The sequence below is a fragment of the Peromyscus eremicus genome, chromosome 10 (genome assembly GCF_949786415.1).
Source record: "Peromyscus eremicus chromosome 10, PerEre_H2_v1, whole genome shotgun sequence".
Taxonomy (NCBI): domain Eukaryota; kingdom Metazoa; phylum Chordata; class Mammalia; order Rodentia; family Cricetidae; genus Peromyscus; species Peromyscus eremicus.
This window is the reverse complement of record NC_081426.1, coordinates 8,515,783-8,586,435: the sequence shown is the minus strand read 5'-3', so window position 1 is coordinate 8,586,435 and position 70,653 is coordinate 8,515,783. Positions and strand designations below refer to the sequence as shown.

At 43.8% G+C, this 70,653-nt stretch overlaps 3 protein-coding genes and 1 pseudogene across 9 annotated transcripts in view; 2 read left to right on the top strand and 2 right to left on the bottom strand.

The window, feature by feature from the left end:
- The window catches only part of Commd1 (copper metabolism domain containing 1), a 140,286-nt gene extending 129,867 nt beyond the window's left edge, over positions 1 to 10,419 (bottom strand). For 2 of the 3 annotated variants that reach the window (XR_009381787.1, XM_059275344.1), the window contains exon 1: positions 10,205 to 10,419. Coding sequence is in view for 1 of the 3 variants with exons in the window: in XM_059275344.1 (XP_059131327.1) it covers positions 10,205 to 10,381 (177 nt within the window). In the remaining 2 variants the exon portion in view is untranslated. Of the gene's footprint in view, positions 1 to 9,655; positions 9,982 to 10,204 lie in introns of those variants that run through there. The other variant, XM_059275345.1, reaches the window with a different exon arrangement.
- An 8,231-nt stretch (positions 10,420 to 18,650) lies between these two features.
- Cct4 (chaperonin containing TCP1 subunit 4) lies at positions 18,651 to 34,162 on the top strand. The gene is made up of 14 exons (XM_059275342.1): positions 18,651 to 18,875; positions 21,550 to 21,602; positions 22,337 to 22,426; positions 24,071 to 24,179; positions 24,860 to 25,002; positions 26,930 to 27,051; positions 27,512 to 27,644; positions 29,186 to 29,325; positions 31,193 to 31,289; positions 31,851 to 31,961; positions 32,040 to 32,170; positions 32,729 to 32,963; positions 33,625 to 33,738; positions 33,949 to 34,162. Exons 1-14 carry the CDS (start codon positions 18,749 to 18,751, stop codon positions 33,961 to 33,963), a joined length of 1,620 nt encoding a protein of 539 aa, XP_059131325.1. The 5' UTR covers positions 18,651 to 18,748; the 3' UTR covers positions 33,964 to 34,162.
- A 3,982-nt stretch (positions 34,163 to 38,144) lies between these two features.
- On the bottom strand, positions 38,145 to 38,534 carry LOC131920843 (cytochrome c oxidase subunit 7B, mitochondrial-like; annotated as a pseudogene).
- Positions 38,535 to 44,187: 5,653 nt separating this feature from the next.
- Positions 44,188 to 61,091, top strand: Fam161a (FAM161 centrosomal protein A). 5 transcript variants are annotated; one of them, XM_059275333.1, is made up of 7 exons: positions 44,188 to 44,344; positions 51,231 to 51,460; positions 53,756 to 54,892; positions 55,241 to 55,408; positions 56,952 to 57,051; positions 60,155 to 60,309; positions 60,884 to 61,091. In XM_059275333.1, the coding sequence occupies exons 1-7, from the start codon at positions 44,291 to 44,293 to the stop codon at positions 61,005 to 61,007; spliced, it is 1,968 nt and encodes a 655-aa protein (XP_059131316.1). In that variant the 5' UTR covers positions 44,188 to 44,290; the 3' UTR covers positions 61,008 to 61,091. The 5 variants fall into 5 exon arrangements, 4 of the variants coding, with proteins under 4 accessions (XP_059131316.1, XP_059131315.1, XP_059131317.1 ...); XM_059275332.1 differs by having other exon boundaries at positions 44,188 to 44,473; XR_009381785.1 differs by lacking the exon at positions 60,884 to 61,091 and having other exon boundaries at positions 44,188 to 44,473; positions 56,952 to 57,198; positions 60,155 to 60,248.
- Positions 61,092 to 70,653: the final 9,562 nt, after the last annotated feature.

The following is a 70,653-nucleotide window of genomic DNA, read 5'->3' as shown; positions in this document are numbered from 1 at the left end:
TTTACCGTGCATCTCCATGTTGTGTGTACATGTGATTTCACGATCGCATCTCAATCTTGGGCACAACTTTCCCTACATATGTGGGGTAATTGGATAACTTTCCCCAGCTGTGTTTATTTTTCATTAACATATATCTAGCCAGGGCCATTCTCCAGACAAAAGTATTTCAGCTAAGATACCTTTTTCCAAGGACAAATGCAGAGATATAAACATTAGCTCATCTCACCCACAGATAGAGAAAATAACCGCTAACAATTAAATCCCCAACCCCTTACCTTCACCCTGGCTTACTTACACAAGATCCTAACTGAAGAGATTTCCTGCTCACATTCCTGGATGATGTTTTAGCCATTTGTTAGTTACTGAGTTAAGACAGTTACTTCCCACTGACCCCAGGAGATTGCCTACAAGGCCAGACAAGTGATAGGTGCCAAGCTTCTTTCTTGTGCAAATTAATTTCTTATTCCTCCTCAGCCAGGTGCTATTCCTAGATTTTCTCCTCAGCAATTACTCTGAGTAAAAGTGCTTTTACTAACCAAATACTACACGCTCTGACATAGGTTGCTTAGCCACCTAGCATATGTCCCCCTCCCTATCAGAAAGCAGCTGCAGCCGGGACGAGCAGGAAAAGTGGCACCAAAGACAGTTTACTTTCTTGTGACTTATTGACCCCTAACATTCTACCTAGCATTTCTAGATTATAGTTTGAGCACATAAATTCCCTAATTGATCTTAGCCATCAGTTGACCCTACCAGAGAGCTCCCCTTCAGTCACTCCCCTTTTGGGTTGTAATTGGAAGCTGACAACTAATTGCTTTATGTGTGGGTCCTTATCACCTCTCTCTGAGACCCTGAAACTTCAAGCCTCACATTGCTTTACCAAAGAATTACTGTGTGGGTATATATACTGGTTCTCTGAGAGCACTGGGGGGAGAGGATTGATGGAAAAGAACAAAGATGAGGATGGAGATGGAAAGAACTAGGTAGAATGATGAGAGAACAGCAGAAGGGACTGAGAGCAGGAGGGACCAAGAGGAGCTAAGTAAGAGAACAGAAAAGAAACTGTGTAGATAGAATTGACTGAGAAGAATAAAGTGAATGGACTAAAGAACTCAGTGTGCTTAGATTCACTGAATGCCCCTCAGATTAGAATCCTCAGCTGGTTGGTAGACTCTTCCATGGACCCTGGGAGAAAACAATATAGACTGGACCTATTGTTTGCGTTATTAAAGGTAAGGGTTAGCATCTTTATGTAAATGTTCAGATGTTAAATACTTTAGGCTTTTAATGCCAAATAGTATCTGTCACAGCCACTGTTATTATATTGGCAACAGCTGCTACAGATAAGCAAATGAATGAGCATGTGACCATGTTATGGCAAAGCTTTATTTGTCAAAACAAGAACAATGGGGAATGTAACTGAGTTGCAGTGCACTTGCCTAGCATGGCCATGACCATGGGTTTAATAACTCATGGTACTACCAAACAAAGCAATAAGAACAATAGGAATGGGCATGTGGTGGGGAGCATGGGGGCATCAGGCCAGATTAGTCCTACAGCCATAATCTGCCACCCCTGACTTAGTGTTATATTTTCTGTTCTCCCCACACAGAAATTGTACTTTCACATTGCCCAAGCTAGCTCTAAACTAAGCTCACGAGTCTCTTGTCTCAGCCTCTCAGGAGTTAGGACTACAGGCATATGCCACTGTGCCCAACTCTAGTTGCCTTCTCAATGCAGCTGGCACATTTAAGCACTATCCATTCATTCAAATGTTCTACGAATGTCTACTAAGTACCTATCACATGCCTTAAGAAATAAGTATTAAAGAGGGAAAATAATAAAGTTCTGCCTTCTTTACACATGTACACACTAGTAAGGATATTATAAAAACTCAGGTAGTATTATTAATTCTTCATACCAAATTATAAATGTGAGCTGAAAAAATTAAACAATGTGCTGTGACTGGCGGTACACACCTTTAACCCCAGAACTCTCTGTAGATCCGAGGCCAGTTTGATCTACATAGTGAGTTCCAGGCACACAGTGACACCCTGTTTCAAAAAACCAATAAACACAGGCTGGAGAGATGGCTCACTGGTTAAGAGCCCTAACCCACATACCATAACTACTTTATTAATTTCACAATTCTTTGGGCACTATCCAGAAATCAAATATAGTGTAGGGCCAGCAAGATAGTACACTGGTTAAATGTGCATGCAGCCAAACCTAAAGATAGAAATTTGATCCCTGGAACCTATGTGGTGGAAGGAGAAAACTGAATCCTCCTATAAGTTGTCTTCTGACCTCCACATGTGCACCATAGTGTGTACACACACACACACACACACACACACACACACACACACCATAGCGTGAATGAATGGGCTGCTTCACATATCCATAAGCAGATGAAATGTTTGCCCCTTTGTGATTAACAGGTAAAGCTAGAGTGCTAGTGTTCCAAACAAGGAAATTGTTGTTCCATTCTACAGTACAAATGTCAAGAAAATAGTACATAACATTACTGTGGATATCGTTCTGTATAAATAAAACACTGATTGGCCAGTGGCCAGGCAGGAAGTATAGGTGGGACAAGCAGAGAAGAGAATTCTGGGAAGCAGAAGGCTGAGGAGGGGGAGACACTGCCAGCAGCCGCCATGACAAGAAGCATGTGAAGTTGCCGGTAAGCCACGAGCCACGTGGCAAGGTATAGATTTATAGAAATGGGTTAATTTAAGATATAAGAACAGTTAGCAAGAAGCCTGTCACGGCCATACAGTTTGTAAATAATATAAGCTTCTGTGTGTTTATTTTATAAGTGGGCTGTCGGACTGCCAGGGCTTGGTGGGATCCGGAAAAAACTCTAGCTACATAACATTTAGAAACAATGTGAAAATTAGGAATCTGAAACTGGTGCACAACACATTGCCAGGTAGTTGGCAATAAGAAAACTGTTACCTGGGGTCAGGCTTGGGTTTAGCTCAGCATTACAAGCTTACCTAGCAAGTACAAGATCCTGGGTTTGATCCTCAGCACATCAAAAGAGATTGCTAATGAGTGCCCACTGTGTTCTCTAGGAATTCCACATTTCCTTTGTTCTGTCCTCTGGGTCTCCGTTTCTATGCAGAACATGGTTTTCTAGGTGAAAGACACGAGGTCCACCACCATCTGTGTGTTAGGTGTGTAAGACACGAGGTCTACCACCATCTGTGTTAGGTGTGTAAGACATGAGGTCCACTACCATCTGTGTTAGGTGTGTAGGACACGAGGTCCACTACCGTCTGTGTGTCAGGTGTGTAGGACACGAGGTCCACTACCATCTGTGTCAGGTGTGTAAGACACGAGGTCTACTACCATCTGTGTGTTAGGTGTGCAGGACACGAGGTCCACTACCGTCTGTGTGTTAGGTGTGTAGGACACAAGGTCCACTACCGTCTGTGTGTCAGGTGTGTAAGACACGAGGTCTAGTACCATCTGTGTGTTAGGTGTGCAGGACACGAGGTCCACTACTGTCTGTGTTAGGTGTATAGCCTGCTTCAAAGCAGCAATGACAGCAGGATTAAAGGAGTAAGTGCTTCACTTTTTCTTGACTAATCCACCAAATATTCCTTACTACATACCCTCATATTATGATCAGATTGAACTGTTCACCATGTTAGTGTGTGTATGATGTGTGTGTGTGATGTATGTGTGCATACACATTCACATACGTGACTGCAGGAGCATGTGTGCCAGTGTATGTACAGAAGTCAGAGGCCAACCTCAGGTGTTTGTCCCCACCTTCTACTTGGTTTGAGATGAGTTTCTTCATTGTCTTTCCACTCTGTGTGCCAGGCTAACTGGCCCTAAGCTTCCGGGATTTTGCTGTCTCCACCTCCCATCTCCTCAAATTGCAGACACTTACACTACATGACCAGTTTTTATTTTAAGACTTTTTAAAAAGATTTATTTGTTATATGAGTATTTTGTCTGCATGTATGTCTGGGCACCTCAAGTGTGCCTGGTGCCCAAGGAAGCCAGAAGAGGATATTGGATTCCCTGGAACTGGAATTACAGATGGTTGTGAGCCCTCCTTTGGATGCTAGGAGCCAAACCCAGATCCTATAAGAACAAGTGCTCTTAACTGCTGAACTACCTATCCAGCCCCTACACGTCCAGTTTTTATGTGGGTTTTCGGGATTCAAACCCAGGTCCTCACACTTGTACAACATTCACTTTTACCTACCAAGCTATCCCCAGCCTATTCATCATCCCTTGAACATGCTCTACATTTTCCCTACCCCACATCTGCTATTAACTTTGAATATACCATAAAGCTGCCCTTTATCTAAGTCTAGAATAATCACTTTGTTCAAAAGCAGCAAAATAGCATCTTAAGAAGCCTGCCAGAGGCTGGGAGTGGTGGTGCATGCTTTTAATCCCAGCACTCAGGAGGCAGAAACAAGCAGATCTCTGTGAGTTCAAGGCCAGTCTGGTCTACACAATGAGGCCCTGTCTAAAAAAGGGGTGGGGGGCTGGAATCTGGCAGGGTAGCAGTGGTTTATTATGATTACTGCAACACATATCTCACCATGACTCTTAGTCTGTGAGGAAGACACTCCGGCAGTAGGAAACAAAAGGAATGTGAAAGACATCCCATCCCCAAATGGATGGAAGAGCAGGCCCAAAGCCTGGTGATAAAACAATGGCCGCATTTCAACAAGGAAAGAGACCCACCTGCTCCATTCTCTGCTCCTCCTCCTGAAGGAGCCACCCTCCTACCTGCCCCCAGTCTCCCAGGTCCTCCTTACTCTGGTATAATGCAAGCACCCAACATGGGCCCCCTTCCTCCTGGGATGATGCCTGTGGGACCTGCTCCCTGGGATGAGGCCACCCTGGAAGACCACATGCCCTTGACGCCCAGGCCTCCAATGATAAGATGGTGCTCACCTGGCATGGCATGACTCAGATAAGGGCAGGGGGTTATCAGGGCTGTGTTTTTCTGTTTCACTAGGAGATATGGTGCTGCACCTGGATGTTTTATAGTGGCATGACAAGGAAAACCTCTCCCCCTATCTAGCATAGGGAATAGTTTTAGAGGGGAGAAGAGGGATTTTTTTTTTTTTTTTTTTTTTTTTTTTTTTGGTTTTTCGAGACAGGGTTTCTCTGTGTAGCTTTGCGCCTTTCCTGGATCTCACTCTGTAGACCAGGCTGGCCTCGAACTCACAGAGATCCTCCTGGCTCTGCCTCCCGAGTGCTGGGATTAAAGGCGTGCGCCACCACCGCCTGGCAAGTAGTTTCATTTGTATCGTGAACTGTGAGAATAAAAATGTTAGCTCTTTTAGTTAAAAAAAAAAAAAAAAAAAAAAAAAAAAAACTGGCAGAAAGGATACCTCCTTTCTGTCCACAGTTGCTTACTCACTTCTGTTTGTAAATATAACGTCCTTACATCATACATATCTACATTATGTTCCCTTTTATTAAAGATGGATGGGCTGGTGAGATGGCTCAGCAGGTAAGGACACCTGCTGCCAAGCCTGACCATCTGGATTAGACCCCCAGAAACCATCTGGTGGCACACACCTTTACTCAGCACTCAGGAGGCAGACGCAGATGGATCCTGTGAGTTCCAGGCCAGCCAAGACTATATAATGAGACCCATCTCAAAAACAAAAGCAACTCCATATGGTGGAAGAAGAGAACCGACTCATTCAATAAGTGATCTTCTGACCTATGCACACACAATAAATAGATATATGAATATAAAATTTAAAGAGTAGACATTCTCTGCTTAAAAATCATATTTGCCCAGGTGGTGGTGGTGGTGGTGGTGGTGGCGGCGGCGGCGGCGGTGGCGCACGCCTTTAATCCCAGCACTTGGGAGGCAGAGGCAGGAGGATCTCTGTAAGTTCGAGGCCAGCCTGGTCTACAGAGTGAGATCCAGGACAGGCTCTAAAGCTACACAGAGAAACCCTGTCTCGAAAAAACATAAATAAATAAATAAACAAATAAATAAATAAATCGATCAATCATATTTGCGCTCTATGTCTTCATAAGAATCAGACATTTGGGGCTAGAGAGCTGTCTCAGTGGTCAAGAGCATGTATTGCTCTTTCAGGGGACCTGATTTCCGATCCGAGCAACCCCCATCAGACAACTCACAACTAGCTGTAGCTCCAGTTCCAGGGGATCCAACATCTCTAGCCTCTCCAGGCACCTGCATTCAGCTGCACAGGCGCACATAAATACATACAATAAAAAAGTGATTTGAAGCAGAAGTCACCCTGAGCACCTGTTCCAGTCTCACTGAGCAGGCTTCTCTCCTGGCACTCGGACCAATCACTGCAGAGCCTGTGCTGTCCCACACCACTCCTGGAAGCACTGCCCACTGAGAGTCATGCTGGCTTAACAGCCTAGACCCTTCGGGACACTCGAGTATCTGCATCTCACTTAGCAACATATTTCAAATCAAATAAAAGAGGCATCTTGCAAACAATCTCTTCTCTGCATTTGGCAAATTTTATCTCTATATAATAAATCAAAGAATCATCTAGAGATAAGCAGTAGGGTCAACATTAGATCCTAAGATACTGCCTGTAATATGTGCATTTCTTCCTGGCCTGCAATCCCTTATCCTCATCCTTGTGGACCAAGGAAACACCAAACCAAATACCAAATTCCCCAGAAAATCTTCCCAGATTACTTGAAGATTTGATAAAATAGAAGGCATCTAGTCATGGCATATGATACCAATAAAATTGCTTAGAATGTCCACAATCATACTGAGACTTTTCAAATTACATTTTGATGGTGCTGGCTCAAAACTAGAGCCTTGATTAAACAGGCTAGGCAAGTGCTTTACATCCTCAGCCTTTGGCTTGTTGAGCTACAAATGCACAAAACCTAAGCTGGCCTTCAGTCCAAGGTCCTGTCTTCCCCTCCAGGGTGTTGGCAGATCAGGCCTGTACCACTCTGACACTACTTTACCACCACAAGTGACTGAGACATTACTCCTCCCATTGCATGAGCCAATTCCAGTCACCTTCTGTGAAGTAATTGCATTTTTTCTTGTATTCAAATAGTATAAGAAAAATTAGAGCCAGGCGGTGGTGGCGCACGCCTTTAGTCCCAGCACTCGGGAGGCAGAGGCAGGCGGATCTCTGTGAGTTCGAGGCCAGTCTGGTCTACAGAGCGAGATCCAGGAAAGGCGCAAAGCTACACAGAGAAACCCTGTCTCGGAAAAAAAAAAAAAAAAGAAAGAAAGAAAGAAAAATTAGGTGGAGGCACATGCCTTTGATCCCAGTACTCAGGAGCCACAGGCAGGTGGATCTCTGAGTTCAGGGCCAGCTTCATCTACCTGGTCTACAGAGTAAGTTCCAAGACAGCCAGGACTACACAAAGAAACCCTGTCTTGAAAAACAGACAAAGAAATGTAATAAATAAAAGCATAAATATTTTTAATAGTAAGTTAAATTTTTTTTTTTTAAAGATTTATTTAGTATACAGCATGTATGACTGCAGGTCAGAAGAGGGCATCAGATCTCATTGTAGATGATTGTGAGCCACCTTGTGGTTGCTGGGAATTGAACTCAGGACCTTTGGAAGAGCAGTCAGTGCTCTTAACCTCTGAGCCATCTCTCCAGCCCAATTTTTTTTTTTTTTTTTTTTTTTGAGTCTGAGTTTCTCTGTGTAGCTTTGGAGCCTATCCTGGAACTCACTCTGTAGCCCAGGCTGGCCTCGACCTCAGAGATGTGCCTGCCTCTGCCTCTCAAGTGCTGGGATTAAAGGCGTGGTGTACTACTACCATCTGGCCCAAATTAAATTTTAACACTAACTTTAAATTGTGTGTTTTTAGGCTGTTAAGACACCTTGTTTCCTCATCTGTGTGCATATGGAGGCAAGAGGCCCACATCAGGTATCTTCCTCAGTGGCTCTCCACTTTGTGTGTGTGTGTGTGTGTGTGTGTGTGTGTGTGTGTGTGTGTGTGTGTGCGCGCGCGCGCCACAGGCCAGGGAACAACTTGTCACAATTCTCTTTCTACCATGTGGATTCCATGTACTGAACACAGATTGTCAGCCTTAACAGCAAGCTCCTTCACCTGCTAAGCTATCTCCCTGACCTTATTTGCTAGTCTAGCACAGGGTCTCTCACTAATTGGCTAGGCTGGCCAGCTGGTCAGTGAGGCCTGGGCCTCTGCCTTTCTACACCTCACAAGTGCTGGGTTACAAACATGCCTGGCTTTTTCCTGGGTGCTAGGATCAAACTCAGGTGTTCCCACTTGCACAGCAAGCATTTTACATAGTGAGCCATCTCCCCAGTCCAACCACTTCATTTCGTTTAAGATAATTTTTATTTTATGTGTATGAGTGGTTTTGCCTGCATGTAAGTATAGTGTGTGAGTGCCTGGTGCCCATGAAGACCAGAAGAGGGTGCTGGATCTCCTAGAATTGGAGTGACAGACTGTAGTAAGCTGCCACATGAGTGCTAGGAACCAAACCCAGGCTGTCTACAAGAGCAGCAAGTGCTCTTAACCACTGAGCCTTCTCTCCAGCACCCCTATTTTTTAAGGCAGGGTCTCTCACTGAACCTGGAGTAAACAGACTGGGTTAGAACGGCTAGCCAGGAAGCCCCAGAGATCCTCCTATCTGATTCCGCAAGGTCTGGATTGCAGGCACCCGGCATTTACATGGGTTCTTGGGGATGGACTCAGGTCCTCAGGCTTGCATGGCAAGCACTCGACCAACTGAGCCATCCCTCAGCCCCATGCTCTAATCTTCGAAATAGGTAGGTGCTCACTATGGTTTAAAAATTACATTATTTTTAGTTTTTCTTTTCTTCACACTTTGGCACTAGAAGCATTCCTATGACTAATTCTGGGTTTACATCAGACTAATTAATATGGCCATTAGCCACATGTGACCACTTTAATCATTTGAAATGGGGCTAGTTGCAGCTAAAAATGTTTTAAATGTAAAATACACATATTTTAAAGACTTTGTGAAAACAATACACTGTCTAGTCGTTACATAAATGGTAATACTTTGAATATACTAGTTAGATAATTATAACATCTTACTAAAAAAAAAAAACACAGAAACCAGCTGGGCAGATAGCTTGGTTCTAATCTCCAGCACTCATGAAGGCTGGGTATGGCCCGCCACTTCTGTAACCCCAGCACTGGCAGGGCAAAGGCCAGCATCCCTGGCGTTCCTGACTGGCCTAGCCAATCAGTGAGCTCCAGCTTCAGTGAGGGCCCCTATCTGGAAAGAGGTGGAGAGTCATAGTACAAGGCACCAGCATAGACCCCTAGCCTCCATGTGCATCTCTCACACACACATACACCACAGCAGGGTGTGGTGGCAGATGCTTATAATTCTAGCATTTGGGAAGTGGAAGCAGGAGGATCAGGAACTCAAGATCATCCTCAGGTACACAGTGAGTTCAAGGCCAGTGTGGACTACAAGAGATCCTATATCAAAACTGGCGTGGAGCTTAGAGACGGCTCAGCGGTTAGGAGCACTCAATGCTCTTTCGGAGGACCTGAGTTCCCAGTACTCACATGGTGGCCTGCAACCATTCCAAGTGATCTGGCACCCTACTCTGGCCTCCGCAAGCACCAGGCACCACACTCATACACATAAAACAAAAATGAATCTTTTTAAATTAATTTCACCTGTTACGTTTCCATGAGACAGTGTGATGTATAACTTCGTTCCATTTGGTGAATATACCCTTCACCATAAAGTCGATTCTTTAATGGTGTTTACTCCAGCTAATCTATCCTTTATCTCGCCAACCACCTCATTCTAACGCTCCCAACTTCCACAACGCAGGAAAGCTGTCAAGCGCGCTCTCACTCTCCTCACACAAGGGTCTCACTAGTAGCCCCGGCAGGCTTGGCTGTGCTGGAATTCGCTATGTAGGCCAGGCTGGCCTCGAACTCACACAGCTCTCTGTACTACCACGCCCGGCTGCAACCAATCTTGGAAAAGTCCGGGACGGAGAAAACTCGAAACTTATCTAACTACAGACACGGAGGAGTCTTGAGGGATTTGAAAGCCCAAGGTTTTCACCGGTGTGTGTCCCCACAGCCAAGCCAGCTCCGGGGGAGCCACAGAGCCAGCTCCGGGGGAGCCACAGAGCCGCTGCCGAGCGGCACCCGAGGCTGGGGGCGGGTCTGGGGCTGCAAGGAGGGCAGGGCCGCGCGCCCCAACAGCTGTACCTTAAGAATCCCCCTCATCTTCGCCAGGAAGGGGCGGAACTCCTCCAGGGGCACTTCCGGGTAGAGCTGGCTGTGCAGCAGCTCCTCGGTGACACCCGCGTGTCCGTGGAAGGCGCTCTGCGCCAGGCCGCTCAGCAGCCCGCTCAGGGACTTGCAGCCCTCCAGCTCGCCCGCCATGGCCAGGGAGCGCCCTCCGCCCAGCGGCGGGTCGCGGCCCCGCTACGGCGGCCGAGACGGAGCGCGAAGCCGCGTTCCTCCACTAGCCAGCATAAGCGGTTCTCGCTTTTGCTCTGCCCCGCACATCCACTGGTTCGACCACAGCCCATCCGTTGACTTTCCCTTAGGTCACCGGGCTTTCACTGTGTCCTTTTTCACCCCAAACGGCGCTCAAAGATCGCTTGATGAGATAGATGTATGAGCTATAACTCCGTAACTTGGGTGGCTGTATCTCATTCTAGAGCTTGCCTTGATGTTTGCAGAGACCTCACACAAAGGTGTTTTGTTGTTGTTGTTGTTTTGTTTGTTTTTTGTATATTTGTTGTTTTGTTTTTGAAACAGAAACTTATTATAGACCCCTGACTGGCCTGGAACTCACTATGTAGACCAGCCTGTCCTCCAACTCACAAATATCTGTCTGTCTCTGCCTCCTGAGTGCTGGGATAAAGGCATGTGCTACCATGCCTGGCTCAAATTGGTTTTTATATCAACATTTCAGATCCAATTTAAGAAATCCTATTGCCATTGTTTGTGTACTGTTAAGTCCTTAACGAAGTGTACATTATCCATGATTTCCTAAAAGGCAACTTCAGAAATGTTTTTGTGGATCCAAGAAAAACAACCCTAAAGACAAACTATACTTTTGTGTTAAATGTTCCTATAGAGATTGCAAAGGCCAAATGTGGTGGTGTACACCTTTTAGTCCCCACACCCAGGAGGCAGAGGCAAGGCCAGCCTGTTCTACATAGTGAGTTCTAGGAAAGCCAGGGCTACCTAGAGAAATCCTATCTTAAACAAAACAACAAACAAAAAAGCTTGCAAAGAATGAATAGAAAAGGGTGCAAAAAGGTAGCGAGCTGGACAAAACAGCACTACTAAGCACGTAACTTCCAAATCCTCACCTGAAAGGCCAAAGTATTCTCTGTGGTGTTTGCCACTGACACATAGAAAAGATTATCTTGCCGTGTTTTGTTTTCTAAAGTTTTCATTACATCTACTTCGTGTGTGTGTGTGTGTGTGTGTGTGTGTGTGTGTGTGTGCGCGTGTCCCCACATGCCACAGAATCCGTGTGGAGGTTGAAAAACAAATTACAAGAATGAGTTCTCTTCTACCATGTGGACCCCAGAGACTGAACTCTGGTGGTCAAACTTGGTGGCAAGTGCCTTTAACCACTGAGCCATCTCTCTGGCTCCATTTCTTTTCTTTTCATTAAAGATTTGTTAATTTGTGTATGTTCCCTAGAGTATGCATGTGCTCCCCCTGCAGGCAGGTGCCTAAGGAAGTCAGAAGAGGGCTCTGGGTCTCCTGGAAATGAAGTGACAGGAGGCTGTGACCCACCGGATGTGCGTGCTGGGAACTGAACCCAGGTGCTCTGTAAGAGCAGTCAGGGCCCGTGAGCCATCTCTCCAGCCTGGCCCCATTTCTTAAATTTTGAGAGTGAATGCTTAACCTGGACATATTTTGACTGCTTACATTCCTACTTATTTGCCCGTTTTCTTCCTGTCACTTCACTGGTTGCTAAGAGCTGGTTTTTAGCATTTATTTACTGCGTGTGTATGTATGTGTATGAGTAGCTGCCACCATATGTGTGTAGAGGTCAGAGGACAACAGTATTGGGAATTTGGTGCTCTCCTTCCCCATGTGGGGTCCACGATCAAAATCAGGTCATCAGGCTTAGCAGCAAATGCCCTTGCCTACTGAACCATCAGTGGGTCCAAGAGTTCTTCATATATTAAAAATACTAATGCTGCTCATCTATATTAAAATATATCCCTCAAGCTTCTATATCTATACTTGAATCTATTAACCTACATAGAAAGTCTGGTAGGTTTTACCAACATGATTATTGTGTATATTTCTCAGCAACTGAGGATTATTTTTATTCTTTCTCTCAGAAGGATGTCCAGTATACAAATAATACTGTTACTTGGGGAGCTGGCGAGATGATGGTTCTGCAGTTAACAGCGCTTGTGCACAACAAGCACAAGGACAAAAGTTCACATCCCAACGCCCACGCAACCAGCCAGGCAACCTGCCCATGCCTGCAACCCCAGCTCTGATTAGGGCGAAGCCAGGAAAATAGTTGGGGCTTGCTGGCTTCCAGCCCAGCGGGGTGGGGGTGGGGGGATGCAAACTCCAGGTTAAGGAAAAGACTCGCCTCCAAAGGAAGGGGCAGGAATGTAAGAGGACACCAGATGCCCTCTTCTGGCCTGAGAATGTGCACACAGCTTACACACACACATGCCCATACACAGACACATATGAACACACACAAATAAATATTTTTATTGTAATGTTGTAGTATTCCTAAAATCAAAATTATTTTTCTTTCTTCCTTCTGAGTACTTGGGACTGAACCAAAGGCTTTGCATAGGCTAAGCATAATCTACAGCTGGGCTACATCCCAGCCCTTGGCTTGTTTCTATTTTGTCTATTTTTGAGAGACTTGCTACATGGCTCTTTATGAAGCCCAAGCGTGGGTGAGGGGCTCCTATCTACAGGAGCATACACCACATGAGAGGGCAGAGCAGCTGCATCACTGAAAAGCCCATCATGGCAGAAAAGACAGCTCCAAAGAGCTGCATCCTGGGAACTTCACGCTCACTGAAGACAGCCCCACTGAAGACTTGGTTCAGGATGTAGACCAGCGTCTTTCATAGCGTGCAGGAGACTCTGGGTTCAGTTCCCCAGCATCGCCACCAAGAAGGAGGAGGAGGTGGTGGAAGATGAGGAGGAGAAGGAGCAGACAAAGAAGAAAAGAAGAAAGAGGAGGAGGGGTAGGAGGAGAAGGAAGAGGAGGAGGAGCAGATGAAGAAGAAAAGAGGAAAAAGGAAGAAGAGGAGGAGGAGGAGGAGGAGAAAGAACTGCCTCAAGGGTTTTCAGCACGTGTCTACATTATGGAGAAAAGCTGTGGGCCTCCTATGATGGTTAATTTAACATTGACTATCAAGTAGAAAGGACCCAGGAGACAAGTCTATGGGCATCTCTGTGAGAGACTGTGTAGATTAGGTTAACTGAAGTGAGCGGCACCAGTCAATGGTCTAGAACTCTGAACTAAATAGAAAGGAGAAAATGAGCTGAATACCAGCATTCACCACTCTCTGCTTCCTGGCAGTGGCTGCACAGTGACCGGCTGCCTCTTGCTCCTGTTCCCAAGACTTCCCAGCCAAGATGGCTGCTCCCTCACCTGTGAGCCAGAACAAACCCTCCCTTCCTTAAGTGACTTTTGTCAGATACTTTATCACAGCAAAAAGCAACTAGCATAACTACATGATAATTTCAAACGGTTTTGTTTGTTTTAATTTCAAACGTTTTTATGTTATAGGATGCTTCCGTCCTTTGCTAAAGCTTCAGATTACCTTCTCTGCAAACTGTAAACGTCCTTCACGTGGAGTCTACAATCTCTGTGCTACCCCCGTCCGAAGCCTCTCCACAAACCCTGAGAATTCCTTCAAGTTACCACTTCTCCTTGTCTGCTTTGCTTTGGTTTCTTTGAAACTGAGTCTGTACTTAGGCTGCAGCCCAGGATAGCATGAAACTCACCATATAGACTAAGATGGCCTCACACTCTCCTGCCTCTACCTCCTAAATACTGGGATTACAGCTATGAGCCACCACACACAGCTAGTATAGGATGTGCAATTCAATGTGCAATTCATTAAATAAATGTAAACATTTATTTAATGGTGTGGCAGTCCTCATAAGGACCCACAAATTGGCAACCCCTAAATGCTTTCATATTAAGTTGAACAAAGAGATTATGAAAAAGAAACCAATCTCTCTCTCTCTCTCTCTCTCTCTCTCTCTCTCTCTCTCTCTCTCTCTCTCTCTCTCTCTCTATCTGTGGGAGGGGAAGGAACTTAAGGAAAAAATGGTTATTTTTTTTTTATCAAGGTCTGTTTGTACAGAAATTTCTCAGTCTCAACTTCTCGACATTGGAAAGAACCTTTCTTAGTCAGGTGTAGTAGCCCATGCCTTTAATCCCAGCACTAGGGAGGCAGAGGCAGGCAGATCTTAGTGAGTTCAAGGCCAGCCTGGTCTACAGAGCAAGTTCCAGGACAGTCAGGGCAACACAAAGAAATGCTGTTTCAAAAACAAACAAACAAATAATAATTGAATAGATAGATAGATAGATAGATAGATAGATAGATAGATAGGTAGATAGATAGATAGATAGATAGATAGATAGAACCTCTCTGTTATAAAAGAGACCATTTCCAAAGGAAGGTTTTATTTCCTACTTTAATAAAGTAAAATGGTACCATCTGATAGCCTTTTGGCACCCACTCTTTCTTAATTGCTTTAAACTCAAAATAATCCTTATGCCAAGTGGCATTTGTGGTGGTGGTATATTCTGCCACATACCACTGCACAGAGAACCTTTTCAGCCCTGCCTACCCTAGCTGCAAATCACAAATGATCAATAGAAGACATTCCTTCTTCTGCCACCAGGGGCTGCTATTGCCACAGCTGCTGCTGCAGGTTGGCACCAGCTGCATTTTTAGAATGCTTTTCAAACAAAAGGCTCAAATTACAGTTATCGTTTATTAAATGTCAAATCACATGTTTTATAGATAGCAAATCTGGGCACAAGGCTGTTTAGGGACTTTCCAAATGCAACAACAGCAAGGAAAGGACGCAGAAGCCCAACTCCAAGGGAAACTTCCAACCCTAACAAACAACCCTCCTATGAACCTTTCCCTTTCGTCAGGGCCAAATATGCCATTAAAGCCCCAGCGAGCAAATGGTTCCAGGCAGGCAAGTCATGTTTTTATAAACATGGAAAACGTAAACTTGGAGCTGGAGAGATGGCTCAGCAGTTTAGAGCACTCATTGCTCTTACAAAGGGCCCAGGTTTGATTCCCAGCACCCACACAGATGGATCCCAACCACCTGCAACCCAGCTCTACAGGTCCCAACGCCCTCTTCTGACCTCCACATATGTGTTGCATATACATACATGCAGGCAAAACATTCACACACACACAATAAAAATAAATCCTTTTAAAATGTAAACTGGGGGGGGGGGGGGCGCGGTGGCTCCGTGGTTTAGAGCATTTGCTGTTCTTGCAGAAGACCCAGGTTCCATTCCCAGCACCCTCATGGTGGTTCCCAGCCATCTGTAACTCCAGTTCCAGAGAAACCGATGCCCTCTTCTGACCTCCATGGGCACTGAGCATGGACATGGTGCACATACATGCAGGAAGGAAAAACCCTCACACATAAAGTTTTTTTTTAATGTAAACTGATTGGGGCTGGTGAGGTGTTTGCCAACAAACCATACAATTGGAGTTCAATCCCTGGGAAGCACTTGAGGGTGAAAGAAGAGAACTGACTTCACAGAGTTGCTTTCTGACCTCCGCACACATGAGGTAATGCAAGCCTCCCCCTCCTCCACGTCATATGCATATGCACACAAAAATAATACTTTTAATGTGAACTGATAGAGTGCACATGCAAGGTCCCTATGGTTTTGCAATAAACTCTCCCTGCCTGGTCTCATCTCTACCTTTTCCAATTCTTTATTACCATTTATTCTTCACTCAGCCAGCCACTCAACAGATGTTAGTTGACGGTTTGTGCTAGCCATTCTACTTCAGAGGATACAGAGATAAATGACATTCTCTGTCATAAAAGCATATGTTCTTATAAGAAAAAATTACAGCCGGGCGGTGGTGGTGGTGGTGGTGGCGGTGGTGGCGGCGGCGGCGGCGGCGGCGGCGGCGGCGGCGGCGCACGCCTTTAATCCTAGCACTCGGGAGGCAGAGCCAGGTGGATCTCTGTGAGTTTGAGGCCAGCTTGGGCTACCAAGTGAGTTCCAGGAAAGGCGCAAAGCTACACAGAGAAACCCTGTCTCGAAAAACCAAAAAAAAAAAAAAGAAAAGAAAAGAAAAAAATTACATGCAAAGAAATAATTCGAATACAATGGGCTTAGGCTCTTTACTAATTAGTACCTAGAAGTAGCATCAGTAGGCAACAGAAGAAGAGATTATGAACGTAGCTTGAGTAGGTTATGGACTCTGGTGAAATGCTCTGTCTCCATATGGAGCTGTGAGACAGAGCAGCATTGAGGCTTTTGTAAGTATCATAGCAAGAGAGGAAATAGTAATCAAGGGGAATCATCTGAAAGACGGACAAGGACTAGGTTATGTATACATTCAGATTTCTATGTAATGCCAATTTTTATACTTGGCCAATAAGGAGAAGGAAAAAATCTTTCCTCTGGTAATCTTGGGTTCTTGGATAGAATTTGGTTTTTGGTTTTTGTTTGCTTTTTCATTTTTTTTTTTTAAGACAGGGTTTCTCTGTGTATCCCTGGCTGGCCTGGAACTCACTCTATAGACCAAGCTAGCTTCAAACTAAGAGATTCACCTGCTTCTGCCTCCGAAGTGTGCCACCACAGCCCGGCTTTGGATACAACTTTGTAACAAAGACAGATAAATCAAAGAAAAACATAAATTTAAGTTTGACATGACAGAAGATTTCAGGAGGAAATGAAGAACAAAAACTAAAACTTGCGCTAGAAATCATATGCTAATTAGGCAGACAGTAAATTTTGGGAAAGTGATATGGCAAAGGGGCTTGAGCTAGCGTAGCTTTAAGAAGACAAGGGTCACTTTAACAAGGTTTGCTTTACAGACTTCACTGGGCTTCCCTGCTTCCCTGTCTCTGGTGCTAACCATGTCTTCCTGAAGGCATAGTGAAGGCCCCTTTCATAGAGTGGGGCCAGGAGAAATCAGAGTGCCTGTGTTAGTTAGTTAGTTAGTTAGTGTTGCTGTGATAAAACACCATGACCAAGGCAAGGGAAGGGTTTTTTTTTTTTTCGGGGTGAGGTGGGGTGGGTAATGGTTCCAGAGGGATGACAGTCCATCACTGGCACAGCAGGGAAACTTGGCAATAGTCAGGCATGGAGGCAGGAACAGCTGAGAACTCACATCTCAAACTGAAAACCAGAAGCAAAGAACAAACTCGGAATGGTCGGTAGCTTTTGAAACAAACTCAGCCCCTAGTGACATACTCCAGCGAGGCTACACTTCCTAAGCTTCTCCAGTCAGGGCACCAACTGGGGACCAAGCATTCAAACGTCTGAAACTATGTGAGACATCTCATGCAAACCACCCCAGGATCGGTACATGTGGTGGTATTACACGTATTGCACCAGTTGTTTCTACAACCATGGAATATTTGTGTGCTGCAAGGAGCAAACTGGTCTTTGGAAAAGATGTCTCCCCCAGGGGCAAGCTTGAAAACTTCATCTCTTAGTCCTAATAGCCTGAATGCTTGTAAAACCTCCTCCTGGTCGCAGGACTAAGTCCACAAAACAATTGTTCCTTAACCTACTGCAGGCATCTGGCACCTTATGGGCTCTTAATGATTAATTGTGAGTTAATAGTGGAGTATCACCTACATGAACTGCCCTAGTCAATGACAGTGGTTATAGGAACCTGGCAGCTTACCTAAAGACAAGAGTCCTGGCTCTGTACTGGCTTCTGTGGTCTTACTGGTTGAACTTGGGTTTCAGCTTCATCATCCAGGAAGTCAAGACGATGGCACCCATTTCATGGGATTATGATGAGGATTAGCTAAGGTAAAGGTTGTAAAGACTTCACACTTTGTTTGGCAGTTAACTGCTAATCGGTTACTAGGATGTTCATGTTAGAGTCAGTGGCTATGTTTACGGGAAGAGGTCATTTTAACCAGAATGCCGACCGGGTCTGGCAGCCAGTCACCACTCCACAACTATTACGATTCTGGCCATTTAACAAGGGTACGTAAATCCCTAGGTAGCCAAAATGAATACAAAAGGGGAGAATCTATCCATGGCAAATCTCGCCTCCGACACCTTTACAAAGCGATTAAACTAGGAATAAAATTTAGATTTAGACGTCGAGAAGAAGCAGGCTGCGCCACACCCACCCCGGAACAAAGCCAGGGCTGTCACGGCTTCGTCAACACCACTAGCATGAGCTAACGGCCCTCACATCCACCCAGGGTGGAATGAGGAGACAGCGAGTCCCCAACCACGCCTAAAAAACCTCGCGCTCCGTGGCAGCGCCAGGCACAGGGCCAGGCTGACGGTCAGCCGGCCGGATCTCCGCGCGCAGGCCCCGCACCCGGCGCGCCGCGGACAGCCTCTGACGTCACGCCTGCGCCGGGCCTGCCGCAGGCCCCGTTCTCGGCTTCCGCCGCCTCTGCCGGCGTCGCCTTCTGGAAGGTTCGTGGAGGAGGAGGAGGAGGAGGCGGCGGCCGGAGACCGTTACTCCGCACCGGGCCCGAATCCGTGTCCATCGGTCCTCCTGAACCCGCGCAGGCGTCGCCAAGGTTGCCATGCCCGAGAACGTAGCTCCCAGAAGCGGGGCGCCCGCCGCGGGGCAGGGCGGCCGCGGGAAAGGCGCCTACCAGGACCGCGACAAGCCGGCCCAGATCCGCTTCAGCAACATTTCCGCCGCCAAAGGTATCGCCCCCCGGCCGTGACCTCGGCCCTGGCCGCGTCCGGTGGACAGGGCGAGCGTGGAGGGCGAGCGTGGGCCTTCGGTCACGCCCCGCCGTGCGGCTCGGCGCCCCGCGGTCCGCTCCCGCAGGCTTGTGCGTGTCCTCACGTCGGTGCGGACGGAGGCCGAGAGCGGTGGTCCTTCGGGACGGAAGCTTGGCGGTTTGTTAGACCGAGTGGTCGACGGCATGGTGTTTTTGTCTTTTAACCTGTCTCTGTAAAGGCGCAATTCAAGTGAGCTCGGTTGGGCTCGGTGGTGCTAACCGGGTAGTCGGTATAAGGTGGGTGGGTTCCATTGGACCCACTGGCAGGTGGAGGACTGTAGCGTAGCGCATGCTGGAAATCAGACCCGAGTTTTATTCTCTGCATGTGCTGTTTTATGTTTTTTTAACTTCTGAACCAAAGTTCCCTTCCTGTAAATTCGGGGGAGATAAACAGTTGCTTTCTGTAATTGGGAGGATTTAGAGAAACCGAAATGAAACGGAAAAAAAAATGGAAGGAAAATTACGAACAAAGCCTTAGATATCCTTGCCTGGGTGTGTCTGGAATATAGTTCTTTGTTTGGGTTGGAGGAAAAGATGCGTGATGTGAGAAGTGAAATTGGAAAGGTAGGTTGTCCATATCCTGAAGGACCTGGGGTCCTGGAACACACTCGGCTTTACTTTCAGTACAACCTTAAGTGGGGTGAAGTCACCAGCCCAGTGATTGGTAACCTGTTGGTGTTGTAAGATGTGCAGGATGATAGAAGGAAGTCGTTTCCATTTGGGGCTTAAGGAGTTGGAGAAGTCAGGTTGATCAGATGGGTGATTGGAAGTTTGGAGAGAATACCTAATATCCAGAAATTGAGTTGGTTAATTGCATAAGTGGTGCTGGAATTATTGAGATGAAAAATAAAGTCTAGGGCCATCTGAGTGACCAAGAGAGTGTGCACTATATTACAAAATGGGAAATTTACTTCAGGCAACTGTCCTTTGTTAGGTTTTTAATGCTGTGATGAAACACCATGACCAACACCAACTTGGTGAGGAAAAGGTTTATTTGGCTTACACTTCCACGAAGTTAGGACTGGAATTCCTACGGCAGGAACCTGGAGGCCGGAGCTGATGCAGAGACAGACCATGGAGGGATGCTGTTTACTGGCTTGCCTTCTCATGGTCTGCTCAGCCTGCTTTTTTATAGAACCCAGGACCACCAGCCCAGGGATGGCCCCACCCACAGTGGACTGGGCTCTCCCCTATCTGTCACTAAGAACATTTCCTCCGGGCTTGCCTGCAGCCCAGTCTTAATTGGCATTTTCTTAATTGAGTTTCCCTCTGAGATGACTTTAGCTTGTGTCAAGTTGACATAAACTACCCAGCAGTTAACTTTCAAAGGCAAGGTGCACAAAAAATCAAAACAGGACAGACAGAGCCGTGCACTTAGGAAGGAAGGAGGTGTGTCACCCAAATTGCCTGTGAACCTAACTAGCTAGTTACTAAAAGAGCAAAGGGCAAACTGGTTTTTTGGTTTTTTAAAAAAAACCCTAGGAAGTGAAAAAGACTTCTGCCAGCTACAGCTTGAGTTTAGTTCTGGGCGCTAATTTATTTTGGTGTTATCCAGTTAACCATCCCCTTCTTCCAAATAAAAAGACAATGATGAGGAAAATTGCACAGACAGAAATTCACACTGGTAACTCAGCGTGAATCATTTAACAGTCACTATCTTGTACCTAGCTTGTTTCTAGAGATGTAAAGAGTCTAAAATACAGCCGGGCGGTGGTGGCGCACGCCTTTAATCCCAGCACTCGGGAGGCAGAGCCAGGTGGATCTCTGTGAGTTCAAGGCCAGCCTGGACTACCAAGTGAGTTCCAGGAAAGGCGCAAAGCTACACAGAGAAACCCTGTCTCGAAAAACCAAAAAAAAAAAAACAAAAAACAAAAACAAAACCAAAAAAAAAAAAAGAGTCTAAAATACTGTATTTTGTTGGGTGGTGAATATCTGGAAGCAGGTTCACTAAAATCACCTGAAACTGATACTGACACTAGACCAGAGTCATGAAATACTTACGATATATATCATACAAGATATTTTCCGTTAAATTCTTTACTCTTAGCCTGATAAGGGCAAAAGCATACTAGATGTGGAATACAGAATACAGAAAATTTATTTAGACTATAGGTCCTACATATGTGTTCTCAGCAGATTATATTCTTGTGAGAGAGAAAAAGCAGATGAGTGAGTTGTGTACTCCATTAGTATCTCGAACTGTTCCATTACTGCTTGTCCTGTTTTAAGAAATAAAGGAAATAAAACTCTCAGAATTTAAGACTAGATTGCGCCATTTTGATTCTCACAGGAATCCTCAGAATGTGTTCTGCATAGGTATCATACATGTGAAGTAGTCTAGTTTATACCATATCAAGGGCAAATTTGAAACAAAACACTTTTTTAAAATTTATTTTATGTGCATTGGTGTGAAGGTGTCAGATCCCCTGGAACTGGAGTTACAGTCAGCTGTGAGCTGCCATGTGGGTGCTGGGAATTGAACCCGGGTCCTCTGGAAGAGCAGCCAGTACTCTTTACCACTGAGCCATCTCTCCAGCTCCCACACTTTGCTCTTTTTTAAAAGTCTTAGTTTCTGTTTTTCTTCTATTTAACAGCGGTTGCTGATGCCATTAGGACAAGCCTTGGACCCAAAGGAATGGACAAAATGGTAAAGAAAGGTTTTTATTTATTGAGAACTCCTGTTTACATTCTGAGGTCTGATGAAAGTCTGTGCTGTTTGGGGCTGGCAAATAGTTCTCTTGTAGTACGCTTGCCTATACGGAATGAGGCCCCAAGTTGGAGCCGGTATGTATACTGCCCCCTCTTCCTCCTCAAATCCCTCCAAAAGTGTTAGAATTCATCAAAAGGAGAGATTGCTTTGATAGTATTTAACTAAATAGTTTAATGCCTTTTGAGTTGCTTGTGTTATTTGACTGTCCCTTGATCCTTCTGCCTCTACTTCAAGTGCCAGGATCACAGGCTTGTGCCACCATGTTTGAATGCTCATTTTTTCATTTCTTTTGAAGCCTGAACATAATCACTCTGTCTCAGCCTCAGAATGCTAGGATTGCAAGTGCGAGCCACCATGCCCCATCAGCTTTTCAAGCTGTTGTTTTCCTAATTGACTGGCAGCATAAAACAGATAGTCTAATAACTTTGGGTTGTTCCGTTACTCTGGTCTCTTTGAGCACTGCACTCAAATGTACACACACACACACACACTAAATGTAATAAGTAACCCGACAAAGCCAGTTATTTCTTTTGTAAAGTTGAAACTGAATGTTCTTATTGTTATACTAATGAAAGAATTTAAAATTATGCAATATGCATACGTAAATTAACTTGTATGTAATAGTAAATGGAATAGAGCTTGTAGAAAACTTTAAAAATCAAATTTTCTAGATTCAAGATGGAAAAGGTGATGTGACCATTACAAATGATGGTGCCACCATTCTGAAACAAATGCAAGTATTGCACCCAGCAGCCAGAATGGTAAGTGTACATAGTGGTTTGCTTTTTAAGACAAGGTTTTGTTCTGTAGCCATAGTGACCTTGTATTCACTGTATAGCCCAGGCCAGCCTTGAACTTGGCAGCAGTCCAGCTTCATCCCGAGTACTGCAATTATAGGCACGGGCATGTTCTGACTGATAAGTGGTTTGTTTTTTAAGTATATTTGTATGATATTTAATAGAGTTAAATTTGATCGCTTGGGTCTTTTTTGGGGGGGGGGTTACAAGGTTTCTCTGTGTAGCTTTGAGCTTTTCCTGGAATTCACTCTGTAGCCCAGGCTAGCTTCGAACTCAGAGAGATCCGCCTGCCTCTGCCTCCTGAGTGCTGGGATTAAAGGCACGCGCCGCCGCCGCCGCCACCACCACCACCACTACCACCGCCTGACAATTTGATACTATTGAAGCATGGGGAATTTTTTATCTTAATGCTATATTTAAGATGCACTGTGTTTTGAGTGTGAGGTGCTCTATAAGACAACTAATTTCATTTGCTTGTTCTGTGCTGTGTGGATTGAACCCATGACATTGTGCATGCTCAGCAAGCACTACTGAGCTACACTCACAGTTCTTAGAAAACAAAATAATTTTAATCATTTATCAAATCGTGCTAGTTTTTGCATGTTTATTAGAAGTAATTCAAGAGTCACAGTTAGTTTTACGGCAAGTGAGAAGTTGTATTGGCAAAAATATGCTTTAGGAATTGCTATCTATTAAAATGTGCTGTTGGGCCGGGTTGTGGTGGCGCACGCCTTTAATCCCAGCACTTGGGAGGCAGAGGCAGGTGGATCTTTGTGAGTTCGAGGCCAGCCTGGTCTACAGAGCGAGATCCAGGAAAGGCACAAAGCTACACAGAGAAATCCTGTCTCAAAAAAACAAAACAAAACAAAAAATGTGCTGTTGGGCACAGCAGTGAGTTCCTGTAATCTTAAGTACTCTGGTGTGAGGCGAGAAAGAAGATCATCGGAGCGTCTTAAAGACAACATAGCACCACCCTGCTTTCCTTCCTTAAAGGTAGCTTCATAAATGAGTAAGATGTGGTTACTTCAGAAAAACTGGACAGAGGTGTTTCTAGTCTCGCATAGAATGACTTCATATGCTCTCCATCTATATAAGACCTTAATGCTTTTTTTTTTTTTTTTTTTGAGGGAAGGTATTGTTTTGGCCTAGGCTAGCCTAGAACTGGCTGTGTAGCAAAGGAAAACCTTGACCTTGATCCTCCTGTCTCCACCTTCTAGGCACTGGAATTAAGTGTGCACTACCACAGCTTCTTCATGCTGCTTTGGGGCTCAAACCCAGGGCTTCATGGGTGCTAGGCAAGCACTCTCCCAACTGAGCCATGTTCCCAGCCCAAAGTATTGATGCTTTTGGATAGGACTTTAAAGAGAATTCCCTGAGAACTTCTCTTTAAAATCCACAACCTACACTAGAAACCATTATAAGAATAATTTTGTGTACCACAAATACAGTGGTTTTTATCTTTAAATGAAACCCAAGTTAAACTAAAAATCAGATGTCAGGGATGCATTACATTTTCTAATTCTGGGTTGGTGACATTGATACGGTAGTGTGAGTTAGATGTTACTGGGTTCTTGTTTCTCAGCATCTTGGCATGTTCTGTTCACACAGCTGGTGGAGCTGTCTAAAGCTCAAGACATAGAAGCAGGGGATGGGACCACGTCAGTTGTCATCATTGCTGGCTCTCTCTTAGACTCCTGTACCAAGCTTCTGCAGAAAGGTATGTAATATGCTTTTACTGAAGAATGACAGAAGCCTTTTTAAGGGCAAAACTTATAAAAAGCCAAGTTATTATTAAGTAATGTGAGATTTAATATTGGATTTGAAGTAACTACTTTTTTACCAAGAATTTCTATGTTGTTTCTGAGTTTTGCAAGGCTTCTCTTTGTAGAAATAGAATTTTGCTTTTGAAAAGTAAGTGATAATAGTATTACTATCTAAGGCTTAGAGGGATGTCTTAGATGAGAAAATAAGAGCTCTTGCTTTGATAAGTAGTGTGTAATCATAGTAGCAACTCTTATGTCACTCCGCTTTGAAAAAAAGTGCATGTGATGTTTTAGAAAACATAAGATTTGTTTTAGCTTCAATATTACACAAAAATGTCTTTGCTTCAAATTGAGTAGAAGTTAACTGCTAGCCATAACCAGCAGTTATTTAGCTATTCTGTTTACAACTAAATTGTAAATTAGTTTGTCTGAAAAGTGTTGGGAGCCTCGTAGTATAGTTGAATAGTTTTTTAAATTTACTTGGCATGCTGGAGGCCCTGGGGTCAGCCTCAGGAACACAACAGAAAAGGGGGGAGGGGGGGAGGTGTTAGATTACTTTGACTTTTTATGAGTAAAACATTTTAAAATACGACAAGTTAACTTGGTTCATAATTAACTTGGTTCACAATGACAGGTATACATCCAACCATCATTTCTGAGTCATTCCAAAAAGCTTTGGAAAGGGGTCTTGAAATCCTTACTGACATGTCTCGACCTGTGCAACTGAGCGACAGAGAAACCTTGTTAAATAGTGCAACCACTTCATTGAATTCAAAGGTGAGATGATCACTAAGTGACAATTAAACTACAGTTGAAGGTGTATTAATTAGTGTCGTGGTCATGTGTGCTATACTGTATCTCACATTGCCTCAAGAACAACTAAGTCATAGAATACTTTCTATAATTGAATTGGTTTTAAGAGTGAGGTAAAAACAACGAGGCTAACAAAAGAACTAGATTTGCTGGGTGGTGGTGGCGCATGCCTTTAATCCCAGCACTTGGGAGGCAGAGGCAGGCGGATCTCTGTGAGTTTGAGGCATAGGTTACAGAGCGAGTTCCAGGGCAGCCAGTGCTACACAGAAAAACCCTGTCTCTAACCCCGCCCCCCAAAAAAGGGGGTTTGTTATAGGTGCCATATCCATTTCTAGTTTTTCATTTACTGCATTTTAACACTTTTGGTAAAGCTAAGTCCAAGGCTTTAAAATGGCTATTGGGAACTTTCCCATATCCAGAATCAAAGACTGCTATAGAATTTCTGTCAACATGGGTAGTTTTTATTTAATATTATACAAGAGTTGTCCTGAGTTTTAAATTTACTGTCTTCCAGGATTTTATGTAGTCATTCCCATTTTACAGATGGGAAAATAAACATAGAAAGGTAAATAATTATGTAGCATACTTGTAAGATATAACACTGGTATTATCCAGCTCTTTATATATGTGCTACTTTTCTTAGAAAATTTCTACAAAATTTAAAATAGTGGGACAAATTTTTTGGGAAATTTCAGGTGAAATAATAAAAATTTAAAAGGAGCTGAAGAGGAAAATATCCATACACATACATTTTTTGAAGTTTGTAAACAAGAATGATGAAAAGTTTCATGTTACCATCTGCTCTATTATGATTTCACCAAGTATAGTTCCTTTTCTTTGCATTCGTTTCTTGTAATTACAAATCTAGATGATAAAGGGTAAGGCACAGTAGCCCCTTTACGGTTTTGTTTGTTTGTTTGGAGACAGGGTTTCTCTGTGCAACAGTCCTGACTGTCCTAGAACGCGCTTTGTAGACTGGGCTGGCCTCGCACTCACTGAGATCTACCTGCCTCTGCCACCTGAGTGCTGGGATTAATGGTTTGCACCACTACCGCCCAGCTGCACTATATACCTTTGATCACAGCAGAGGCAAGCAGATCTCTGAGACCAGCAAGGACTACATGGTAAGACCCTGTCTCAAAAAAAAAATCAAAAAATAATAATAAAATAACCTAGACAGAATTAGAAACAAGAAGTAATTTTTTTTTTTTAATATTCTACCACTAGTCAAGCGTGTTACTTGAGGCAAATGACCTAATCTTTCTGTTTTAGTCCACCAAGGACATGAAGAAATCTGATGAATACTAACCATTTGCTGTTTTGTCAGCCCCTTGGTATTAGGTACATAAATAACCTGATCTGATAGCTTGATTACACACTCAATTTAGGTAGGAAATCTCCACTTAAAATTAGATGCCTTTTTCTGTTTTCTATAAAACCTTTGGCAATCTAGAGAGTGCCAAATGTTGTTGTAATATAATAAAAGAAACATACGTGTTATATCTGGCAAACTGAGTGGGAAAAAAATCTTTATTATTTTTTTTTTAATTTATTCGTATTTGAAGTACATTTGGTGTTTTGCCTGCCTGTATGTACAAGTGAGGGCATCAGATCTCCTGGAACAGGAGTTACAGATAGTTGTGAGCTGCCATGTGGGTGCTGGGAATTGAACCCAGGTCTTCTGGAAGAGCAGCTAGTGTTCCTAACAGCTGAACCATCTCTTTAGCCCTGGGGAAAAACATCTTTAACTGCAGTGTCTCCTTTGAGTATCCTCTATCTGCCATATCTAAATAGGTGATAACAAGCCTTTGTAAATCCAGAATTGTCAGGTTTTGTTTTTGTTTTTTATAATTACTGTTTCTGTGAAATTAACTTTTTGTTTTAAATCTAGGTTGTTTCTCAGTATTCAAGTTTACTCTCTCCAATGAGTGTCAATGCGGTGATGAAAGTGATTGACCCAGCCACAGCTACCAGTGTAGATCTTAGAGATATTAAAATAGTGAAGAAGCTTGGGTAAGCATCTCTAATTTCAATTTCAGTATTATCCAAACCAGATGACTTTGAAGAAAGAGCTGAGTGTGGTGGCTTATACATAGAATCCAGCACTTGGGAGGCTGAGGACGGGGATAGCTCTGAGTTCAAGGCCAGCCTGGCCTACATAGTGGGTGCCATGTCAATCTGAGCTGTAATGAGAGTCTATCTCAGAAAAACCCTTAAAAACGAAGCACAACCGATACATCCTTAGGCTGATGACCTTCCTGGGCCAGTGGATATACATAAGTGAAACATGACTAACCAGAAAGTGAAAGTTAGAAGGCCTTTGCTGGCTCGAACTTTCTTGGTGTGGCAGTCTCGAGGGTTTGCCTGTGTTTCCTTATGGTGGGATGGAAGTGTATCCAAGAGATCTGGGAATGGGTTCCGAGAATGAATGTGAGACCCAAGCACTTTTCATTCTTCTGATTATTTTTTCTAGTGGGACAATAGATGACTGTGAGCTGGTAGAAGGGCTCGTTCTCACCCAGAAAGTGGCAAATTCTGGCATCTCAAGAGTTGAGAAGGCCAAGATTGGGCTTATTCAGTTTTGCTTATCTGCTCCTAAAACAGATGTAAGTAAAATCCAAGTTGGTTCCTGTTTATTAACTTTTAAATAAGATGTGTTCTTTAAGAGAAAAGTTGAGATGCTGTACTAGTGATGTCTTTAAAATGTAGATCTCGAAAGGATTAATAAATTGAGACAAAAATAAAAATGGTTTCAGTTACAAGAACATCAAAGGTGAAGACAGTGGTTATAGGAGTTTGCATGAAATAAAAACTGTGTGTTATATTCATTCCTTGCGTTTGCAGATTGTGTCCAGCCTTCTAAAAGCAGAGACATCATTCACTGGAGCCCACAGGGATTTTATTATTTGTGCAAGTGAAGCCTTAGACTAACTTGATAGCCAAACTATAAAAGTTACTTGTTTCTTAAGATGTTCCTGTAATTCTCTAAAAGAAGTGCTTGCCACCTCAGATTTGTTTTGTTTTACTAATACATAGGTGTGTTGTTTAGTATTTTGTTTCTCAAAAAATTTGAGGCCATACAAAAATTAATGGTTAATTTCTTTTTTTCCTTTTTATTTATTTATTTATTTTTTTAATGTTGGTGTTCCAAGACAGGATTTCTCAATGTAACAGCCCTGGCTGTCCTGGAACTCTGTAGACCAGGCTGGCCTCAAACTCACAGAGATCCGCCTGCCTCTGTCTCCTTAGTGCTGGGATTAAAGGCATGCGCCACCACCACCTGGCTAATGGTTAATTTCTTGACATCATAAGATTTTTTCATTGGTTAGTTGGTTTGAGACAGGGTTGGTCTGTCTCTCTGTTTCTCCTCCCTCCTCTTCTCCCTTCCTCTCTCCTCTCATTCCCATCCTTTCTGGAACTCATTATACAGACCATGCTGGCCTTAACCCTACAAAGATCTACCTGCCTCTGCCTCTCCTGCCTGCTGGTATTAAAGGTGTGCACCACCATGCCCAGTTCTGTCCCAAGTCATAGAGTAAAGGATACATTTGAAATCATTTCTATAATACATATGATACTGACAAGCCAGAGAGTAAAATAGGATGCAATTACAATTATTTTTATGAAACATATGATATGTGGAAAAACTTCACATTGGGGAACAGTAACCGTTTTGTATTTGTCAGTTATCAAAAATGTACTTGTAAAAAGTTTCAGAGAGCAGTCGAGCCTGCTGTGGTCATGCACACCGTTATCCCAGCCCTCAGAGGTGCCTGGGTAGTGAATTCAAGGCCAGCCTGAGCTACATAGTGAGGCCTTGTCTTTCAAACACACAGAACAGTAATGGGTATGCTTAAATTTTTCAAAAGAACCAGCTTTAGCCAGGCAGGGGTGGGGCATGCCTTTAATCCCAGCACTTGGGAGGCAAAGGCAGGTAGATCTCTTGATTTCCTGGACAGCTTGGACTACACTGAGAAAGCCTGTCTCAAAAAAACCAAAAATAAATAAATAGGACCAGCTTTGTTTATATGTGTCACTTTAGAACTTTTTCTGTGCCTGTGTATTTAACTGTTTGGTATGGGTTGGTCTTTTACATTCCATTAAAATCTCTTGTTGTAAATAATTACTGTATTCTTGTTCCAATCAGATGGATAATCAAATAGTAGTGTCTGACTATGCCCAGATGGATCGCGTGCTCCGAGAAGAGAGAGCCTATATTTTAAATTTGGTGAAGCAGATTAAGAAAACAGGATGCAATGTCCTGCTCATACAGAAGTCTATCCTAAGGTCTGGGACTATATATTTTCCTATCCCTAAATTGATAATTGATTTGTGATTCCCACTAATAATTTTTTAAAACAATATTTAGTTGATGTATGTGTGTCTGACTCTGTACACCACATGTGTACAGGAGGCCTTGGAGGTCAGAAGGTATTGGATGACCTGGAACTGGGGTTTACAAGGCAGCTGGAGCTGCTGTGTAAGAGCGTAGGAACTGAACCCAAGTTCTCCACAGGCACTGTTAACCACTGAGCTATCCCTGCCCTATCCCCAACCTCCCCCACCCCCTTTTTTTTTTTTTTAATAGAATGAGCAGTTGCTTAGTATCTAATACATGGGAAATCTCGGGACATTTTGGCGCATCGTATTTTCATTAATAAAGACAGGACTATTTTCCCTTTATAACGTAAGCGTGGAATATATAATTTTTTCTAGATTTTAAGAAAGTGAAGGCTGAGCATAGTTGTTCATGCCTATAATCCTAGTACTCAGAAGGCTGAGGCTGAAGGATTGCTGTGAATCAGGCTAGTCTGGGATAAAGTAAGGCCCTTTAAAATATATATATAAATAAAACAGGGATTGGAGAGTGGGTTAGTTTTTTAGATTATTTGTTGCTCTGGGACCTAGGTTTGGTTCCCAGCGTCCTCATGGTCTCACAGACATAGGTCTCCAGTTACAGGGGATGACACCCTCTTCTGAAAGCCATGGACAATAGGCAGAGCACCCATACACATAAATAAAAAATAAAAAAAACCAAAAGTAAAAAGAGCATGGCATAGTTTTTAAAAAGCTGTTTGTGGGGCTGGAGAGATGGCTCAGAAGTTAAGAACACTGGCTGTTCTTCCAGAGGTCCTGAGTTCAATTCCCAGCACCCACATGGTGGCTCACAACCATCTGTAATGGGATCTGGCTCCCTCTTCTGGCCTGCAGAGATACATGCAAACAGAAAACTGTATACATAATAAATAAATCTTTAAAAAAAAAAAAAAAGCTGTTTGTCTAAAACTAACTGAGGCTAGAGATGTAGTTTAATCACTAGTGTTTCCCAGTGTGCACAAAGCCCTGGGTTTGATCCCTAGCATGGCATAAACTGAGTGTGCTCTCAAATGCCTATAATCCTGGCAGTAGTAGTTTATAGATAAGAGAATTCTCAAATTTGAGCTCATCTCTTTTTCACTTCTGGGTTTTGTTTCATTTTTTTAAATTAATAGGTACATTCCCATTTACTCCACTGATAAGCTGTGCCAAAAGGTACTGTGAATACTTTATTATTATAAGAGTCCTCCGTGAGCAGGTGAAAGATGGTTCTAATGCCCAGTCATTTAGTGGCTCTGACCTTATATAAATTGTTCCCAAAACTCGATTTTTGTTTAACTTTGATCAGAGATGGAAATACCTGTCTTGCTAGCATCATAGGACTACTAATACTAGGATTGTTTCTGATATTTTGTGGGAATTAGTCATGCTTCTAAATACATAAAGTATCACTAAATGTTCACTTAGCAAAATGGTCATTTGTTGAGAATCATGACTTAATTACTTGTGTTGTATAGATTTTAATTATCACATTAAACTATAATGTTTTATAAATTATAGTTTTTCAGTAAAATTAGAAACCTTCAGAATTTTGAACTTCTGCTGAGCGAATGGCACAAGCCTTTGATCCCAGCACTTAGGAGGCAGAGGCAGACAGATAAGGCTGCATAGGGAAACTTTGTCTCAGAAAGAAAGAGAGAAAGAGTTTGAACTTTTAAATGAATATTAAAAGTATTTCCCTTCATAATTGACCATTTGAATAACAGTAAAATTAAAATCTTAACTACTGAACAATAAAAATGTTTTAATCTAGCATAACAAACACTTTGTATTTCAGAGATGCACTTAGTGATCTTGCATTGCATTTTCTGAATAAGATGAAGATTATGGTGGTTAAGGACATTGAAAGAGAAGACATTGAGTTCATTTGTAAGGTAAATAGTAGTGTATGTAAAAATGTTTGTTAGCATGTATTGTGGGTGTGTGGTTTTTACATTATGGTTAATTGTGTTTTGTGGGGTGTTGGTTGGTTGGTCAGTTGTGGTACTTTGAGACAAGGTTTCTCTGTGTAACAGCTCTGGCTGTCCTGGAACTCACTCTGTAGACCAGGCTGGCCTTGAACTCAAGAGATCCACCTGCCTCTGCCTCCCGAGTGCTGGGATTAAAGCTGTGCACCACCACCACTCAGCAGTGTTTTATTTTTTAAGGTTTTGTTTTATGTATATGAGTGCTGCACGTATGTCTGTGCACCACATGGTCCCCTCGGAGGCCCCTGGAACTGAAGTTAACATGGGGCTATGAACTGCTGTGTGGGTGCTCTGGAAGAGCAGCCAGTTGGTTACTGAGCCGGGTCTCCAGCCCCAGCAGTAGTTTTCGTTTTGCATGGTGGTTATTGTGTCCGGTGCTTTGAATAATATACCAGACAAGTGCTTGTTCTACCATTGAGTTACATTTCCAGCAATGTTGTCTTGATTTGTCTTGTTTTCTTTTCCCAGACAATTGGAACCAAACCAGTTGCTCATATTGACCAGTTCACTGCTGACATGCTGGGTTCTGCTGAGTTAGCAGAGGAAGTCAATTTAAATGGTTCTGGAAAACTGTTCAAGGTAACGGTATTACAATTAAACTTTATTATTTTTCCTTTTTTCCCCCCCATTACCTAATTTGTAATTTGTTCACTAAAGATAACAGGTTGTGCAAGCCCAGGCAAAACAGTTACAATTGTCGTGCGTGGTTCCAACAAACTGGTGATTGAAGAAGCTGAGCGCTCCATTCATGATGCTCTCTGTGTTATTCGCTGCCTAGTAAAAAAGAGGTAATATAAACATCACTAAAGTAATAGATTTTTAAATTTTTATGACATTTATTTTGGGTGTGTATGTATCTGGACATGCGCACAATATGGCATGCATGTGGAGGTCAGAGAACGAGTTGGGGAAATCTGTTCTTTCCTTCCATCATGGAGGTCCCAGTGACCAAGCTTGGGTTGGTTGTTGGGTATTTTACCAGCTGAGCATCTTGCTGGCCCTGGTATTCTAAAGACTAGTTTGAGGGGCTGGTATATAGTTGATAGACTACTTCCTAGTATGTGCAAGGGCCTGGGTTCAACCCCCACCCAGCACTGCTTAAACTGGGTGTGGTGGGGCACACCTACAATCCTGCCACATAGGAGGTGAAGGAAGGAGGGTCAAAAGTTTGGGTCTTCTTCCAATTCATGCAAGTCCCAGTCTGTCCTAGATACACAACACCCTACCTACCCTTAAGAAACAACCAAACTGTCCTATTTTGGCTTTTTTAAAGTTAAGTAGTAAATTGTTATTTAAAATAGCTTCCTTCAGGGTAAAAATAAGCTAAAAATATTTGTGAATTTCAGAGCTCTTATTGCAGGAGGTGGTGCTCCAGAAATAGAGTTGGCCCTGAGACTGACTGAGTACTCACGAACACTGAGTGGTATGGAATCCTACTGTGTTCGTGCTTTCGCAGATGCCATGGAAGTCATTCCATCTACACTAGCTGAAAATGCTGGCCTGAATCCCATTTCTACTGTAACGGAACTAAGGAACAGGCATGCCCAAGGAGAAAAAACGACAGGCATTAATGTCCGAAAGGTGAGAACCTAATGCTTAGGATTGTTGGAGAAAAGGGTGGTAAGATGAAGCAGTTTATAGATTTGTCGTTGTTGATTGGTTGGTTGAAAGGTTTTGTAGTTAAAAGTAGTGTGATTTTGCCAGCACTCAGGTGACAAAGGCAGGTAGATCTCTGTGAGCCAGGCTAACCTGGTCTACGAAGCATGTTCCAGGATAGTCAAGTACACAAAGAAACCCTGTCTCAAAAACAAAACAAAAAAGTAGTGTACTTTTGGATTGAAACCTGGAAAGGTTACTATATATACTTTGGAATAAAGATGATGCCATGAGCCGGGCAGTGGAAAAAAAGATGTTGCCATGGGAAATAGCATTCATTAACTGCCTTTTACTAACTTGTAGGAAGTTAGTCTGATCTTTAATTTCCTTAATTGTAAAGACACAGCACATGATAGGTCTTTTGTGAGGGCATTAGTTAAGCACATGTGAGTGTGAACTGGTTCTTCTGTTGTAAGTATCCCCTGTTAGCATGTCAGGTAAACACAGAAGAGTGATAGCTGTCCCTTACTAATGACAGTACACGATGGGGGAAATAATAAGCCTGGATCCTAGTACTTGAGTGTATAATGGCACTTCCTGGTTTGTTATGTGTGATCAAATACTGAAAGTGTCTGCTCCTCTACAGGGTGGAATTTCCAACATTTTGGAGGAAATGGTTGTCCAGCCTCTGTTGGTGTCAGTCAGTGCTTTGACCCTAGCAACTGAAACCGTCCGGAGCATTCTGAAAATAGATGATGTGGTAAGCAAATAGAGGTTGAAAATCCCTGGGAGGTCAAAGATTTTCTTTCTGCTTAAAAGTGTGCTACCACCAAGATGATAACACTTCATAACTAATTGTTTTACCTGTAAAAAATGGGCAAAATTTAGATAATTACCTTAAACGTGATCTAATATTTTATGTCATTACAAGTTTTGAAACCTGTTTTTGTTGTTTGTTTTTTCTTATCAGGTAAATACTCGATAATCTGGATGAGGCTGGCCGACTGGCACCATATGGACAGAGTACTGTGGCTAGAATGGAGATAGATGGTCCTCTTGGTGTTCCTTGTCTGAAAAAAACTTGCTTCGTCAGAGTTTTTGGACATTGTCTCCCAGTTGGCATTTCTTTGAAATTATATTGAAACAATTTAATGAAAATATTAAATATTTGGTTTCAAACTGCATATTAATTTGTCACTCTCAATTTTATATATATATATATATATATATATTGATACTTGGGGGAAAAGCCAAACTATATCCCTCAAATTTTAACCTTTACATGTTAATCTTCTTATGGCTTAATCCTATGTATTCTATTAACTTTCTTGTTTTGTTCATTTGTGGTTGTGTTACATCCCAGGCCAGCCTAGAACTTACTATTCAGTATGACTTTGAACATTTGACCTTGTGCCTCTACCTTCCAAATGCTAGAATTAACGGGTATGTACTATGATGCCCATTTTTTTGCAATGCTGGGGATGAAACCCAGGGCTTTATGCATACTAGGCAAGAATTCTACCAACTTGCTGTTTCCCCTACCCTGGTTTGGATTGTTGTTTTATTTTTGATACAGCGTCTCATGTAGCCAGGTCAGGAACTCTGTCACTGGGGATTATCTCAACTTCTTATTCCCCCTTCTCAACCTCTGATTACAGATGGGAACCTCTATTCTCAGCCAGATATAAGGTTTTTGTAATTTCCTTTTTATATTTATCTTGTGTGCCTTTTCAGGAGGAACTTACATGATATGGTGCATATATTTCCAGGGAACCCTGGTTCAATTCCCAGCACTCATATGGCAGTTCACAACTATACCTCCAGTTCCAGGGGATCCAACACGCTTACACAGACATAGATGCAGGCAAAACACCAATCCACAGAAAAATTTAAAATGGAAAAAAAAAAAATGTCCACAGTGGTGAGGCTGGAGAGATGGTTGTCACAGTTAAGATCACCTGCTGCTCTTGTAAAGGACCTGGGTTCAGTTCCCAGCAACCATGTGGTAGTTCACAACCATCCCTAGTTCCAGTTCCAGGAGATCTATTCCCTTTCTGACCTCTGCAGGAACTATGCGTACATGTGGTGCACATTCATACATACAGGCAAAACATGTAAAATGAATACTAATTTTAGGAAAATAAGTCCATGGTTGCAAAGCAGGAGATGTGGAAGCTGAGGGCTTACATTTGAACCACAAGTACAAAACACTAAACACCAATGGTGCCAGTCTTTAAACTCTGAAAGCTTGCCCTTCCCCACCCCTGAGGAACATCAGAAAGCCATACCTTACAAGCCTACTCAAACAGTGCCACTGACTGGGGTCTCGGTATTTGTATATTGGAGACTGGGGGACATTAATTGAATCTACAAGTCATTCTCATAGAAATCTAAGCATAATGTATGATTTTAAATAGTGCAGATACAGAAACCTGCCATTACCGTCAGTGTTTCTCCAGGGTAGTGCTAATTGGGTTTCCTATAGAGTATTCTGGTCCAAGGGATGGCCCAGTGCTAGAGATCTTCAGAAGTTCGTTTTCATGTTTAGTCTCCTAGAAAAGTGTGTGTAATGTGGCACATTTTGCGGATTCAAATGGTCCTAACTCTTCTTTGCCACCACTATATTTCAGGTATAATCATATCTCACCATGATTGTTGTAAAATTCGCCTTGAATCTTACCTACCTTTATTTGAGCTACTTAACCAGTCTGTGCTCATTTTAGGGAGTGAGCCTTTAAAACTTGATAAGCTAGTTCTCTCAAATACTTTCACACCTTTATATGAAGGCCTGATTTTTAAGATGAAGCACATTTGCCCTGCACAGTCTGATGCTTCACCGTCACCTGTATATCACAGAATTCAAGAAGTTACTTAAGGAAAATGATTAAAGTCTATGATCTTGAGATAAGGATCTTTGAATCATCCAGAATTTAGTTTCTCATTTTAAGTGATTGTTAACAAGCTATAAAATAATGCATTATTATTAATCATAAATGCTCAGCTGATAGCTCAGACTAGTTGTGGCTGTACTTTGAACAGTTCATCTTGCTTCTCTCTGAGTCTCTCAACTCTACACTTCTTCCTCCCAGTGTTCTCTGTCCGGAAAATCCTGCCTAGCAGCCAATCAGCTTTTTATTGACAATGAGAGCAACACATCTTCACAGTGTGCAGAAGGATTATTCCACAGCATAAGTGAAAATACTATTCTAACTCATTGCAGACACTGGAATATTATCCATTATTTATATCTTTAAATAAACAACTGATTTGACAGTTTTTCTAGAGGACTCTTCTAAGAAAAAGGCTTGCTAACCACTGCTTATGTGAAATGTGCTGTAGTAGAAAACCACTGCCTTAGAATTTGCTGTGGGGTTTACAGCACAGCAGCTAACAATGCATTCTACTCCAGCTGTTAGAAGGATGAGAACAAGTCAGAAGGCTCATCCAGAGATACACTGTCAAATTTAAAAGGATGCTCTTAATTACTAACGCAGAGGGCTAGAACCGTTCTAAAGCAACAAAGATTTGCCCTTACATTTAAGTGCTATTCCTCACATTTTCACTTCATTATAAGGTTTTTACGTGCTGAGGAAAGTTTAAGGAATGGGTGAAGACTACCCTCCATGCAGATTTAGCATTTTGCCATTCAGTCAACTCTGAAACATGTTTGGAAGTGACCACAGGATGCAAAATTGGGCAGAAGAAATCTCAGGTGGTATGCTCAGTAGGAAAGCATGTGTCAAGCTTGTGCAAGTAACCCATCAGCAAAAGGATATTGTGGTTAAGGACCTAGCAAATGATCAGCAAGCAATACACAAGGAATCTAATGGAAAAGCTGTGTACATGTTAAAATGGCTAAGAGATACTGTATAAAATATGGCACTTAAACTTGAAAATCACGTAAAGCTATGGAAGAGATGAGCTTAGATTTTTGAAGGGGGTTATTATTAGGCAGTGTCAGTAAACCATATGGGAAGTATGGAAGCCCTTGTGCTCACAGATAAGCACTAGGGGAGCTAAGAATGAAACACACAGGGCTGTCCCTTCTAAGGGAGCAATGTATGTGTTTTATACCCGGAAGACTGGGAGCAGACATACTTCGTAGCTTGGTGACCTTTGCACTATCTGTGTGGCCAAGACCACATTGGGTCCTCCCCTAGAGGATCGATTTGTAGAACCCATCTTAATGCAAGATGTCTTGTGTAGTCAATCTTTTTTTTTTAAGACTTATTTATTTATTATGTATACAGAAGAGGGTACCAGATCTCATTATAGATGGTTGTGAGCCACCATGTGGGTGCTGGGAATTGAACTCAGGACCTCTGGAAGAGCAGTCAGTGCTCTTAACCTCTGAGCCATCTCTCCAGTCCTTGTGTAGTCAATCTTACAGAACCCATATTTATGGAAAATTTCATATATACTTTACACAGTTTCTATGTAGTCATGTCTTTTTATTATGTGCATGGGATTAAGTTATCTCCAGGAAATTTTTCATCAAATTGTGCTGTGCTTAAATATGCCTAAAATAAACTACTTGGTGTCAAGACTCCCAAAGTTTGAACCAACACCAGCTACTGAGTGATATTAAACCAGACTACTTTTTTGCCTCCCTTGGATGTTACTGTGCTGACCGTGGTGGTTGCAGAAATTTCTGCAACACCAGATATGCATTGATGTATTTATAAGATACATTTTTAGTTTTGTACATGCATGTTGTATTTTAGCTTAATTGAATGCAGTGTTCTGTTCACTTTCTTCTGAGAAAATGACAAAGGAGAAATTAACATTTTTTTCACAATCATTCACTAAAATGTCAAATCATTTCATTTGGAACATAATGTGTAAGGTAGCTATTCTGAATTATTTGAAAGCAAATTGCAGATTGAAACTTCCTAAGTACTTTCTAAGAACAAGGGTTTTGTTGTTTGGTTTTTTAGTTTTGTTTTTTGAGACAGGGTTTCTCTGTATCCCTGACTATCCTAGAGCTCCCTCTATAGACCAGGCTGCCCTCAGACTCATAGAGATCCACCTGCCTCTGCATCCCCAGTGCTGGGATTAGAGTGTGCAACCACCACCAGGCTATCAAGATGGTTTTTTTGTTAGTTTGTTTTTGTTTGTTTGTTTGTTTTGAAGGTTTCAGAAGTACTTTATTTTTTCTTCAATATGCTATATTTTAGTGAATACATGATTCTTTGACTTGGAATCACTTCTAAGTTGATTTTGATCTCTCCATTCCTTTGGGGTGACTGCCAACAGGAGACAGGTTCCATTCTATGCCAATTTGTGTTGCTGTATATGTCCATGTAGAAACACAGAAGGACTCCACTGCTAATATAGCATTTCCATATTTGTCATGGAAATCAGATGTCCGTTTCTGGTGGCTCTGCCTTGCCTCCACTTGCTGAATGCTTCGAACTTGGAGATGGCTTACTGCGTTTTTGACAAAGGGCAACATTGCGGAGAAGAAGATGGAAATGCGGTGACCACAGCACTGCCTGAGTGCAAATTCGCCCCAGCTACCCTTGCAAAGAGCCCTGAAAAACAAAATGGCTTTCAGTAGGGATCTGTTTTTGTTTTTGTTTTGTTTTGTTTTATGAAAGATATTTTCAGTGTGTGTGTGTGTGTGCGCGGGGGGGGGGGGGGGGGGGGGGGTAGTGTCCTGGGAATTGCATGGCGTCATGTTGAACACTCACTGCAGCATCCCATAACCACTGAAGACAGTGGCTCAGGAGCAAAGATGCTCCATGTCACAGATGCCATTTCTCTGGAACAGCATATAAAAGACAATCATATTCAAAGTGTATAAGAAATAATTTTTCTGCCAGGTGTGGTGCAAAGACCTTTAATTCAAAAACTCAGGAGGCAGAAGCCAGCCTGGCCTACACAGTGAGTTTCAGAACCACCAGGGCTATGAAGAGAAAGCCTGCCCCTCACCTCCACCATCTCAAAAACAAAATGTTATTTCTTTTGATGAGGTATTTCTATTTTTGTATCTTTAGAAGGAACTAAGAGATGATACTATATCCTCACACTGGATTTGTGAAGATCAAATGTGGATTGTCCTCTCAAGTACAGATTAATCCTCTCTAAATCTTATTTTGAGACAAGGTCTCTCTACATAGCCCTAGCTGTTCTGGAACTCAGTGTGTAGACGAAGCTGGCCTCAAATTCACAGAGATCTGCCTGTCTTTGCCTCCTGAGTGCTGGGATTAAAAGTGTGCGCCACTTTAGCCAGCCCTAAATCAGTTATACTTAACATGCGTTCGGATCACTGGGGAATCTTGTAGAATGCAGATTCTGAGTTAGTTGGTCTGAAGTGGGTCCAGAGATGCCAACAAATTCCAGATGATGTTGATATTGCTGGTGCCGCACTAAGGTTTTCTTAACATCTCATACCACGTCACTGCAGCTGCTCAGTTTAGGCCCTCTGCTGGATGACCATTAATGGGCCTTCAGTTTACAGCCATACTGCTGTCATAGTAAATCTAAGTCTGGTTACATCACAGTCTTTAATGGCTCCTGATGTCACCTGAGTGAAGTTACAGTATACAAGCTCTCAGTCTTTAGGCTGCTCCATTTCTCAAATGACTTTCATTAGTCTCCAGTATAACCATAGTTTATTAATGCATTGCTTAATCCTTTCAAGGAGGAAGTCAGTTGTCTTTTGAGGCTTCACATCCCTCGACTCACCCCTCTAATTGTCCAAGAGTCCTGAAGGTTTATTCAGTGCAAGAAAGTACTATGGAAGGGAAAGAAGAGCAGATCGTGGTCACAGCTGCCACCCTTGTAGTGGTGGTACGTTTGCATGGCTAGTCCATGAATGTCAGTGTCTCTTCTGATTGTGCACTCTCTTTGGGGATGCTTCCTGTTGTATCCACATGAAGAGATGGTCCCAATCCACCAGACGGGTTAATCACAGCTTACAAAAAAAACAAAAACATGGGGCTGAAGAGAAGGCTCAGTGGTTAAGAACACACTTGTTGCTCTTGCAGAGGACCTGGGTTTGTTTCCCAGCACCCACATAGTGGTTCACACCATCTATAACTCCAGTTCCAGGGAATCCAGTGCCCTCTTCTGACCTCCGTAGGTACCAGGCACGAATGTGATACACAGACATACATGCAGCCAAAACATCCATATACATAAAAATAAATTTAATAATGTATGTCAGGGCCTCTCACTTGCTTTCAAAATACGGTAAAGTCTATAAGCCTCTTCAGAGAAACCTACTCTGCACTGCCAAAGGGAATCAAGGCCGCTAATCTATGGGAGTGGAGCCCCTTCACTTTACTTCCTGAAGGCCTTGCCTCCTAGCACCATCATATGGTGTATTTGGTCCAACATATGGGTGTAATGGGAAGGTCAACATTCAGACTATCTAATGAGATTCCAAGTTCTTGGGTGCCAGAACTGCCCTCCATTTTCCTTTTTCAAAGATGATAGTTTTTCTCGAGTTTTTTTTTTCCCCTTTATTTTTCAGTACTAGGAATCAAACCTTGAAATCAGCTAAATTGGGGAGGTACTGAAGGTAGCAAATGCAAAACTGATGGAGAAACAGTAAATTTGAGAATGTGTGTCCTCTGTGTTCTTTACGGTGTAACGGGGAGTTAAAGCTTTCATTAGAAGAAGATTATCTGCATTAGCAAGAATCTCTCCCAATATTGACAAGCAAATAAAATTCTGACATCTTGGATGTTTCTTTCTCATTCAAGTATGAACCCAAATAGCATGTGCATTTTGTTTTGTTTTATTTTGGAGACATGAGTTTTTCTGTGTAGCCCTGGCTGTCCTAGAACTTGCTGTGTAGACCAGGCTGGCCTCAAACTCCGCCTCCCGAGTGTTGGGACTAAAGACATATGACACCATTCCCAGCTGCATGTTCATTGTTAATCAACTGCAACCAGAGATTGGCTATAAATATAAAATCAGCAAAACTCAATGAAAATTCTCAAAGGATGATTTTCTGTGAAGAATTTACAGTAAAGATTGTATGCATTTTGATAAGGTGTGTGCTGCAATCCTTTTGTCAGAAAATTTAAACTTACAAGAAACACACACAGCAGGTTGTTAACTATTAGCACGTGACTGGCTGACAGCCTCCAGCCATAGCACCAACAGGATCCTCCACAGCATCCCACCTGAGAGCAGGCCAATCCTTGGAAACTCATGCCAGTGATGGAGAGATCAGTGCAAACAGGGTCTGTGCGTTTCTGTTTTGTAGCAGTCTTAGTGCGGAACTCCCGAGCTGGCTGAGGTTTTCTCTAAGCTGCATGTGCTTTGAACTTCTTTCCATCCCGTTCTTCTTTTCCCTCCTAAGGTATCCAATTGTGTCTTTTCCTGAAGGTTGTCCCACTTTACCTTTCAAAGCTTTTCCCACAGTAAGTCTCTTATACTTTTAACTTTTTCAGATAGGTGCTTTCTGGAAGACATAAATTGATAGAAAAAAATTGGGCCAAGGCTCAATTTTCTAATAAAAATTAATAAACAGATAAATTTAAAAAAATGGGCCAGGGAGACAGCTCAACAGGTAAAGCAAAGCTAGCTACACAAGCCTGACTACCCGAGTTCAATCCCAGAACCCATGTAAAAAGCTGGATGTGGTCATGGGCTTGTAATACCAGCAGTCCTGTAAGGAGAGGGGAGGCAGAAATAGAATAATCCAGAAGCCAGCCTGGAGTGCACGGCACAGCAAGCAGAAATAATAGAGATCCTGCCTTGGCAAGGCGGAAGGACAACCAAACCCCCGGAAAGCTGTTCTGTGACCTCCACATTCCCACCATAGTACACACACGCACACCGCACCTGCACACACACATACATACACCATACACCTGCACATACACCACACCTGCACACACATTACACCTGCACACACACACACACCACACCTGCACACACACATACACCATACACCTGCACACACACATACAGACCACATCTGCACATACACCATACACCTGCACACACATATACACACCATACACCTGCACACACACAGGCACACACACACACACACAAATTCAAAAGTTTAAGTGACATAAAATGTTAATGATGCAGATTAAATTTAAAACCATTGGCTGGGCAGTGGTGGCACACACCTTTAATTCCAGTACTTGGGGGGCAGAGCAGATGGATTTATTTGAGTTCAAGGCTAGTCTGGTCTACAGAGTTAGTTCCAGGACAGCCAAGGCTACACAGAGAAACCCTTTCTCGAAAACAAAAAACAAAAAAAAAATTAAAACCTTTGCATAGTAGTGAATAGCACAAATTTCAGGGGAAGTCATCCAATATTAGAAAGCCATTTTAGCAAAAAATACTATGTAGGACTTTAAAAGGAACACAATGCAAGCATGAATCTTTAAAAAAAAAAGTTATGCTGAACAAAAGAAACTGAGCGTGGCTACAGATGTGCCTCAGTGACAGAGCATTTGCCTGTGGTGTGTGGTGTGTGTGCTCGGAGCCCTTGGTTTGATACACAGCACAACAACAAGAAGAAAGAAAGAAAAATGAAAAAGAAAATAATCCTGACTTTTTTTTTTAAAAGGGAGGATTTGGGCCGGGAATGGAAGGCTAATAACCTGGGGGTGGGGCACAAGGGATGGTTTGTTTGTTTGTTTGTTTGTTTGTAGATAAGGTCTCATTATGTAACTCTGGCTAACCTGGAATACACTATGTGCCCTCAAACCCACAGAGATCTGCCTGCCTCTGCCTCTGCCTCTGCCTCCCAAGTGCTGGGACTAAAGGTGTGCAACCACCATGCCTGGCTAAAGTTTTGTATCTTAATAAGGCTGTGGTTTCATGGGTATTCACTCTTGCAGAATTCATGTAACTATACATTCAAAATTATTCACTGTCCTGTGTGGTTACATTTCAACACAAAAGTGCAAAAGCAGTTCTACGATGATGCCATTTTCTTGCAGATCTACCCATTTCAAGCTCCACATTCTTTTTAGTTGTTATTAGATGTCTGCAAATTTAGAATACTGAAACTTTCCTGTTCTATGTACACACTAATGTCCTTCTTACCCATGATTTACTATTTCATTTTCCTCAAACCATTCACTTACAGGGCTTCAGTCTGTAGGTCTGTCTTGGTTTTGAATTGGCTTACACCAAATCCCATCCCAGAACTAGTTGCATGTGGCTGACAGGAAGTCACTATCCTGTCAGTTGGACGACTATGGATCTCACCCACCTCCGGCTTTTTCAGAATCAACTGGCTTTTCAGTTCCGTTGGGAGAAGCAAGCTCAGCCCAAACAGAGGAGCCGAGGAAGGTGAGGTGATGGAGACTTCACAGGTGCTGGTGCATACACGTGTGAACAAGGAAGGCGTGGTAGCATGTGCGTCAGGGACAGGTTCTGCAGAAGGTGTGCTGCATGATGCGGAACCTGCTGGAACCTTAGGGCGGGGACAGGGGCGTTAGCTGGGCTTCTGCAAGTAGAGTGTTAGATCACAGGTGGCTGAGACTTCACCGTGCCCACTGAGAGGCCATCCCAAGGGGCCTAAAGCCGATCGGGAGGTTGGTGGGGGTGAGTCAGGAGGGTGTGGTCCCTGTGGGCTCTCGCCCCCCTCAATCCTGCCCCTAGCTAGCTACAGAACCCAAGGCAAGCCACCCGGTCACTCACTGGTTGGAGCTACAGGCACTTTCCATGTCTGGCCTCTTACTGGTCAGCCGAGAGAAAAGAGGGCGGGATAACTAAGTCTTCTCCTTCTGATTGGTCAACTCGTGCTGCTTCTTGTCAACTGGAGATGAACCTCGTTCTCTGCCATGTTGGATAGCGCGCTGCAAAGCCCGTCCTTTTCTGGGGCGGTCACGCGACACCCGGTGCTTTCCTATTACGCTGTGCCCCAATATGTAAAATTCAGTAAAAACGCGCTCTATCTGCTTAAAGTTCGTGTGCCGCGAGAAGTCCTGGTTTAGCTGGTTAGACCGAAATAAAGCAAGAATAAAATAGAGAAAGGCTGAGTCCCTAGCCGGAGAGCTGGGTGTCATTCACGTGAATCTGTAACGAGACTATCATTGAGCAACTCGCTCGAGGATGACGTTTGATTTTGGCTAGCTGTGTAGCTTCAGATAGTTATCCAGAATGCCCCGTTCGTTCACCGCAGGCTTGTACCAGAAATGGAGGGCTCGGGTTTGTGACAGTGAGAAAGGACATTGCGTGTCTTTTGGTCCCTCGCACCTCCTGTAGCGTCCCTAGTAACCGAGCCCCTAGTAACCGCCCGCCCCAAGCCAGGATCTGCGAGGTCGGGGGCGGCGCCAGCTCACCCGCCCCGGGCCGGCGCGGGCGCTGAGGCTCGAGGCGGGGCGATGGCTTCCCCGCACCGGGCGGCCAGGCAGGCGGCCGCCAGTCTCCACCTGCCGGTAAATCCCACCACCGGAGCAAGGGGCGCCCAGTACGAACACGAAGACCCCTTAGAGTCCTTGGTAGCAGCGGCGTTGGCGGCAGCCGTGGAGGAGGAACAGACAGGGATGCGGCCGGCGCGGGCGTCGGTAATGTGGGAGCCGGGCCGGGGCTGAGGGGGGTCTGGGTCCTCACCGGCGTGGACCGGTGGAAACGAGGCGCGCTCTGCAGACCCTCCCCGCTCTCTGCCCCAACTAAAGGTTGCTGCAAAACTTTCTTGGAGAGCGTTTTTGTAGCTGTTTCTAGAGTGTGCAAAGAGCAGAACTTCCTATTCTACAGTGTATCTTAGGAATAAATAATTCTTTAGTTCTTTGATTTTTATTTTATTTTATTACTTTATTTTATTTTTGTTTTTACCTTGAGGAAAACTGATGTACCCATAGTTTTCAAAAGTGTGTTTTATTACTTTAAGGTTTTGGTTAGTACTGGATTTCAGCACAGTCCTTTGGAGAGCGTGCTTGAAGTTCAGTGGATAGATGCTCCACGGATATAGAGAAAGATCCAGAGAAACAAATGGGCGAAATCTCATTGTTTCCTAAAGGGGTCATAAGGGCACTATGAAGTCTTCACAAACCATTTTCAGTATAACGTCCTGGATATGTTTCCAGCAGAAGAGCACACTCTGTCCTCTGTTCTCTCCACTTTTTTTTTTTTTTTTTTTTTTTTTTTTTTTTTTTGGTTTTCTCTGTGTAGCTTTGCGCCTCTCCTGGAACTCACTTGGTAGCCCAGGCTGGCCTTGAACTCACAGAGATCCGCCTAGCTCTGCCTCCCGAGTGCTGGGACTAAAGGCGTGCGCCACCACCGCCCGGCTCTCTCCACTTTTTTATTCTTTGAGAATTTCATACAGTGTATTTTGAACAGAATCACTCCCTTCCTTCATCTGTTCTATTCATTGTCTTTGTTTGTTTACTTTTAAATTTATGTGTATGAATGTGTACCATGTGAGTTCCTGGGAGTTACAGATGGTTGTGAACCACCATGTGTGTGCCGGGAATCAAGCCCAGGTCCTCTGCAAGAGTAGTTGGTGCTCTTTACAGCTGAACCACCTCAGCGTCCTGATTTTTGTTTGTTTGTTGAGACAGGGTCTCTCTATGTAAGCCTGGCTGTCCTGGACTGACTGTGTAGCCAGGCTGGCCTCAAGCTCACAGAACTCTGCCTGCCTCTGCCTCCTGAGTCCTGGGTTTAAAGGTGTGTGCCGTGCCCAGCTTCTGTTCTCTTTGAAAGTCCAGAACATAAGCTAGCACTCTTGTGATACAAAGTACCAGGTGCACAGGCCTGTGCCTGCCCACATTGCTTTCCTAGCAGTGCTGAGGCTGCATGAAGGCTTTGTTTTGTGCTTGCTGCGTGAGTGCTGTACCAACTGAGCTACATCCTTAGCTTTTTTTTTTTTTTTTTTTTTTTTTTTTTTGGACAGGGTCTCATTTGGTCTAGGATGGCCTCAAACTTGCTATTTATGGCTGAGGATGACCTCAAACTCCTGATCCTCCTGCCTCCATCTTCCAAATACTGGGATTAAAAGTATGAGGCACCATGCCTAGCCTGCAGCAAAACTTTCCAGAGCAAACAACTTGAGGTTATCTAGAGCAAAGCAGATGGAGAGGCTGGACATGAGTGAGGTTCAGAATCCCAGCACCGGTTTAATACTTGATGAAGCTACCGTTCAACATAAGCTGTAACAGGTTACAGGAGACAGTTTGGCGGAGGGAAGTGTTTGGGTCCTGGATGGGAATTTACTCTCTATTACTTGTTGGGTGATTTTAGGACGTGACTTTATTTTCTCACCTATAAAAGGACCATACTTGTCTCTATTTTCACCTCATTCAGTTGTTAATAAGAACCAAAGGAGAGAATGAGTGTCATTTCTAAAGAGTAATTTACATAAATTAGTAGTAATTATAACACTGCCAGTTTGAATAATTCACTTGGAAATTACTTTATACTTTGGCTTGCTGTGGCAGAAGGATCCATCTTTTGTATAGTTGTAGTTATATTCCAGAGTGCCCTGTTAACTGAAGATTTATATTATAAACTGAGTTTGGGTTTCCAGGACCCAAGTAAAATCTGGTGTGTTGGCATTTGTCTGTAATTCCATTGTTGGAGGGGGAAGAGACAGGCAGGTCCCTGGTGTGGTAATATATTGTGCACCCCAATAAGACTTATCTGGGGATCAGAGGACAGAGCCAGTCACTAGATTAGACATAAGGCCAGCAGTGGTGGCACACGCCTTTAATCCTATCACTCGGGAGGCAGAGATCTGTCTGGATCCCTGTGAGTTCAAGACCACACAGGGAACAGAGCCAGGCAGTGGTGGCACACACCTTTAATCCCAGCACTTGAGATCTCATGCCTTTGCTTGGAAAGCACACACACCTTTAATCCCAGGAAGTGACATGGCTGGGTGGAGAACGGTGTATAAGGCCTGAGGAGACAGGAACTAAGCAGCAGTTCAGCTGAGACCCTCAGGGGTGAGGACTCTGAGGCTTTCAGTCTGAGGATTTATGTAAACAGGATCAGCTGAGGAGTTGGCTAGGTTTGTTCTGTTTCTCTGATCTTTCAGCTTTCACACCTATACCCAGCTCTGTTTTTTTGTTGTTGTTGTTGTTGTTTTGTTTTTTATTAATAAGACCTATTAAGGTTCGTGTTATACCCTGGAACTTGCTGAGAGCCCTCTGTCAAAAAATGAAGTGGAGAGTGAAACACACACACACACACACACACACACACACACACACAGAACCTCAACGTTTGGTAGAGACATAATAGAAGAAAGATTAAGGATCAACCACCCTGGTAGGGGGACTAGGACAAGGGCCGGGGAGATCCACATTCACTGAGAAACGTCGAGGTGGCATGTCAGTTGCTGCATCAGATCCCTAAAAATGAAGACTAGAGAACAGTTTCCCCAGAGGGGAGTTCTGTAGGTGAGGAGAAGAGCAAATGTCCCTTTGGTGGTTTTTGTTTTCCTAAAGAAATAAAAGGGTTATGAAAGCAATTCATGGGTAACAAGAGAAAGGCAAGCATAGTTGCTGGGCTAGTGGGAACCGTTTTCCAAAGGGACCCTGGGTGTTGGGCAGGCTGGGCATCTGCCACACACTGCTCGGTGTCTAATTGGTATTAGCATTTTCAAAACGGTGTCTGTTGTTTGGAAAGCTACACGTTAGTTATGGTGATAACCACTGAACATAGTCTCCTTTTCAGATACCTAATGTTAGAGCATTTAGAAGACTGAGTCAGAGTTGTGAGTTTGAGACCAGCCTAGACTATACGGAAAGTTCCAGGCCAGACTGGACAATGTTGCAAGACCTTGTCCCCCAAACAAACAAACAAATAAACAAACAAACAAATAAATCTCAAACATTAGCTGGGTACAATGGCCCGCGGCTAGAATCTCAGTACTTGGGAGGCTGAGGTGTGCATATCTCACTCAGCGTTGTAAAACTCTTTCTCCCTCCTTCTCTCCCTCTTCCTCTTCCGTCTTTTCTTCTTTTTTGAAGTCAGGGTCTCACTGTGTAGCCCTGGCTGACCTGGAACTCATAGAGACGGGCTGGGCCTCACAGAGATCCACCTATTTCTACCTCCCAAATGTTGAGATTAAAGGCACGTGCCACCATGCTTTCGCCCAAAGGATCGCATGTAGAACAGGCTGGCCTCAAAGTCACTCTGTAGCTCAAGCTGACTTTAAACTCAGGATACTTGTGTCTCTGCCTTCTGAGTGCTGGGATTATAGACAGGTGCCACCAGGCTCTGCCTTGAAAAGAAGACAAATTAGTAAGAATTCCAGAACTTCAGATAAACTCTGTAGACCACAACACAAATAATTCCTCACGGCGCTGACACTGGTACCGCCTCAGGTGCGGGAGGGTTGGCTCATCCCTAAGTGGGTCAAGCCAATCTCAGGATTAGCGTCTGACCTAGTGGCACTTACCACACGAAGAGCTTAACTATGAAGAAGGGGGAAGAGAACCGAGTGTTGCATTTGGTGCTGGGCACACTAGACAGTCCTGGGGCAGAGGACAGAGGTGAGACTCAGGTCACGAGTCACTTCCCAGCAATCCATGTCCTGGGCTGAAAACAAAGGAGCAGGAGGGTTGATTCAAACAGTTTCGCGTGTGTTAACAGTGACTGGGCATGTGCACAGCTCAGTGTCGGCACACCTGCTCGGGCCTGCCTGCCTCTGCTTCCCACACTGCTGCTTCTCCCTTTCACGGACTTCTTCCAGGCCCCGGTCACGTGCTGATTTTAGTGTAGATGACACAGGACCTTTTAAGAGATTTTCTGGAGGAATGAATGAGCCCATGGATGTTCTGTCTGAAAGCTGCTCCCTGGTGTCCTAGAGGACATATACATAGAACACACTGGCAGTTTCACAGCCCGATTTTTAGATTTTCATTTGTGTTTGGAACATGGACCTTTTTCTACATACTCAGTAAGATCAGTGTGGTCCTTTAGCAGCCTGTGCTTCTGGGCATGGGTCCGTCTTACATAAGAGAAACACCTGCTGCTTTCCTTTGGTGGAAACCTACACAGTTTTTAACCTCTACATTCTTTCTTTCCACAAATATTTACTGGACATCTCTTCTTGGCCGGGTACCTTCCTAGAGGCTGGGGACCCAGAAGAACAATGCAAACAAACCCTTGTCTTTGTGATGCTGACTCTCGAGCCAGGGCAGGCATGGATATACAGATCAGCCAGGATGAGGTAGATGGTTGGCGGTTAAATACTTCTGGAAAAATAAAGCAGAAAGGAGGACTCCCAGTGAGTCGGGAGAGTTGTCATTTCAAAGAGGAGAGCCAATGAAGACTCTTTTGAGGTGGTGGTTAAGTGGAGAAGGAGTATGTATGCTGTGAAGACTTCTGGAGCATGAGCATTTTGAGAGAGGAAGCAAATGCAGGGCCTCATCCCCACTCCTTTAGGTCTATTTTTATTTATGTGAGGTGGTTGTCTATGTGGGTCTGTAAGAATGTATGCCGTGCGTGTAGTTCCCAGGGAGGCCAGAGGAGGGCGCTTGATCCCCTAGAACTGGGGTTATGAATTGTTATGAGCCACCATGTATATGCTGGGAACTGAACCTGGGTCCTCTGCAAAAGCAGCAAACCAATTCTCCTAAGTGACTTGTGTGACATACATTAATAGTTCTTTGGTCCTATGAGTTGTTGATAACAAGTTTCTACATATTAGTTCTATTGAGAAAACATTGTCTTCTTTCATTTGTTTTCTTGAAGTTATCCCAAGTGGAACAACACCAACCTCTCAAACACTTAAAAAAAAAAAAGGCAACAAACCCTGGGGCTAGATGGAGGGCTGCTCAGTGGTTAGAGCATCTGGTGCTCTTGCAGGGGACTGGGATTTGGTTGCCAGCACCCACCCACACCCAGCAACTCACAACCACCTGTGACTCCAGCTCCAGGGGATTGAACACCCACTTCTGGACTCCGTGGGCACCTGCCCTCACCCATGCACGCATGTATGCACATAATTTAAAAAATATGTACATCTGTCTGTCCATCCATCTATCCATCCATCACCTCCTTTTCCGTTGTGCCTGGTACATGCTCGGCAGATACTTTCCAGCTGGACACTTCTTATTTATAATGGACTCTGCTGAATTTTCCCATCTGAAAGACTAAACAGACTTATTTTGTGAGATCGTATCATTATGAGTCTAATTTGGGAACATATTTTGTTTCATTCTGAGCCTTTTCTAGGTGGCAGGCTAAATTTAAAACCATGGTTAGCAGCCCATTTTGCATAGTATCATATATAATCTCAATTTTCTCAACTGAGAATATTAAAAATTGTATTTATGAAGAAAATGAGGGGCTTGGGGCTGTATTATGTGTGTGTGTGTTCAGGTGCACATGATGTGTGTGTGCACAGAGGCAGAGGACAGCCTCTAGTGGTGGTCTTCAGTGGTTGGTTGTGGCGGTGGTGTTTGAGAAAGGGTCTCCCACTGGAATGTGGGGCTCACTGATGAGGCTTCAGGGATCCTCCTGTCTCCACCTCCCCGGTGCTAGGGTTACAAACATGTGTCGCCAAGCCTGGGGAATTGAACTCAGCTTCTCACGCCTTCCTGGCAAGCACTTGACCACCTACACTGTTTCTCCAGCTCTAGAAAGTGTGGCTTTTATCTCTTTAATGAATCGGCTCAAAAGAACTGAAAGGTGGGCAAAAGGAGTGGGAGAAAGTCTGGTCAAGAGCTCCAGTCCTGACTTGTATGTGGAGTGTCTTCAACATACAAGTGTACATGCAGCATTCCTCCACGCTCTCTTCTCGAGCCCAAAGTGTCTGTCACCCATGGGCGTTCCTCTTCTTGCTGCCCACAGCAGTGACTGTGAAACTCTCTTTGCCCTGTGTCCTTTTCCCCTCCAAGATCTTCCCAGCCTGGGTCCTTGGAGAGCCACTGAGAACTTTGTCCCTGGGCCCCATTCCCTGGCCTCTCTCCACTGCACGCCCTCGGAGCCACGAGGCAGGAGCCCCTCCAGAGCTGGACAGGGTCCAGGCAGCGGCTTCTCCTCAGCAAAAATGCACAACTCAGAAGAAGCAGCTTGTAGAAATCCTTGTAGCCGTGTTCACATCTGTCTTCTGCACTGTTAAGTGTCCTGACGTGTTGGTTATCTAGGACTCTAACCATTATACAATGGAATGAAAGCCAGGCATGGTGGAACGTGCCTTTAATCCCAGGGCCAGGCTGTTAGATCACTATTTCACAGCGAACTTGGTGTACATAGGGGGTGTGAGGCCAGTGTAGGCTACACAGTGGGACCTCTGTAAGAACCAGCATTTGGATCAGCATCAATTAGTTTCGTCATTTCAAATAGCGCATAATGGGTTTTACCTCCCATCAGGCTGGTGGTAACAGCTTTCCTAGGGAGAATGAAGGTGTGACACTCCAGGACATCATGGACTTTTCTGAGATTTACCACTCTAATGAAGAGTATTTCAGGAAACTACGAGAGCTGAAAGCTGCCCATGCAGAAACCATGGCAAAATTAGAGAAAATGTACCAGGACAAGCTAAATATAAAAGACATCCGGCCAGTGATCATCAGGGAAGATTCTTCTAGTGTCTCCTCTGGGTAAGTTTGTGTCCGGTGTCATCTTTGGACTGACCTAAGAGAAATCCTTAGACTAAGTGTGGAACAAAGTATCCCAGAGTATTTGCTCCTAAATATCAGGTCCTCAGCAGCACAGCGAGAGCCTGTCTAACAAGCATTAAGGGTTTGATCCCCAGAATTGTCTGGGGAAAAATTGAACTTAAGTGTGACACTTTTGTTGAAAATACTTTCCTGCCTCCCACCAGCAACTGAGCATGACCAGCTGCTCCTGTTTCTGAGACACTGGAGTGTCATGTCATACTGCGACCTCTTGGGGGTGTCAGATCCCAGACAGGCCTGGCACACGGGAGATGCACAGACAGCTGACCAACTGGACTAGGTAAAGGGTCAGCTTAGAGTTTCAAAAGAAGCAAGTTCACAGTAGAAATGAGCCTTGAAACTAAACTGATTTAAAAAAACAAAAAAACAGGATCCAAAAACTTGTATCGTTAATGACCCCATGTTAACCCATTTTTAAAATTAAACTTAATTTTCATGATTTTAAATATGCCTTTAACCCCAGCACTCGGGGGCCAGAGACAGGTGGATCTCTGAGAGTTCGAGGCCAGCCTGTCTACAGAGTGAGTTTCAGGACAGCCAGGGCTGTATCTCAAACAACAACAAAAAGCCTAGCTCAAGCAAGCATGGCTGCTTACAACTGTAATTCCAGCATCTGGGAGGTGGAGGTCGGAGGGGTGGGAGTTCAAGGTTACCCTTGGCCACACTGCAAGTTTGAGACCAGCCTGGGCTCTATGAGACCCTGTCTCAGAGAGAGAGAGAAAGAGACAGAGACAGAGAGAGAGAGACAGAGACAGAGAGAGAGACACAGAGAGAGACACAGAGAGAGACACAGAGAGAGAGACACAGAGAGAGACAGACAGAGAGAGAGAGACAGAGACAGAGAGAGACAGAGAGAGAGACAGAGAGAGAGACAGAGAGACAGAGACAGAGAGAGAGGCACGATGGCTCATGCTTATAATTCTCAGCACTTGTGAGGCTGAGGCAGGAGGACTACTGAGAGTTTGAGTCATCCTGGAACATGGTAAGTTCTAAGCCATCCTGGACTACATAGTATAAGATCATGTTTCAAAAATTAAAGAAAGAATGTATAAGCAAAATGGCCCAGCCTAAATATTTTGATACATATCCGTAAGCAGGAAAACAAAGATGAAGGAGCAGGAGAGATGGCTCAGCAGTTAAGAGCACTGGCTGCTCTTCCAGAGGACCCAGGTTCAATTCCCGGCACTGACATGACAGCTCACAAGTCTCCATGGGCACCAAGCACACATGTGGTTTAGACATACATGCAGGCAAACACATTAAATTACAATAAAAACAAACAAACATATGGCCGCCAAATGACCCTCAGAACAAGAGGTAACTTAGTAAACTGATAAACCATTAAACATTTTGAATAGAATCCCACCTCTTTATATCATTAATACTAGGAAGGACCTAGTCTGTGCATCTCCCGTGTGCCAGGCCTGTCTGGGATCTGACACCCCCAAGAGGTCGCAGTATGACATGACACTCCAGTGTCTCAGAAACAGGAGCAGCTGGTCATGCTCAGTTGCTGGTGGGAGGCAGGAAAGTATTTTCAACGAAAGTGTCACACTTAAGTTCAATTTTTTCCCCCAGACAATTCTGGGGATCAAACCCTTAATGCTTGTTAGACAGGCTCTCGCTGTGCTGCTGAGGCTGGCCTTGAACTCCTTATCCTTCTGATCTTGGCCTCCATTAGCGTGCCCTAGCATGTCCAAATAAGTTCAGACTTGGAGGAGGGACAGGAATAGCAGGACAGGAAGCAAGGAGTAGGCTTCAGGGCGGCAGCAGACGTGTGTCCACAGGCGTGTGGGAAAATCCGTGTGAGAGGACTCTAAGGATGGTGACATGTGTGTGTGTGTGTGTGTGTGTGTGTGTGTGTGTGTGTGACCACAGGGTGAGCAGGGCCAGTCCTGACTGACTGCTAGTCCAGACTTTAGAGCAAAGAGGAGTGTTCCAGGTAGGAGGGACGTGCATGCTCAGACGTATTCAGGATGGTGACTCTGAGGAGCACGAGGAGCAGCTGACGTCCCAGGTTCCTTCTCTGCAAAGTGGGAGAGTTGATTAGGTAACTGATAGTCCCCTCTCAGCTCTGCTCTAAACAAAAGGATAGTTTTCACTGTCCATGTACAGCCACTGTCTTCTCTCTTCATCTTAGAAAATCTGTGGTTACCTAAATCCTAACATTTGGCCCTATAAAATTGAAAGTGTGCCCTAATTATTATTCTTCCTTAGTTCTGCATCGGAAAAGGACTGCCCTCACCCTGTCTTGTTAGTGACATCGTTTTCAGAGCCTGAGGTAGGCCGGTCACCCTCCTTGTCCAGCACTTCTGACGAGGAGCTGCCCAACCTGGAGACAGAGGCTCCCAGGGGAAGCAGATTGACGTCCTATGCCAAGGAGCTCATCAACAACATGTGGACTGGCTTTTCTGTAGAAGATTATATTCAGCACGACTCTGACTTCCAAACAGCTAAGAAGACAAGGAAGAAACCCAAAACCTGGGTGCCCACCATTACAGTGCCCGTGCCCTTTCAAATGACGCTCAGGGAGCAGAAGAGGAGGGAGGAGGCCCAGAAGGCCCGAGCGGATCTGGAAAGGGACGACGACGACGAAGACGACGTGGAGTGCAAGAGGAAATTCCGAGCCAATCCTGTGCCCCCCTGCCTGTTCCTCCCCCTGTATGAGGATCTGGTCAGGCAGAAGGAAGAGCAACGGAGGACCGCCAGGGAGAGGAACAAAGCCGCACTCCTGGCCTCCCAGAGGCCGTTCAAGTTCATTGCCAGGGAGGAGCAGAAGCAGGCAGTCCGTGAGAAGCAGCTGAGAGACCTTTTTAAGTCTAAGAGGAAAACAAAGCGCTTTAAAGCCAGACCCATGCCTCATTTTATTTACAGGTCGGCTTCCAATGACAAGTCGAAGGAAGAAGAGCTCTTTAGGAACATCAGGATGCAGCTAAGAGCCCAAGAACTGCTGCAGAATCCATCCTGGCCCTATAGGCCAGCTGGCAGACCTTTCAGGGACCCCAGGAGTCCTGGAAAGCCACGGGGTAAACACAGGTGTAGGTGCCTGAGCCCTGATAATGGAGACTTTGCTGAGAACCGACGGCAGGAGCCCTCCTCAGAACACTGCTTCCTGAACCCCTCCACTCTTTATAAACAGTGTGGTCTTCAGGAATCCCCGTGTGACTCTGCTAAAAGACAGAAAGTCTTGGCAGACATGAGAGCAGTCGAAGAACATCTGAAAGAAACATGCTGGCCTTATCTGTCTCCAAGGCGGATGTCCCCAGTCAGAAGTCCGTGTGCAAAGCCCAGGCCTGGTCTGTGGAGCCCTCCAATGCCTACCCTGTCTTCCCGAGGGCGGGAACAAGCCATCAGGTAAGGCCCTGGGATGGGCACTGCCTGGCATGTGGTCGCTGTACTGGCACATGCAGCCCTGTGGGTTTTAGCTTGGTAAATCTGAAATTACTAACTTCTCGGTAAGGTATAGTACTGTATGGCAGAGGATCGTTTGGTAGGAATGCTCTTCTCAGAGAGGAATGTGATTCTGTTTCCCTGGAATAGACGAGTTACATCATCAGCGTTACTTGCGTTTCCAGTTCCACAAGTCAGATTTTGGTCAAAAGATGGCCTTTTTTTCAGCTTTTGAATTATTCCATGTTAAATCTTTGCTGGACAACTTTCTTCTTGGCTTAAGTGAATTAAGCCTTAGTTTGTTGCCCTCAGGAAATCACTTGAGGAAAAGAAAATGTTGGAAGAAGAGAGAAATCGGATCCTAACTAAACAGAAGCAAAGAATGAAAGAATTGCAGAAGCTCTTGGCAACCCGAGTTAAAGCTTATGACTCACATCAGGGCTTAGCCCAGATGTCTAAATCCAGAGTAAACCATCTCAGGTATCACGGGAGAGTCCTGAAACTCGAATGCTGGTGTCCAAACTTGGTTCTTTTCCTTTCTTTCCTTTTCTTTTCCTTTCTTTTCTTTTCTTTTTTAACCAGCAAATGCCTAGATATGAAAATGGTGTGGCATCTTGAGTAATCAAAGATTATTTAAATTTATGGATTTAAATAATCTTTGACTGTTTGTACTCAACTTCTACATACATATATGCACACATACACATGATGAGAATCAGTGTATACACTCACCTCTGTAGCAAGAACCATGAGACTGTGTGGAACAAATAATTTCTGCTATGGCCATAGTTAATAGCTATGTTTTAAATACTAGCATAAAACCTTTTTCTTTATGTGTGTGTTATTTATATATTACACAATTTTTGGCATCTATACATACATATATACATATATACACATATGTATGTGGTGCTGGGGATATGTGGATCTCACCTAGGACCTCATACATGCCAGCGAAGCACAGACTGTACAACTGAGCTAGCCTTATTTGCATTGCTTGTGATTGTACAATGCATCACTGAAAAAATCTCCAGCACTGAGCTGCATCCCAGCCGAGAGTATTTTTTCAATTAAATAAGTCAAGGAGTTCTGTTTTAAGTCTGTACAAAATCCAATGGCTAGAGTGAGTGCATTGTAGGTACACACTGCACCTTGTGACTGTTTCCCTGTGACAAGTAACAGCAGCTGCAGAATACTAGAATTCTCTAGAGCAGAGTTGAAAACCAAGGTTGCAAACACTGCACATATGAATAGTCATGTGTAAGCAAGAAAATCTCTTCCAAAGTTGGGTAAGTAATATGATTTACTAACCATTCATCTGACTTATAAGAACCAAATACATATATTTGCTTTTAATTACAGTGAGTATTCCTTTACAGTGTAGCATTAGTCCACTGATAGATACTAGTTTGATGAACTTGAGCCAAAATTTCCTTAGGAATACAGTGTTTACCTATAAAAGTTAATAATTTGCTAAGTATGAGTAAGCATAACTATTGTAAAGTATAATTATTTTCTGTACCATGAAACTTTCTTGTCTTGGTTGCTTTTTAGTATATCTTACATAGAGAAAAACAGTGCAGTTGAATTCACTGTGGGATCTAGTCCAAAGAATAAGTACAGTGATATTCGTGCAATGTTGCTGCTGACCTTTAGGTGGTCTCACTTAGAGGGGCAAGAAAAGCAGGGTCTTGACTTGAAAGAATTTTTTTTAAAGATGTCTGATTTGGACCAGATATTCTTGGTTTTGCATACTTATAAATAAAACATGTTTTGGACCAGTTTTTTTAATACCTTATGCCTTGAAGACTTTTGAAATGCCCAGACTGTCCCCAGGGCAGTACAATATGTGCTCTCATAATTTGGGGTTTTTATTCTGGATTTATGAGAATCTTACCAGTCTAGGAAAGGAACCAAACTGAACTGTGTGCTCTGAATTTCTGATTTGTCTTCTGAAGTAAATGTCCTAATGCAGCTTCCGTAGCCGACCTTTTAAAATGCCATTCCCTTGATCTGATTCTAGAGAGAGTGAAAAGGCAAGGATGAAAGAGTATCGACAAGAACTGGAAGAACGAGATGAGAAACTTCAGAAGAGGCCGATGCTGTTTGAAAGAGTTGCCCAGGTTGTGTTTGTCGGCATCTAGAGCCGTTCCCACCTTCTGTTTCTCAGTGCCTCTGGCCTCCAAGCTTGTCCTTTGTCTTTCTTATGTGTCCTGTTAGTACATGAGACATGCTGTTTCTGGGGCAGCTTTATCCAGTTCACCACGGAGGTAATTTTGCTTAAGATCTGATGAGGCTCATAGCTCAATAAAGAACATTCCATTAACCCAGTGTGCCTCAAGACATTCCTGCCACGGTCTGCTTCTAGTGCCTGGCCTTTTTTGTTTTGGTTTGTTTTTGTTTTTTTGAGACAGGTTTTCTCTGTGTAGCCCTTGCTGTCCTGGATCTCATGCTGTAGGTCAGGCTGGCCTCAAACTCACAGAGATCCTCCTGCCTCCGCCTCCCACTGGGGTTAAAGGTGAGTGCCACCATGCCCAGCTAGTGCCTGTTCTTTTTAATCAGCATGGTTCTGCTCTTCTGGTGAGGCTTCGAGATATTGGTGGGAGATTTTTGATGAATTAAACCATTTGGTTTGAGACCAGTGTGTGCAATATAGTGAGACCCTGTCTCTTAAAGGCATTTTACATTTGATGTTTATTTATTTAAATTATTTCATTTTATGGGTGTGAGTGTTTTGCCTGCATGTCTGTGCACCATGTGCATGCATTGCCTGCAGAGATCAAAGGGCATTAGATCCCTGGAACTGGAGTTGTGAGCCACCATATGACTACTGGGGACTGAACCCAGGGCCTCTGTAAGAATAAGTGCTCTTACCACTAAGCCATCCCTCCAGGCCTAAAAGCATTAAAAACCAAAGAGCAGATCTTTTTCTGTTCCCCGTGCTGTCAAAATGGGTGTGAGTTAGTACACCTTGACAACAGTGCAGTTGTCTGTTCCTGTGAATTCCGTTCATTCCCGTTTTCAGTGAAGGTCTCAGGGGTCTTGTCGTTAACTTCCCCAAGATTACCTCTGGAAGTGGGGGAATCATGTAACTCAAGTCCAAAGAAGGTAACTAATCAGGTTTATAGTTAGCAAATGGTAAACTAGGGTCAGAACCTAGTTGATCTGCTTCCGTTAACCCCTCCTCCCAAAGGATGAACTTCCAGGTCACAGCACAATGGTAAAGTCCCCTGCACGTCTTGCTAGCCTTTATTGATCCCACGCATCTCAGGCCTCAAACTCCTGCAAAGCCAAGGTGAACTTGAACTTCTAACTCCTGCCTCTACCTCCTGAGTGCTGGAATTACAGGTGTGTGCCACCACAGCTGATCTTATGTGGTGCCAGGGATCAGACTCAGCCTCAGAGCCTGAGGCTGGCAGGGCAAACAGTCCACCTCAGCTACGCCCCCAGCCTCCCCTCCCCCCCCTTAGCCTCTTTAGCCTGTTTCCCACTGACTCTCCTAAGCTCTCACTTCCTGTTTGTACCCTTCACCCTTGGCTCTGCCGGACCGATAGAGACAACCCGCTTTTTCTCTGTGTAGTCCTGGCTGTCCTAGAACTCCCTCTGTAGACCAGGCTGGCCTCACACTCACAGAGATCCACCTGTCTCTGTCTCCCGAGTGCTGCAGTTAAAGGTGTGTGTCGCCACCACTCAGCCATAGTTCTCAGCGTTTATATGCCATGACATCAGACCATCAGAGATCAGATCAATACTGCTCTCTGAGCAGCTGTGGTGTCGTTTTCTCGGGCGTTGATGGACGCTGTCTCACACTCTGCGTATGGGGTGCTATCGGTCCACTGGAACTGGGCTGTTCCTCGTGACCCTTGTTTTAGGTGGAGGTTCAGAGGGAATTCTTGGCCCCTGTCTCCTGTAAGATCCACTCGGAGGAACTAAGATTGGACTGAAGCCAACGGAAGCCAACGACCCAAGCACCTAGTCACCATGTAGCTGCTTGAAGCCTGTGGGCTCAGGGCTGATTCTCAGCTTGTGAAGACTATGCCTTGGTTTTTGCAGACAGGCTCTGGCTGTGTAGGCCTCTCTGGTGGCCAGGCCGTGCGCTTCACCTGCCATGTGCTGGGATTGAAGGCTTTTCTTTTTAGGTTTGCGTATTTTGTTCATTGGTTTGGTTTTTCTGTGGTACTAGAGATTTAAGCCAGAGCTCCAAGCATGCCTCTATAAGCGCTCCACCACTGAGCTGATACCCCTATCCCTCAATTAGCTACAACTGTGAAAGGGTCCTTACAATTCCTGTGAACCTCCAAGAAGTGTCATTCAAGAGACTTGACTTCAGTTCTAAACATTCCTTTTTTCTTCCATAAAGTAGAGATAACAGTATTGTTGGTTTTATCTTTGATGGTCTGATGTCATGGCATATAAAGACTGAGAACTACTCTGAGGTGCAGACACTGCCGTGTGCTCCTGCATTCCGATCTGAAGCAGACACAAGACCTTTGTGTTTAGACAGGTCATGCTCTATACCCCTGCTGGCTGGTCTGGAACTCATTATGTAGCCCAGGCTAGCCTGAAATTGTGTCAATCCTCTTCCAGCCTCTGCCTCCTGAGTAGTGGGGTTGTATGCATGTGACTCATTATTCTCTTTCCTTATTGATCTTTTCCAAGGGGTATCTTTATGCAATCTTAAAAGTCGACCACAGTGTGACAAGTCATTACAGGTCAGCGCTCAGCCACCTCCTCTAGAGGTCACCGTCTCTAACTTGGGATCAGCATTGCCTTGTTTTCAGTTTTTCCTGTTTTTGGACTTACGGTAACTGAGTCTACTAGATATATTCTTCTGTGTTCTTCTGAGCGTTCCTTTTGCTCAGTGTTACATTAGTAAATTATCTGCCATGCCGTGTTGTGGCTGTTAACTACTTTATTCATTTTCGTTGATTCATTTTTCTACTTGTGACCGTAGTATAGTTTACCCATCCAGATGTTGACAGGCTTTGGGCTGCTCGCAGTGTTCGGTTACTACAGACAATACTGCCTTGAGCATTCTTGTACCTGTCCTCTGGGTACATATGTGAGTCTCTCTTGGTTCATGCCTAAACATGTCTGTCATAGAAGAAGCATATTTCAGTCACTGAGACTGTAGATCTTAGTTTTCACTGATGCCTTTAAATCCATACATCTTAGTAGAACTTTCTAGCTTTTGCTCCTATCTAAAAAGGTTTGTCTCTCCTGTAGAGAAATGCAAGATTGGCAGCAGAAAAGCATTATTCTGACACCCTAAAAGCACTAGGCCTGTCTGAGGAGTTTGTTACAGAGAAAGGCCAAGGTGGAAACGTGTCTGAGAACATCACCAGGCCAGAGCCGAGAAGCCACACATCGGATAAAGAAAGGTAGCGTGTGCAGGGAAGCATGTTCTGCCCTTCCCTGTTGTTTTCAAATCTTTTACTTAACGGAGTGTGTGTGAACCATTGTAAAATACACTAATAGTTTACCATGTTTGACACAATATAAATGTTACACAGTGATAAAGCATTTTGTTCTTACAGTAAGCTTATGTTTCTGACATACATATATGGCCTGCTTTCCATTGAAATAGAAGGAGGCACTAGCCGGTGGCGCACATCTTTAATCTCAGCACTGGGGAAGTAGAGGCAGGTGGATCTCTGTGAGTTAGTAGCCAGCCTGGTTTACAGAGCTAGTTCCAGGACAGCCAGGGCTACACAGAGAAATCCTGTCTCAAGAAACCATAAAAGAAAGAAAGAAATATAAGGAGTCAAGTTTCAAGATAAGTTGGTTGTCAGGGATATTGATTTCCCATTGGTGCTTCCCTGGTTCTCCTGGGAGCTGTCGGAGCCTGTAGACTGGAGGAGCACCACCTACATGAAGGCATGGTCACACAGGGCTGTGTGCCTCTGAAACCAGCGCATTTTTCCTGTGATAGATTGATAACGTTTCTTTCTTTAGCTCTTATGAAGAAGAAAGAGAGAATGAGGAAGAAAGCTCTTTTCTTGATGTCAACATCCAGGATTCTCGCAAGGAAAGCATGGGAGATGTTAAAGAAAGCAGAGAAGAAAATTCTGAAGAGTGAACCTGAGTCAAAGGCTTCCGCTCACGGAGCCCTTCCTTCCGCACGCAGCCTCAGGACCTCAGCCCCGCACCGTGCTGCCCTGAACACATGTGGGGACAGCTCCCACGCATGCAGAGCCAAGGCGTCCTGTCTGGAAAAGGCTGTGTCCACACAACGGCTGATTTGATTGCTAGATTACAGCTTTGCTGTCTGCAGTTTTGAAATTGCTATGTATGCTGTTTGTGATTATGATTATATTTTATTTTCAAAGTGTTTGAGGGTTGGAGAACTGCAGCTGTCACAAATGGGTTAGTTATGGAAATGTACATTTATATTTGGTAGGGAAAAGAGCTTGGTATTGAGAGAACTATTAGCTTTTGAAGATCTATTTTTAAATTTACTAGGTATTTTCAATTTTTTCAAATAATATACAGAAAAAATAGGTACTTAGAAGTGTACTGCTAAATTATCCATACCATGGCTACTTTTTCTTTTTTTGCCCTTTTTTTGTGGAGATTAAATCCAGGGTTCACATATACTTAACATGAATTCTACCATTGAGCTGTACCCCTAATCCCCTCAAATCCTTTTTGATAGGTAAAGTATTAAAATAATTTATCTTACTTTGTATGTATGTATTACTGCACATGGAATAATTATGGCATTTGCGTGTGGTAATCTTTTTGTTTCTTTGTTTTGGTTTTTGGTTTTTTGAGACAGGGTTTCTCTATGTAGCAGCCCCGGCTTTCCTGGAACTCGCTCTGTAGACCAGGCTGGCCTCAAACTCAAGAGATCTGCCTGCCTCTGCCTCCCGAGTGCTGGGATTAAAGGCTGCTGGGATTAAAGGCGTGCGCGCCACCACTGTTCAGCGTGTGAGGTAATCATAATTGAGATATATAAGTCCCTGTTCTAAATATGCTGAAATTGTGATCCTAACTTGCCAAAGGAAAATCCTAAAAGTAGCTCAAGTTTAATTTTTGTATTGCTAACTTACTGTGATTAACTTTGTATACACTGTTACAAACTTACTGTCTCTGTTCAAGATTTAATTTGATCTTGAGTCATTTTTCCCTCTTTAAGCACATTTTTGTTTTGAAAATTCAAACTAATCTTTAAAATGCTACAAGGTAAGACATTGCCATTCTGACAATTAGCTTTACAAAGGACTAGTAATAAAGGTGGGCGACAACATCTCCCAGCTGCTTCTTTTGCTTAGGAAGATGTGTTCTCAGCTGGGGCTCATGTGACATTCCTGCTGCTCTGATTAGATTGCTAAGTCCTTTAGAGGTGGTGTTATTTGAAAAGTCACATTGTATCCCATTAGCTGTTAACGCAGGGTTGTGCATAAGGTAGACAGCTTAATGAGATTTGAATGAGAGGGTGAATGGCTCTCAATTATAGTCACAGTTACTTCAGAGTGTACGAATGGATCTAGAAACATTTCCAACTTACTGAGGACTTGTACAACAATCCACAAACTGTCATATTTAGAATGTTACTTCTACTCTCCTCCCCTCGATTTCACGGAGAGAGTGTGGTTTGAGGACATTAAAGACATCAGAACCCGTTTACAGTTTTCTTATCTGGTGAAATGGGGATAGGACCTCTTTGTTGTGGAAATCTGTTACAGCCTGTTCCTAGTGCTGGGGATGAAACCAGGGCAACAAGGGCTGCTAAGTGTGTGCTTTACCACCGAGCCCCGCCCCAGCCTCTGTTTCAACTGACTTGTTTGTTGAGAGCCTGCTTTATAGCCCAGATTGGCCTCAAATTCGCAATCCTGTTTTAGCCTCCAGAGTGCCGGGATTGCAGATGCACACCACTGTCCCAGCTTGATCTGTACTTTTAAAAAAGACTTTATTATTTTTCCCTTTCTTCTTTCTTTCTTTCTTTCTTTCTTTCTTTCTTTCTTTCTTTCTTTCTTTCTTTCTTTCTTTTTTCACTCGTTTTTCTTTTTCTTTTTTGAGACAGGGTAGAGCTTAGCTGTCTTGAATCTAATTCTGTAGACCAGGCTGACCTCAAACTCAGAGATCCACCTGCCTCTGCCTCCCAAGTGCTGGGATTAAAGGCCTGTGGCATCCCATCAGGTTATTTGATTCTTTTTTAAGATTTATTTATTTGTGTACATTGTCCTGCCTGCATGTATGATGTATGCATACAGGCCAGAAGAGGGCACCAGATCTAATTACAGATGGTTGTGAGCCACTGTGTGGTTGCTGGGAATTGAGTTCGGGACTATCTAGAAGAGCAGCCAGCTCTGAGCCATCTCTCCAGCCCAAAATTTTATTCTTAATTACATGTCTGTGTGTATATGTATGTGTGGGTATGTGAATGTGAATTCAGGTGCCTATGGAGGCCAGAAGAACGTGTCAGCTTCCTTGGAGCTGGAGTTCCGAGAGTTTTGAGCCAACTGATGTTGGGTGCTGGAAACCAAACTTGTGTCCTTTGTAGGAGCAGTACGTGCTCTTAACCACTGAGCCAGCTCTCCAGATCCCGCCAGCTTGGTACTATAATTGGAAAATAATCATTAGGTCTCAGGAATGATCTTCAAAAAAGATCAAGGAAAGAATATGGCCCATGGTTTGGTTGGTAACGATTTTCCTTTTTCTTATAATTTTTTTAAAAGATTTGTTTTTATTTTATGTGTTGGTTTCTGCCTTCATGTACGTCTTGTCTGTGTACCATGTGCAATACAGTGCTCTCAGATGAGGGTGTCAGATTTCCTAGAACTAGAATTACAGTTAGTTGTGAACCTCTGTGAGGCTGTTTGGAATTGAACCTGGGTCCTCTGGAGCAGCCAGTGTCCTCAAAGGCTGAGCCTCTTACTTTGTTTTTACGTTGCTGAGGCTGGTACTGTGTTCAGTGAAGATGGAAAACCCTCTAGTCTGAACTTTCCTTGCAGCTAGGTGGGCATATCATAACACATTAGACAGAAAGAAGTGGGTTTGGGAAGCCCTCTGAAGGGAAGACAGCAGCTTGGCCCCTCGGCCGTTTCTCTTTTTCTCGTCTTGAGTCATTGAGTTTTCTCTAAGCAGCAGAATAGTGTTCTTGATTCAAGAGATGTAGCCAGCTCCTCGTCTCCCACTGTCTGTGGTGTGAACATGCAGTGAGGGCCATCATTTACTCTGTTTGAAGACTGCTTACTTTTCCAAGAAGAAAAATATCTGCATTAGCTTATGAGGATGGAACCAGAAAATAGGGTGTCAACATTGGAAAACACCACCAGAGCCTTGCTTAAGTAATATTTCTGTTCTCTTTTGATTATTAATAAAGCACATGACCACCTCTTCCTGGGGACTGTTGACTGGTAAGTGGGAGGGGGTACCATTGTCACGGGGGGGTCGGCTGGAAAGAAAGGGTCTGGAGGAAAAGGAAGGCTCTCAGAAGTAATTGGGGTGAATATAGACATCGTATGTGTGTGCGCAGCCCAACAGGTAAAGGAAAAGAGCATGTATAGTTTGCTACAAAGATAAGCTATCTCATTGTGCCATAGGACGGAAGAAACTACAGCTTCCATTTGCCACCCCTAAAAGCTGTGTTCTGAAAGTCGTGCCGAGAGATGTGTGGCCAAGGAATGGCGGCAGCTCACAGGAGGCAGGCAGGAGAGAACCTAATGAAGTCGACACTCCAGACATAATGGCTCGGCTCCATCTTGTAATCCCAGCACTCAAGAGGCTGAGGCAGGAGAATTGCTATGAGTTCAAGGCACCCTAGGCTACATACAGAGTTTCAGGCCAGTCTGGGTTTGTCTGTCTGTACCTGATCTCAAAAAAGTTCAAGATAAAACAGTTTATTTACAATATCAGACACATACAATACTGTGAAATTCATTTTTCTTGTTATTCTTCACATAACAAATTCTCAGAACTTTGTTCGTCCACAGTTTAGTCATATTTTATAACTGTCTTACTGTCGGCTGTGGAGACCAACTGTGCTCTGCCTCAGTTTCCCTTTCTCACCAGGATGCTGTGGACTAGTGTTTCCTGTCATGAAGCCCTCGGGTTTCTCATCTCAGTCCAGCTGGGAAAGTGGGATTGACCAGGAAGGGCAGGTGAGCCTGTTTTACTTACAGAGTCATCAGGGAGTGATTTCTAAGGAAAGAGGATTGTAGAGAGTTTCAGTGCACACAAGAGGAGCAGCTTTTCTCACCCATTGTTTATGTCCAGTGTTTACAGGGGCTCCCATTTTGTCACTGGAGTCTCATCCAGCCTGCGAGCAGGTCGTATGTCACTTCCATTATGGGAGGCCAGCTCCCACCTTTTCCAGGGTTCCTATGAGGAGGAGAGAGGGATAAGAATATTGGATAGAAAGATAGTGAAGAGAAGAAAGACAGAAACATAGGATAGCTTCAGGAGTACCTGAGTCAATACCCAATGGCTGTTTATTCAAAAGGGCTTTTTATAACAATGCCAAGGGGCAGGGCAAAAGACCTTCCCCTTGCCAAATCAAAGCACACCACACCACCAAGTGTATACCCTTCCAAACACCTGATAACCATGTCCGTGGTCAAATCATCCCCTTATGCAGCCCTGCTGGGTAAAGCAAGCTCAGACTCTCTGACCCTAAGTAATTTGGGCTTCCACAAATTCCCCCTTCTTAATGTAAAGTGATGGTACAGAGCTTAACTCTATTCAGCTATGAATCAAGTTCCCACTAAGAGCGTGCAAATAGTTGGAACTACCACAGCAATATTCCTGCTCCCTTTGGCTGCCACATCTCCCAGTAAAGGAGTAGAGGATGATAAAGATAGAATGGCCTTTTTGAATGGGTCTAAGACGTCTATTACAGCCTTAGCTGTGCCAAGCCCTTTTTTAAGTCAATAAACTCTTGATGCAACTGCATCAAATATATCAATAAACTGATACAACCGCATCAAACCTAAAGACTCCCTCAGCTTCACCAAACCATGGTTCATTAATATCAACAGGTTAACATAATTCTAGCAGGAATATTACTATACACAATTACAATCCTCACCAACTTACATCCAAAAGCAAACTTTTTTTTTTAAGATTTATTTATTTATTATATATACAGTGTAATGTCTGCATGTATCCCTGCAGGCCAGAAGAGGGCCCCAGATCTATTAGAGATGGCTGTGAGCCACCATGTGGTTGCTGGAATTGAACTCAGGACCTCTGGAAGAACAGCCAGTGCTCTTAACCAGTGAGCCAACTCTCCAGCCCCAAAAGCAAACTCTTAATAGGACTATAACACTTTGCAAACATCCAAAAGCAGTTTCTTAGTAGAACTATACAAAGCATAGGGTACATTAACATAAGTTAACATTAATCTACTTAAGGGGCAAGAAAATTTTTTTCAAAATTAAAGAGACTGAGGAATATTAACTCCCCCCCTTTTTTTCATAATTTTTTAAACTTTATCTTGAGCTTGGATAGAAAAAAACCAAACTTCTCCATTTTTACCCCAAACAGTTCCATTTTTTGCACAAAGCAGTCTGTGCATCACCACAGTTAACAAAGCATATATGCATACACAAAACAAGTCCTCACAATTGATAAGAGTATTTAGGTGAAATCAAAATTGTCTCATTTTGAGGTCTACAAAAGTTCAAAAAGTCAGTTCTAATACCAGTTCCAAAGTTCAACTCGTCAGCCACCCTGAAGTCTTTATATAACAGTCCAAGTTGTAACGACTCTTAGGCAAACAGTTCCAAATATGAGGAGTCCCATTACCCAAATTTGTTGCAGCTCCGCTGAATGCAACAACTCAATTCAGTTCAAACAAGTGTCTCTGAAGCCTCACTCTCAGCCACAGAGGCAAGTTAGCTTTCCCCTAGGCGAAAACTTCTTCAGGGCAAAAGCTGTTAGCTGGCTGGGGAGGACCTCTTTGTACAACCAGCCTGAACTGCCAGCAAACAAACTGCATGGCTTTTGGCTCCTGGTTTTCACAGCTGTTTAGGTCCCACTCCTGAGGCCCAAAGGCTCTCACACTTCAGGCTGCACAGTTGAATGCCACTGCCCTGTTATGAGCTATGGTTCTCAAGCAGCCCTTCCAGGTCCAGGAGGAAGCCCATCCATGAAGAAACCCAGGGACACCAGTCAAGGCTGCTGTACCCCAGCTCCATTATCTGCTTTGCTGGGGGTCTCTCCCCTGCACTGCCCTGCTTGCAGTCAACCATAGGATAGCTTCAGGAGTACCTGAGTCAATACCCAATGGCCATTTATTCAAAAGGGCTTTTTATAACAATGCCAAGGGGCAGGGCAAAAGACCTTCCCCTTACCAAATCAAAGCACACCACACCGCCAAGTGTATACCCTTCCAGACACCTGGTAACCATGTCCGTGGTCAAATCATCCCCTTATGCAGCCCTGCTGGGTAAAGCAAGCTCAGATTCTCTGACCCTGAGTAATTTGGGCCCCCACATCCCATGTTGCAAGGCAGGAAGGACAAAGGCCAGGGAGACGCCACAGCATCACTCTGTTACAGCAGTGTGGAAGTTTATTTATAATCTTGAGTAGAAGTACTCTATTAAATTTTTCAGTGTTGGGGGCATAGCTCAGGGGTTGAACACTTGCCTAACATGCCCAAGGCCCTGGGTTTGATCTCCATCATCAAACAGAATAAAATAAAAATCCAAAGGTTTATAGAGTCTAATAATTATAAATAATAGACAGGCAGGAATGCACTATGCACATGGTTTATGCCATGGTCTGGAAAACAATGTGTAAACAGGACTCAGCATCACCACAATAACAGCTAACCCCCATAAGTGACATAAATTGCTTTATTTTTCACTTTTGATTTTGAGAAATTTCAAACCTACACATTTGAAAGAGCACATTCATGTGCTTCACCCTGAGTTGTTAGTTATTGGCCAGTTATTCAGCATTTTGCCAAGTTTGCACTCTGTACACACACACACACACACACACACACACACACACACCCCAACCATACACTTCTCACCTTGAGTGAGAGCTTTATTTATGCTAGGCAAAAGTTGCTGTACCTCTCAGATGTACATCCCCGGCCCCCACACCCATTCTTTCTTCTCCTGAATCATTTGACAGTAATTTGCTTAATCATAACATTTTTATCCCTAAATATTTCTGTTGTCTTCTATAAACCTAGCATACCAAGAATATATATACTCTTTTTTTTTGGTACTGAAGAGTGGACCCCTATCAGTGAGCTACATCCACGGCCTAAAAAAAAAAAAAAAATCTAATATTGATGCAATACTTCTCTCTCAAATACAGTCCATCTTCAGTTTACCCAGTTGTCCCAAATAATATTTTACTTAATTTTCTCCCAGTTCTGGACTCATCTTGGGCGACAATAATGTATTGATAATGTATGCACTTTCGATGACATTTTGTGAGGAGGCACAGATGGTTCGTTTCTACCATTTTTATCAATACTAAATTTGATCACAGTGTCACTGTCACATATTTGTGCTGTAAAGTCTTCCCTGTCTCTTTATCTGCCCTCCAACAGATTTTTCACCCAGTAATTTTAATATACCTGAGAATATTCCCTAGATGTGTTACTGGGGCCTGTAAAATGGCCATTTTCTAATTGTTTATCTGTTTTTTGGAAGGCAGTCTCTGAAGGGCTCCCTGCTTCTTTTATGTGAAATGTCACCATGATTGATGAATTCATTTATTCAGTGTGTTATAATTATTACCATCATTAAATTTTTAGAATTATGCTCCAATTGTCCTGAATTTGGCCAGTGTGAGGCCCCATAAGCTAGCTCCCCATCAATTGGCCCAATTCCTTACCTTCAGGCACAACAGCGACTTCAAGGACCAACTTATATTTCCCTGCCCAGATCTGGAATCACTCTGTAGCTTGAGTTTTCTTGCCTGGCCCATGGTCAGGGCAAATCTCTCTCACCTGCCAGTCCCACAGCCTCAGACCTGACCAAGTAAACACTGAGACTTATATTGCTTACAAACTGTATGGCTGTGGCAGGCTTATTGCTAACTGTTCTTACAGCTTAAATTAATCCATTTCCATTAATCTATACCTTGCCACATGGCTCGTGGCTTACCGGCATCTTCACATGCTGTTTCTCATCGTGGCGGCTGGCAGTGTCTCTCTGACTCAGCCTTCCACTTCCCAGTTTTATTCTCCTCCTTGTCCCGCCTACACTTCCTGCCTAGCCAATGGCCAATCAGTGTTTTATTTATTGACTAATTAGCAACACATTTGCCATACAGAACATCCCACAGCATCACTCATTTCTTTACGAAGTCCAAAAACCTTTTATAGACAATTGCATTTCTCCATAATGTAATGATACCACTACTGTGCCTGGCTTACAGATAATAATGTGATCAACAGACCTAAAAAGTTCAAGTAGGACACAGATTTTTGAGACTTTAGAGTAAATCCTGTTAAATGTGTACAGTAACTCTTATATTTAAAACCTTTGACATCTATATGCTTAAAAAATAAACAGCAAAAGTCCAGGCCACCACTGGATATGGTGGCCAATCTCAGTACATGGGAGGAGGACACAGGAGGATGGGGAGCTCAGACTAGCTTTGGCAATGCAGCAAGTTTGAGGCCAGCCTGGGTTACTAAGCCCTTGACTAAGAATGTATGGCCCAGGGATGTGGCTCAGGTGATAGACATGCCCAGCATGCATGATGCTCCGGGTTTGATCTGTAGCCCTGCATGAAACTGGGCACTATGATGCAGACCTGTAGATGCTCCAGGTTTGATCTGTAGCCCTGCATGAGACTGGGCACTATGATGCAGACCTGTAATACCAGCACCTGGAAGGTAGACGTTCAAGGTCACCAGCTATATTGGATGTTCAAGGCCAGACTTGACTATGTCAGACCCTGTTGCTGTGGGATGTTCTGTATGGCAAATGTGTTGCTCTGATTGGTTGGTAAATAAAACACTGATTGGCCAGTAGTCAGGCAGGAGGAAGTATAGGCAGGACAAGGAAGAGAATAAAGCTGGGAAGTGGAAGGCTGAGTCAGAGACATTGCCAGCCGCCACGATGACAAACAGCATGTAAAGATTCCAGTAAGCCATGAGCCACGTGGCAAGGTATAGATTTATAGAAATGGATTAATTTAAACTGTAAGAACAATTAGCAAGTAGCCTGCCATGGCCATACAGTTTGTAAGCAATATAAGTCTCTGTGTTTACTTGGTCGGGTCTGAGTGGCTGTGGGACTGGCGGGTGACAAAGATTTGTCCTGACTGTGGGCAAGGCAGGAAAACTCTAGCTACACCCTGTCTTGAAATAAAAACAAAGACCTCAGATGCAGTGTATAGTTGAGAAAAATGCTACAGTCCTGATATGAAAGTCACCAGGAGAAACCAATAAAAAGTTCTCATTTTACAAGCATCCTCTATGCTCACGTTTAGAACTCTAAGTAGTATAGGAAGACCTGAATACTGTTTTATTTTGTATGTATGGGTGTTGGGTGTTTTGCTTGTGTCTGTAAACTGCTTGCATGCCTGCTGCCTGTGGAGGGCAGAAGAGGGCATCAGATCATCTGGAGCTGGAGTTACAGGTGGTTGTGAGTCACTGTGTGGGTACTGGGAAGGGGACCCAGGTCTTCTGGAAGAGCAGCCAGTGCTCTTAACCCCTCAGCCATCTCACCAGCTCCAGAATTTTTAAAGATCTAAGTGTGTATTCTTCCTCGAATGGGAGATATATCAAGATGTAGCCCAGGTGT

Bases quoted from the DNA above. Each gene is read 5' to 3' on its own strand.
- Cct4 (XM_059275342.1), top strand. From the start codon at position 18,749: ATGCCCGAGAACGTAGCTCCCAGAAGCGGGGCGCCCGCCGCGGGGCAG. The intron at 18,876-21,549 runs GTATCGCCCCCC...TCTATTTAACAG, and splicing joins CAACATTTCCGCCGCCAAAG to CGGTTGCTGATGCCATTAGG. The intron at 21,603-22,336 runs GTAAAGAAAGGT...CAAATTTTCTAG, and splicing joins CCAAAGGAATGGACAAAATG to ATTCAAGATGGAAAAGGTGA.
- Fam161a (XM_059275332.1), top strand. From the start codon at position 44,291: ATGGCTTCCCCGCACCGGGCGGCCAGGCAGGCGGCCGCCAGTCTCCAC. The intron at 44,474-51,230 runs GTAATGTGGGAG...ACCTCCCATCAG, and splicing joins TGCGGCCGGCGCGGGCGTCG to GCTGGTGGTAACAGCTTTCC. The intron at 60,310-60,883 runs GTAGCGTGTGCA...TTCTTTCTTTAG, and splicing joins CACACATCGGATAAAGAAAG to CTCTTATGAAGAAGAAAGAG.